At 42.2% G+C, this 72,089-nt stretch overlaps 2 protein-coding genes across 4 annotated transcripts in view; both read right to left on the reverse strand.

Moving 5' to 3' along the window:
• Positions 1-13,744, reverse strand: part of BNIP3L (BCL2 interacting protein 3 like) — a 14,275-nt gene extending 531 nt beyond the window's left edge. The window contains exons 1-6 of one of the 2 annotated variants that reach the window (XM_080634440.1): positions 13,553-13,744; positions 8,094-8,280; positions 6,330-6,402; positions 4,483-4,586; positions 3,563-3,712; positions 1-2,262 (exon numbers count right to left, since the gene is read on the reverse strand). The exon at positions 1-2,262 is cut by the window's left edge and continues 531 nt beyond it. In XM_080634440.1, the coding sequence (XP_080490566.1) occupies positions 2,214-2,262; positions 3,563-3,712; positions 4,483-4,586; positions 6,330-6,402; positions 8,094-8,280; positions 13,553-13,637 (648 nt within the window). In that variant the 5' untranslated portion in view covers positions 13,638-13,744 and the 3' untranslated portion in view covers positions 1-2,213. Of the gene's footprint in view, positions 2,263-3,562; positions 3,713-4,482; positions 4,587-6,329; positions 6,403-8,093; positions 8,281-13,184; positions 13,203-13,552 lie in introns of those variants that run through there. The other variant, XM_080634441.1, reaches the window with a different exon arrangement.
• A 4,262-nt stretch (positions 13,745-18,006) lies between these two features.
• On the reverse strand, positions 18,007-57,814 carry PPP2R2A (protein phosphatase 2 regulatory subunit Balpha). 2 transcript variants are annotated; one of them, XM_080634682.1, is made up of 10 exons: positions 57,619-57,795; positions 55,187-55,261; positions 28,759-28,856; positions 25,362-25,527; positions 24,671-24,783; positions 24,226-24,403; positions 23,370-23,534; positions 22,717-22,886; positions 21,823-21,914; positions 18,007-20,948 (listed from the first exon to the last, which is right to left on the reverse strand). In XM_080634682.1, the coding sequence occupies exons 1-10, from the start codon at positions 57,623-57,625 to the stop codon at positions 20,669-20,671; spliced, it is 1,344 nt and encodes a 447-aa protein (XP_080490808.1). In that variant the 5' UTR covers positions 57,626-57,795; the 3' UTR covers positions 18,007-20,668. The 2 variants fall into 2 exon arrangements, with proteins under 2 accessions (XP_080490808.1, XP_080490807.1); XM_080634681.1 differs by lacking the exon at positions 28,759-28,856 and having other exon boundaries at positions 24,671-24,901; positions 57,619-57,814.
• Positions 57,815-72,089: the final 14,275 nt, after the last annotated feature.

Raw genomic sequence — 72,089 nt, forward strand, 5'->3', positions numbered from 1 at the left:
CATAGCAAGTGTTACAGTGATCATGTATCCATTCCTCACCTGTAGTTTTTCACAAATTTGACTTCATGGCTCCTTCAAATAGCATAAGTTGTGTTGATACTCTCGCCACAAACTTGCAATAGTATTTACTAAATATTCTGAGGAAGAATTACCTTTTAATTTAGAAAGGGGTAAATTTTTCTCTTATTAAAAAGTAGTCCCTACTTGGTAAAAATCTATTTTTCTGTTACTCCAATTTCCATACAAAACAAGGTGCTATAATTAGAACTAAAAGTGTTTCAGCCTTTCTCCCATCCCCTTGGGTTTTAGGTCTGCAAAATTATGTACTCAATACTAAAACACCCTTCACCACTTCCCCCTTCCCTCCCCCACCTTTGGGTGAAACCCAATATCCACACTTGAAACCAATATGCAGTTGTAGGCAACTCAAGTGCCACTAGAAGAAGAAAAGCAGATGTCTTCAAGAAGATTTGTTGTTAGACTGCCCCTTTCACCCTGAAAGCATTCTGTAACAGCATTCAGAAGTACAGAATATAAATAAATAGAGTTTAGCAGTGGATTTATACTTCAGGTTTTTTTACTTTCTGGGAGCTAACTAAAAACCAAATCTCAATAAGGATTTAACTTCTACGCATCAACTGTTTCAAGCCATCACTGCTAGTTCAAATCATCAACTTTTTATAGTCTGATGCAAGCAAATATTTCTATGTATCTGCTCTCTCCAAACTGGCTGACTATGTTTTCTTATCATCTTCTACAAGTCAGCCTATTAAAGTTTTTATTTAAATGAGATTTTTGCTAGTCTTAAAATTAGCATTGGTTCCCTAAATACTTAGTATTAAAGTCTATATCATATTTTTTATATATTCATATATATATAAAAAAAGAGTATTCTATCCTTCAGAGTCATGCTACATGTTCTGAAATCCAATAAAATCTATTTAAGGACGTGACTGTCCCAATGCTTTGTAACAATTTGGTACTAAAGCTTCACATTTTGAAAAGAAGTGTCACTGAAGGAGGACAAGGCTTAATGTTCCCTAAGATAAAAGTTCAACAACATTAGTGAGAAGAGTCTATCTAACATGAGACACCACGAGTGACTTTCAGATTCCATGTATCCCCAAAGGAGATTGTACAGTAAACAATGAGAGAGAGGAATATTGAAAACTCCTTTGCAGAAGACATTTCAGAGTTTGACAACTTCTGAATCTTACACTCTTGCAAGATTGTCCCCCTTAAAGATCAGTCAAATACTTTGCTTTCTGAAACTGCCCTATCATCCTAATTGTAAATGGTTCCACAACAAACAGAATCATATCCTTTTACACAGTCTAACTACACCTACAGCTGTTGGGTTTTTCCTTAATTTAAAACTACTTCTAAAAGGAAAATTTTCACATTTCAGATTTTCCCATAAGAAAACAGGTAAGGAAAAGAAAAGCTTCTTCACATGCAAACAATGCAATTTCTCTTATATTTTCTAGGCATCGGACAGGTTCTCCTACAAGGAATAAGGAGCTGACTTCATAGAAAAGACAAGATTACAACAATTACCTAATATTAAAATATGCTGATGGATTTAGTTATCCTACTTTAAAATTTATGCAGTCTTTGCCTCCTGCAAATCAAATGGTGTTAGCCAATACAAAGGGCCAAGTAAATTCCCCCAAAAGCTGATTTAAACTGTTTTTTATTGCCAGTGATTTCTTAGTTTATTTCACAACCAGCTTGGGTTCCTTTTTCAAAAGAAAAATTCATTCTCACTCCAATCAATACTTTTCTTCCAAAGAGCCTGTTAATTTTATCACCATTATACAGTCAACATTTATACCATGCACAACTGCAATTTAAGTCAGGTTGCACTAAGGAGGCAACAGCATCACTGATAAAATTAAACTTGCTGGTGGCATTTTGCATTGAGAGAAGCCCTTGCAACATATAGACAGTTGTAAACTCCGTTCAGCAACTCTGACGTGTCTTGCAGGCCAAGAGGCAGAGGAATGGGAGGAGAGAGGGAAAGAATGTAGATAGCGAAACACCTCAACAGAGTTCCAACACAATACTGAATTCCAGAGCTAGCAAAAACCTGGATATGTAAGGAAAGGATGAAGTCAGGGGTCATGCTTAAAATGGTCTCAAGTCAAATGTACTAAATGAGACAGTAACACCTTCACAGGTCACGTGGATTTCCAGGTTTTGCACTCCATCTTTCAATAAGTGCTGGCTGAAGGTGTGGTCAGTCGTTTTCCAATGTAGATGCTGAAATAAAAAGTATAAGGCATATCGTATTTCACAGAGATATTCCCTGTTTTCCAAACAGTTTGCACGCACTCAGCTAGTCTGTCTTTCACTAAGTTTGATGAGATTCTTCCAAGGACATCACTTCATTTCTACAAAATTACCTGAAGAGTGAGATTTTCAGATGAGCCTAGAAGCACTGATGCTATCAACGTTCAGTAAAAGCAGGTTTCTTCCAGTCCCAAGCTCATTTGAAAACCCCAGTCCAAAAGCTTGTGTCGTGTCTGTGGAGTACCTGACACAGGGACTCCTGAAGAGCTGAGCAACACTCCTGGATTATTACAATAAAACAAAGTACTGCCTATAAAGGGAGGAGGTGAGCTTTATAACACTGAGCACTGAGGATCTACACAATAAACTACTGCTTACAAAGGGAGGGTGTGAGCTTTAAAGCACTGAGGAGCTACACAAACACTGATCTCTAACAAATAAATTCAGGCACAAATTAATTTGCTGTGGAAATACACAATTTTGCTGTAGTACAAATATCTTACAATATATTCTCATATATTCTATCTTCCTAATTTATTTAAAGGTTTACAGGAAATTAAAGAGACACTGGAACTACACTCTGAAAAACAAATACGAAGCTATACAAAAACATATTTTAAGAACATGTCTTTGCCCCATGATAGAAGGACATAAAATGAATTAACATAACACAAGGATTAAGCAAGCAGAGAGATTATGTTGGATTATGCAGGCAACGAAAGCAGTGCTGAGCAGAGTCGTAGCTGATCTTGCAGGACACATGCAGTATTTCATGTACCTTTCTTTAAGTACCCAAACCTTAACTTTGAGTAATACCACACAACTGCAGCATTAGACACTGAAAATAACAGAGTATGTGCCATACACACAGAACTTCAGCATCAGTATTTGTACAATGTGGTTTTGCAATGGTTAGTAGAAGTTACAGCAGTTTTCCATTTACTCTGTTCTTACTCTCTACATTATAACCTGAAGCATATAAGTAGAACGTGTGGATAATCAAATGGCACATGTTACAACTGCAAAGGTTATTTGCAAATTCATGATAATCCATGCATTTTCGATACAAGAAACCTGACGAATTGTGGAAATAAAATGTTTTAATGGCTGAAATGTTTTCCTGCATTTCAAAAAGTGTACTAGATCTATCTTGAGGAAGGTGCAACAACATAAATATTCTAGATAAAGCCCTTTTCAGCAGGTCCTGGCATACAAGTGGCAAAGCAAAGCCAGATGCAAAAGCTGAAGTGAGAATTAGGTTAATACTTACCCTAGTCCCAAAGCCAAAACATGAGATATGAACAGAGATGGAATGAAAACCTTAAGAAATTCTGCAGAGAAAATGCCACCTTTTTTCATTGCTCCACTTTTTCTCATACTTAAAGACACTGAACGTTTGGGATGTCTGAAATGAAATTCCCTGAAAGAAGAGGTAAAAAGGGGGAAAAAATCCAGTAAGATTTTTGTTTCTTTCTTTTTTTTTTTTCCTTTTTCCACACAAATGCACAGATCTCTGTAGGAACATTTTTTTTAAGTACAAAGAGCTAAAGATCCCTTACATGGAGCAAGGAACCAAAGAGAATAGTAGGAGAGATTGTGGAGAGACCACTTACACAGACAGTATAGAGACAAGGGGAGCAGTAGCTGAAGAGAGAGAGGTAGGTCCGAGAGAGGGAATTTCAGGATGTGATTTGTTATCGAGAGCCTCATTTTTTTGTTCCAAACAGACACAGAAATCTGCCAGATTTAGACAGCATCCTCTATTATAACAAAAATGCCTTGTATTCAAGGATCTCAACGTTTCCCCTTCCGTGGATGAACATTACATATTTTACATAGAAAGAAAAAAAGGTACAAGAATTTAGGAGACTTGCTCAACACTATTCCATTCAATAAGCCAAACTAAATGCCACAAATCCCAACTCCAAGTCCCCAACTCTTCCAGTAATTATGTCAAGAAACCTTGACAAAAGGTTTACTCAGCTTGCTGTGGATTGACATTACTTTTAATAAAAATATAATTCTGTTGCTATTAAGATTTCCACTCTTCATTGTTTTGAGTTTGTAGCCTCCCCAAAGAGAAACCTTTTTCCAATACGATCTTATTTGGAGAGCCATAGTAATTCTATGCAACTTATGATTCTTCTCTCCTTCATATAAAAATATTCATTAAAATAGTGCTTAACTTACTTGGGAGGAATGTTTTCAGGCCTACTTGACCAGTCTGACACCCAGTCAGCACTTTTCTTCAAAACTTCCAATTCTTTCTCTCCTTCTACTGCTTCTTCTTCAGACTGAAAATATACACAGGACAAGCCTTGTAACATTCAATTAGCTTCTCCTTATGGTGTTAAACCAAGAGCAACGACAACAGTGCTAAAATGATAAGCACCAAATGGTGGCACCTGATAAACGAGCAAGTGTTGTTGGGCAACTGATTATTTAGAAGAGATTTTATTATGCTAACAGGAGAATCTGCACAAGTCAGTATACCACAAATGTTATTCCTATATGCAGGACTTCCACATCATTGCAAGTTACTTGGGTTTTAAGAAAAATAAAAAAAAAATTATTATTTAAATCTTAAATGTAATAAACCAGCATTATGTAAAAAGTATTCATGTTTTCACAAATGGCAAAAACTCGCGGTTGATGGCATTTGATTTAAAGCATACAGAGTGTGGCTAAAGCACAGAAAGACAGCCAAATAAAAGGATTTAGAAACAGTATTTTAACTTTAAACATGTTATTAAATTTATATTACTTGCAACTACCAGCTTCTACCAGCTGCATCCCAGATGGAGCAGTGAAAAGGAAGCACTCACAACACAACTACTAGTTGTCTTGATCCAAAGATTTAATGTTACATTATTAGATTCAAGTGTTACCACATAGGAAAAAATAAAATAGAGGAGAAAACACCACTAACTTTGGTACAAACTCCTCCTTTGCATTAAAACAATTTCCTGATCTATCCTAGTAAAATAGACCACTTAACATTAAAGCAAAAACCATACCAAACCCAGAAGTCATCAAATACAACAGTCACAAAAGACCACCAACTTCACTCAAATCCCTGTGGCTCTACAGGGCAGAGCTGAAATAGTCCTACTGTTCAGCCAAGTCTTTGACAAAATTAAATGGAAGGTTTCATTCTTCCAGGAATGCTTTTTATTTATACTGCTGAGGACAGCAAATTCTATTAAATGATAAAACTAAGAGTTCAGCACTAGTCTCCTCTCAGTTTGTATTATGGCAATTACTCACTATCATGTGAGCTGACTATCTGTAGAGCAATAAACTGAACCCTCCAAAATCCTGTACAGAAATATAAACATTTCAAAGAAAACAGGTTTGACACACACAGTGCAAACAGTGCTAGACAATAATATGATTGCTACTAAGCAGGGCAATTCTCAGCTTTAGAGATGGAGCCTCATTTTTCCCCTCACTTCAAAGCTATTAATCTCTACAAGTCAATACAAAATGTAAGCCTAAATAAAGTATACTAACCCTGCCCTGTGACTAAAAATAATCATTCTGAAGTGTGTTTTAATTTAACTCCTTAAAAGATAATTTAAATTAACATAAGCTTGAATGCACAGAAATTATTTACTATTCACTAAAAATTACTTATTATTTACAGGAAGGTACTATATCAATTTCTAATAAAAAAGACTGACTTAAAACCTGCAAGAATAAAGTACAAGGCAAGTAAACAGCATTACTCAAATGACTAAGGTACATCTCCAAATTTTGATTAAATAAGGCTTATAAAATTCATTTGCTTGTCCTGCAGCTAACAGCCAAGTTTAGTGTCTCAGAATGAAAACCAAAATTTGCTATCAAACTGTTCAATGAATTTTTTGACACATAAGATATATAACATTTTAAGACTTTTGACACAACAGAGCTTCCTTTACTCCTCAAGTATTCCCAATGCTGATTTATACAAACACATGATCTGTATACAATATCCACAACTGAAAACACTTTTCTTTTAATTCATGTATTTTAAAGGTTAATAAAAAAAATACCTGAGAACTACTGTCTTTACTTGTGTGCATTTCCACATCAAAAGTTATCTGTCCATCTTCTTGAGGTGAAGGGCTAAAGAGAAATTGATATTGTTATGTCATTTTGTCATAATACACTGTCACCTAAAGAATCGTTAGTATAAACAGCATCTCATCTGAATCACTTCCACATGCACTTTTGCACACTATTCCTATGAGGTACAGACTACCCTTCAGATCAAACGTATCAGTATTTGAAAGTCTTCCAAACCTTCTCATCTTTTTATTTTCTCCCCCCCCTTTATAATCCTACCTTCCTCAACCAGCTCAACCAACCTCCCACTAAAGCAAAGAAAGCATTGACCAAAAACTGCCACACAAAATCTCCAGATCCCTTATTTCTTTTAGATAACACTGCCAGCATTGTGAATTATACCTCTTTTTGCATCACTCCAAGCAGAAACATCACACATGAAGAAACCTTTTGATGCTTGGCAAGAATATATATTCCTTTTTAGCCTCACTTTGAGTATTAAACATTTGGTAATCTACTTGGGAAATTAATCAACTATCGCACCTCAACTGACCAAACACCAGAGAACTCAAGTAATGAACAATATAAAATGCAGCGTGATGCACCAGTGCAGGTGTCTCATTAAAATGCTAAAGGCATCTTTTCAACCCAACTTAAGCTTTCACAAAAAAGGTGTAGTTTAGAAATATGCAAAAGAGAACCCAAACCACCACATTTCAGAGCAATTTACTCTGTGAACAGAATGCAAAGTATTTCTTGAATGTTACTTCAACTGTCAAAAGGGGAAAAGAATTACCCAAAAGTTAACAAGTGGAAACATAAGTTTAAAAAAGAAAAAAGAAATCTGCCTTCATTCACTTAAAACGTGCGTAATAACTGAAAATCCTCTGCTAGTAAAAGAAGCTATACAACCATCATCTAGCAAACATTCCTGACTGAACTGGAAAGCAGTCTACTAGCGACAGCTCTGACAGCTTGTTTCTTAGCAACATAGATGTTGCAAATTTTGTTTTCTATAAATGTAACCATTCTACTTTAAATACTCATATGGATTATTTTCAAACAGTGTACTACATTCAGTCATTAAATCAGGCCTAACTGATTTTAAATAGCTTTATATCTATCAACTACTTATGCAGGCTACCCAGTAGACATGACAGTTAAACTGCATTCACCCAGCAAAACTAAGGCAGGCACAAGCAGGACAGCTAAAATTAAATCTAAAACTGCCCAAGGATTTCCAAACTGCCCCAGAACTTCCTAGAAAAAAGGTATAACGAACACAGAAGAGTATCATAATGCTCACATGAGCCTTGAAGGATTATATTGTTAGGTAAGAAATATTTTGCCTTCACAGGACAAAAAGCAGAACACTCAAATCAAAGGAGTACAAATTCTGAGGATCTCTTTAATCACTGGTTAAATCCAGTGATGCATTTTATTACGTTTGACTAAACATAAAGCCAGTAAAATCAGGTATTTTTTACACCATGTGATTTATGACAATGTGAAATTTAACTGTCGTGCTGAGGTGACTTTCCAGCTCCTGGATTCCTCAGCTTTCTGTGTAGCAACAATCCACTTTCCAAATCAGAAGTCTTACTTAATAACCAGTTATCACAAGCCAGCAAGTACTCCAAATCCTGAAGCATAACAAACTTAAGCCTGAGAAAAGGCTTTATGTCCCCATTAACATCTATAGGATAAAATCCTGCTATAAACTGCAGGCAGGACAGCAAACATTTCTTTACCTGTCACAGTGGGAACTACCTCTCGAACTGCTCTGTCCTGATTCATGCTGGGCGTCCAGGAGAATTTTTTCCATGTCTCCATTGTGGATGGAGGATGATGAAGGGACATGTTCCAGACCTCCGTTTTTCCCATTGCCATTATCGTTGCTATTGCCATTGCCGTTCATCTGTAACTCCACCCAGGAACCTGTTGGGCCAGCCAGACACCATTTCATTAAAAACCCATCTCAAGTTTATCAATTACACACAGAAACAAACATGGTGAATTCTGATAACATACACTGCTACTAGGGAGAAAACTCATAAACATGTACTATAGGCCAGAGCAACATGTTTCTTCCTCTTTCATCAACAAAAACACCCCTAAAAAGTTATATTTTGTTGCTAGTCAAATATGCCCCCTCTCTCCTCAAATATTAATACTTCAATAGGCCATGTTTCTCCTTGCAGTTTGAAACCTCAATTACCTATGTATCACTCCATTACACTAGTCACCCACTTCCCTGCTCTACATTCCTTTTTGAAACAACATTTTCAAGTGCTAGTCCTCAACTATACAACTCCCCACCTGCCATTTCATATTCTCCTTCTTCCCTCTACTTCCAAAGGCCCCGAATAAAACCCTGATTTTCATACACATCAGATCGGCTGCCATTCTCAACCCTCACTCAACTTTCTCAGCCCTGGCTCTCTAACAAACATCTCCCACCTCTCCTACCCCACCACAACTCGAACCATCAGATGCCTGAAGCAGGCATTATGTTCCCTTACAGAGCTGAAGTACCATGCTGATGTACATTTCATTACAGCTAGATTAAAAGATTTCACTGCTAAGAAGCCAAAATGAAGAACTGAGTAGTAGAAGAAATGCAGAGCTGTCACATGTAATAACAGTTAATAATTTCAATGCCATTACTTCAGCCTCTTCTCACCTCCCTTCTTTTAATTTCCTTAGCGACAACTATATAGCCTACAAGTTGAGATTTACTGGCGTGCCCCCCCCCCTTTTTTTTTTGTAGTTATGGCCATGGGATTTCCATGTATGCACTGAGATTCGACAAAAGAGCAAGAGTGTCTCCTGAATGATAAAAGTGGCTGCCAAGAAGTTCATATACTCTGTGGTTAGATTGAGGATTTTGATTTTTGGTTTTAAATGTCTTTGCTTGCATTTTACGTGCACATTAACTAAATGCAAAACAGCATTTACCAGCATGTTCAGTAGTGACACGTTTCAATTGGAAACAAAGAGGTTTCGAAAACATTAATTCGTAAACATGTCACTTAATATCATGAGGTAAAGATAGAATAGACTTCTACTGCTCTATCTGTTCCAAATATTTAAATGCACTCCATATCCAACTGCAATTCCAATCTTCTCATCAAGACATGTATCAAGAATCATTTGGCCATACAGCCACTCTACTAGCCATGATTATGGAAGGAAAGACCTCCAGCTTCTCAAAAGCATACTGTTTTCAATGCAACATGATTTCCCACTATCAGTCAGATGTGTTGTCATCACAATTCCTGTGCAATTTAATTTATGCCCCATGAAGCTTTCAGGTTTTTTGTGTTGGGTTGATAGGTTTATTTTCTGGTGTTACGACATCTTCACCAGAGAAGTAAAAATATTCAACAAAGAAAAGAAAGCCTAAAGACACAAAAACAAATGTTGAAACTACTTTATAAACATTATTTGCACAGGTTCTAAATTGTAACACTGATTTCTTGACTTCTGACATGTACTTTAGAGTGCCTGCACTTACGGTTTTTTATTTTTGATAGCAAAGTTTTGGCTCTGGGAACACAGAGACACAGGAAGGGATGTATGTCACAAGTTCACCTACTTTCAACTTGAATTTGTGAAGCTGAAACAGAAATAGAGTTTATACTTAGTACCAATTATTAACTACACCATTATTCTGATGACCATGGAAGCATCATACTCTTAAAGAGTACAGGTGGTTTACAAGTCTGGTTTCCCCAAGCTGTATTCACAAACAAGGTATTTAGGGTGTGCACAGAGCTCCTATGCATAATCACACGATGTATACAAACCCTGTACTACGTATCTTCTCAGACAATCGTTAACCAGGAGAAGGCAGTCTTTGCTCAGACCAGTCAGCACGAGTCACAGACTGCATTATTTCAGATTTATGATAACCGCTGATGTCTAAATTTCTAAATAAAAAGACCATGCTGCAAGAACCACATCAGGAAGGCAGATTTGCCTTCTGGTAACACCTTCACATCAAGAGGCCACACCTGCAGAAAAGCATGTGGCAACTGCAGATAGAAGACAGGGCAGAATGCTTCCACTCTGGAATAGTGAGCATCTCCTGGGAGAATTAAAATGCTCAGGATCTGCAAAGACATCTATTACCAAAAAAAAAAAAAAATAAAAAAATCAGCAGTGAGTGACAAACAATGTGAAAAGAACAGAGGGCAAAGTTGCAGGGGGATGTTCTCCTCTGTCACCACAATGGAAACCCAGCAGAAGATGATCAAAACTGGTTGCTCTATGTAGTATGAAGCTACTAAAGACACCTCCACAGCACCTAACATTATGTACAAATAAAATCTTTATTAATGTTTATCTGGTCTGACAAAACTTAAGGTTTATCTAAAATGTGTTGTGGCCATACTAGGAAGAACACTCAAACTGTGAGTAAAGAGTCCCAACAAGTTGAGCAGCAGCTGACATGGCAAGAGGCACGTTCTCCATCTGACCTCACTTTTAATGAGTCAAAATACATCCAATGAAGTGTAATCTGACATCAAGCTAAAACATGCTACATACTCCCACAGGCAGTCACAACCGGTTTGGAAGAAGGAGCCAGAGAGCCCATGCAGTTTCAAAGACTGATTAGAGGGATAAAAATCTCTGCTTCTTTGAAAAGACGCACAAGAATATAAGATGCACAGGAATACATGTGAGAATAAACTGCCCAAGTAATAGAGAGTGGGTTTTGCCCCAAGCTTTTTCTAGAACTAAGGAAGTTATATTAACCACCCACATGAGAAATCTTGATTACATTAAATATAATTATATTACTACTTGACAGTAAAATGGGAAATATAGTAGAATTAAGAGTGGGAAAATTTAGAGATGTGGTGGCATTTTCCTCCCTTCACAAATCACATCACACACATTCTGGAAGAACAAACCAACCAACCCCACAACTGTTTATATGAATGGTATTTTTCTCCAAAATTGTTTCCATTTTGGCCATCCTCCAAGGCTAATTATTTCACTATGAACTGATACACAATGACTTTAATTACATGTTTTTCCATAACTGATGGACTGTTTAAACAACAGTAGCTAAAGGGGGGGGGAGGGGGAAGAAGAGTGGTCTCATTTCATTTATTCACTCTGTGATTTCACTTGGGTGGTTAGGGTGAAGATATCAAGGACAATACATAAATTCTATATACACATTTTATATATATATATATATATAAATACTTCAAACTAGTAGCTCACACAAAGTGTAAGCCATGGTCAACTTGAATAAACTAAGAAATATCACTTTGACAATGAAGTACACCATTAGAAAATAATAAAAGAGAAAGAACAGAAAGCTGTTCGAATTCCCATAATAGCAATTATTAAACAGATTTCCCATGACAGAGCTAGATGGGTTCCTGCCTAAGGTGGGATTCCTTTTTTTTTGTCAATATATAACTGAGCTTTGTAATAATTAAAATACAGGAAGCATCTAGAATTCCCAGAGCAAACAAGCCTTCTTTTTTTAAGGACTCAACCAAGCACAGGTTCAGTTATCAGTTTTATTCCCAGGTCTCCTGACCTTTGATTAAAGCACTTTGAATCTTTCAATGAAAGGCCCTAAACACACACAAATGTCATACAGAACCAAATGAGGAGGTGTCTAAGCTCATTAGCTTGAAAAAAGTTCACTGAAAAGTTTATGTAATGGCAGAAAATATACCTGTAAACACCAAAGCATTGTGGAGCAGCTGAGCATCTGAAAGCAGCATTAAGCCTATGTGGAGCTGATAGCTTGCATTTGTTTTGTTCTCAGAGCATAGACTATCGAGTATTTCCTCTCTTATCTTGCACTCATCACCTTCAGTAATCACATTGATTTAGCTAAGCCTCTACATGCCGATCCAGCAATAAGACCTATGTGAGCAGATCCAGCACAGGCTTACAGTGTGCTCATCTCTTGTTGCTCCTGTCTTACAGCAGACTAGCATCTCACTGAGTAAGTTAACAGAAAACAAAAAGGAAATATTAAAACACAGAAGCATCAAAGCTCACGATTTCTAAAGTATTGAGTTAGGCACGGGGCATGTCACAACTTTAAGCATAATCAGTATTTAAGTACGCTAACAGCCCTGAATAATTTGCTAAAATACCTATTTGACTCAGGCTAACGTTGGAAGCTGCTGTCCTTATCACAAAGTGTAGCATTACCATAACACAAAAGAAGTGTTACGAAATCGGCACACTTTATTCTTCTTCAATACAATTCCCATTGAGTTACAGGAGATCAACCAGCCAATATATTTCGTGGTCAGTTAAACTGCATTGTAAACCACGAAGGTAACAGTTAATCATTAATGCAATTTATTCACCTCTCCAACTGCAGTATCCTTAATAATTACAAACAAATGAAAGGACACACTGAAGTAGCTGTTTAAAACGAGGGAAAAGCATCTGCCAAGTACAAGAGCCTACATAAAAACCAGCCCTACCAGTGTTATCCTACGAACAAAAGGATGCAGCAGAGCAGCTGACATAGATGCCGGATATAGAGGAAAATAGCTCACGTCAGTGGTATTGACTCAGCCACTGAATAAACTCATTCCCACAGTCACGCTCCTCCCCCTACCCTGCTGTATCCCCATCTTAGCTGTTAACACCAGCCACCGAATAAACTCAGTTTAACCAGGAAACAAACCTGCTCCTGCTCTCCTCGGCTCGCACCGAGCCACAGCGCTAGCTTCTTCCTAAGGCTGCGCTGCCGTGGCCATTTCACCTCAGCCACACCGGCTGCCGCCTCAGTCCCCAGCGTTCCTCTGAGGAGCGGCGCGGCCACAGCATCCGACAGCCACGGTCCTCACCTCATCTATGGCGCGCAGCCCCCTCCACCGAGCCTCCTCCACTTTCCCAGGCCCGCATCCAGCGGCTCCCGCTGCCTCAGCACTCGGAGCTCAGCGGACACCCCACTCCCAGACCCACTTCCCGCCGGGCCCCCTCAGGCCGCGCAGCCCGCCTTTTCCTCACAGCCCCCCGGGCGGAGGCAGCCGAACCAGTTACACCCGTCCCGCCGCCGCCGATTGGCCCCGGCGGCTCTCGCGGCCCCGTCCTCCACCAATCGCGGCCCCGGAAAGGGGGCAAGGGGAAGAAGGGGTCGCGGCCCGCGAGCTGCCCCTCACGGCCACGGCCCCGCCGACCCCGCACCCCTCAGGCGGCCGGCTGCAGCACTCACTGTTGAGGCCCGGCTCGGTGTGCGTGCCCTCAGCTGGCGGGTTGTTGTTGTTGTTGTGCTGCGGTGGCTCCTGAGGGCTGGACATGGCGGCGCAGAAGCGGTGGCTGAGGTGACTGAGGAGCCGCTGGGGCTGGGACAACAACAACAACCCCGGACTCCGCTCCGGGCCCGGCCACCCCCCTCCCTCCCCTCCCCGCCTCTCCCGCACTGCGCAGGCGCGACGCGCACCGCTCCCGCCTTCTGCCGTCTGCGCACGCGCCGCCCACCATGGCGCACGCCGTGCTTGCGCACGTCCCGCTGCCGCCGCCGCGCGTGCGCCGGGCAGACCGTGAGGGAAAAGGCGGGAGCGTGGCAAGGGCCGTGAGGTGCTGGGTGTTACCGCCTCACACACCCGAGATCCTCGGGACACGGGGGCTGGAGGCGCCGGCCCTCCCCACACAGTGCTCTACAGAACTGTCAGACAGCGCTGTCCTCTCAGGAGAGACGGCCTCATTGCCTTACCTCAGCTATAAGCTGAGCCCCAGGGCTCCAGTCCTTTCACAGAGTGTGGCTCGTGTTCCATTTCCAGAGGACGAGATGAATTCGCACAACTCCATACTGTCAAACCCCCATCGCGGTACCCATCGAGCCTCCAGCTCAGACATGCTTCCACACGAAAGACTGCAGCAAATCTCCCTCTCTCAGCGCAGTGGGTGTGAGGTAACCTGTCAGACCTGCATGGCACAATGGTACGAGTCTCCAAACGCTTATTACTTCTCTCATCAGTCTTGCTTTTGCTTCAAGAGAGTTTTAAGCCAACTAGTAGGTCCAGGAACTGCAGTTGTTTAGTCGGTAGAAGAAAAGGCTCAGGGGATCCTTACCAGTCTGCAACTGCCTGATAGGAGGATGGAGGCAGGATGGGGCTGGTCTCTGCTCCCAAGGAACAAGGGATGGGACAAGAGGAAACGGCCTCAAGCTGCACCAAGGCAGGTTTAGATGTAACTGAGGAACAATTCCTTCCCCAGAGGGTGCTCAGGCATTGGAACAGGCTGCCCAGGGCAGTACTGGAGTCACTGTCCCTGCAAGTGTGCACACTGTAGAGGAGGCCCTCAGTGCCATGGGTTAGTGGTGGCCTTGGCAGTGCTGGGATAAAGGTTGGACTTCATGATCCTAAAGGTCTTTTCAAACCTGGTTGATTCTATGACATACATATGAAATACAGTTAAGATGCTCTGAAAGAACTAATGGTCTTTAACACCCATCTGAAATGATAGGTTTAGCAGACAACCCACCCTTTTGCATAGCAGGTTTTTTAATTCTTGGCAGACAGTTAAGAGAAGATGGCATCTGTAACAAAATGGGACTTGTTCCAGGATGGAAAAGTAGCTACAAAAAGTGAAATTATTAGTGTGTGCCACAGTTTCCTTTCAGCATGAAAATGAAGAGGTAACCTCAGGGTATTTATGCACATACTGCTGTACTGAGGCTGGGAATAACACTGAATTTCCACAGAAGAGACTTTCAAATGCGCTGAGAGAGATGCAAACATCTCTCCTCATGCACCTTACCCTGCTGAGCTCTCTTCAGTCGTAGCATGAGTAACTTCTGTACCAATTACCTATTCAAAGTCGCTTTCATGAAATGATCATATATAGAAAACAAGGTTCTTCTAAATTATTCATTTCAGTGAGTCAGTTCCTCAAGCAACTTCTTGTAGATACTTGGTATGGCAGTTAGCACAACCTTTACTGGGATTCTTCTGTTTCCAACCTCCTTTTCCACACACATCCTCTAACAAAAAGAACAGCAAGGATAACTTTCTCACAGATGATTATTTAATTCATCCTCACAGCCTGAGAAATCATCTTTAGTAACTTCATTCCGTTTGACATCACTTAAACTTCAAGGTTTATTTTGAGGCCTATAGTGTTTTTGGTAGCGTACCTTCACTCCCATCTCACACACATATACATAAGTATTTTGTTTCCCAGCAGCAGTAAAGGAGCCTTTATATCATAAACCCCTCCCATCAGCAGCCATGAAAATACAGATTGTAAGATTTTACTGTACCATTCTTACCAAATGGACTCTGTGACTGTACTGGATGTAAAAAATCTGTGTGTCTCGGGGATATCACTGGTAGGGAATTGGCTGTAATGAAACCAAAGCAGTAATTTAAATAATTTCATAAATCAGGAAGGCCACAGATATCTTCTAGATTGGAATCAGAACAATAAGGTGCTTACAATTTTGAATAGAAAACCTGCCCAGGCAACCCTATCCTACTTTGCAACCCTGGCAATCACAGGCCAGCACCATGACTATTTGTCACCTCCATCATTCAGGAAGCATTTGCCGTAATGCCTGTGGCATGAATATTTATCAGTAAAGTGGGACTATTAAAATTTCTGAGTCAGAAATAAATTGATCAAGATTATAGAGTGAGTCAATGCAGAGCCAGAAATAGCATTCACAAGTCCTGACTTTCAGCCCTGTGCTCTAACCACTACACAGGTTCCTGAAGGCAGTTGGGTGATGTAATTAATGTTTGTAAAGTAATTTGAATCCTTGGATGGAAAATGCTATGACAATAGCAAGGTTGGAGGGACAGAAAACCACGTTAATAGAAGAGAAACAATGGCCATAAACTCCTGGGAAAGGCCATGTGTACCAAAGTGCAGTCAGGTAAGTTAGAAAAAGGCTTTAAGTTGATCAAAATCAAACAAGTGTCAAGCCACAGGATTCATCTTGAAGAGCAGAGCCAACCTAATCCCACCTCTCTATTCTCACAGTTCCAAGGTGTTGTAAACATTTGAAGCAATTTAAGGAACAATTTAAACATGCTGCAATTACTTTTATTTTCTTCATTTTGTACTTCTATGCCCCAAGTCTGAAAAAAAATGCTAAGCTGTTGCTAAACTGGATGCCAGCATCCACCAGCCAATAGTCTTTTCCCTCCACACCTCAGGTGATATCTTCATGCCAGAGGTAGTGACGATGCGGCCTGGAAATGCTTTGTTTGGTTTTTATATCTAACAACAACTGATCAAACATATAGTCCTTGCAGATGACTGGCAATTCTGAAGATGGCTTCGAGGAACAGTCACAGCATCCAACCATGATCCCTTGCATTTCTGAAGCATCCACCTCTCTTTGGTAACATTTTGCCTCCTAGTGGAGAGCACCGACAGAACTGCAAGGGCTCTTTTCTTGTGGAGGAGAAACAATAGATGGATTGTTTGCAAAAGGTTGAGAACATTAAAATTCAAAGGTAGATTTGGTATAGAAGCGGAACTCACAGTTTTGTAGTGTCTCAGTTGTATCAGTGTAGAAAGAAATGCTCACTCTATTCCAGCTGCTATTCCTTGCTTCCACTGGTCATTTTTACAAGCCCAAACCTTCCTGTATCAGGAAAAATAAATGTTTGCTAAAGGCAAACACAGGCAAGTCGCGTAAGACACCACTAGTGATTGAACAGCAACCTCACTTCCAGCACACCTCTCCCACCTCGATCCAGTACATCCATCCTTGAACTTATTAATGACATGGCAAAGGGCAAAAGGAAACAGCCTTTGTTCAATTTATGTCAGAAGTGTATCTTGTGAACTGGGAGGCTGTGCAGTTTCTCTGCAGCCCGAGGTGAAGAGCTGAAGACCAGTGCAAAGGATATTATGTTGTGCCTATGAACAACTAATTCCAGAGCCAACAATAAAACAATTACAAAAGTATTAGCATTCCATCATCCAACAGCTCCCTAAGAGGAGGGAGTACAGGTTTCTGCTTATCAGCACCAACGGTGGCTTTTCCAGTTTGGCTGAGAGTAAAAGAATATGTAGCTAAATAATAAATGCTGGAGTAGGAGTTAGTCCTGCCTCAACAGAGCAGGAAGGGAAAGCAGGGTGTTGCTGCATATTCAACTGTTTTCAAGGCATCGGCACTTCTCAACAGGAAAATAGCAAAGGCGCAACAGCCACAAGAACTCTGACCCCCCAACATTGTACCAGTTGGATAACCAGCTTACACTGAACATTAACTGTTGACAGTAGGATCACTGAGGCTCAGCATATGCCTGTAATTTTACAGATACTAACTGCTTAAGTAGCGTTCTTTGCATTCTACTTCCGGATAAGATAGCAGGGAACAGAACTTGTCTGTATTTCATCTGGTATTAAAGGACAGAGAACTGAGAATTCATACTATTTCATGGGGCACTGGAGGAGACCTCTAGAGCAGAGCAGCTGCTGTTGGGCACCCCAGCACCCCCTGCCTGGGAAGTGGTTCAGGAGACACCCAGAAATCACAATGCAGGAGTAGTGTAATGGGGCACCAGGCAATGTGCTGGAGGGAAGAGATCGGTAATTTCAAAACCATCTGCAAATAAGAGAAAAAGCAGGGCCAGGACAGAGGATAAAAAGCAACCTGACAAGATGTATTCTATGCATACTTTTATTAATAAAATATAAGTTTTACAGCATATGTCAATGGACAGTGTGCTTAGAGAATTCTCTAGTTGGATAGTATGACACCAAAGTCAGTAGCTGGTTTTGGTGAGGATAAATTAAACCTCAGATGACATGCCAGGGATTGCTGCTACTGCCAAAAGCAAAACTCCTGCCCAAGACTAGTGTTAGAACCCCCGATTCCATCCCGACACGCACAGCTGAGGTCTGAGGTGGTTTCGCTTGACTGTAGTATTGCTTGGAGGCTGCACTCTGTCCTCTGGGAAATCTACCTGTTCCCTTCTGTGTCATCTTCACATCCTCATTTCCTTCCGTCTCTGTGCTAAGCGACTTCTCAGGTATTCAGTGCATCATTCGGGATAGATACAAGTGTGGCAGTCTTAATACCATGACCCTCCAACTTCCCAAAATAGCAGTCATTAAACCTACACCCTTCTTCACAAAACGGAGATGAATTTTACCAGCTCTGATGCAAAAGAAGCATCTAATTACCTCTTTGCCCTTGTTATAAAAGAATAAACCTTGGCCCTGATCCTGTAAACACCTATACACATGATTAATGTTACTCAACAAGTTGTTTCCTTAACTATTAGCAAGTATAGTCATGAGTAAAATTAGTCACATGCTATGCAAGCAGGAATAGGGCCTATTAGTTTATTCACCCATTGGAGAACAGTTGCTGTCTCTGGGGCAGTTCAATTCTTTACAAGGCTAACAGGTGAAAAAAAAAAATAAAGGTAAACCCCTTACAAAGGCTCATGGTCAGGCATGCATGTTACAAGACAAATACTGTATTTAAGAGAACCAGATCTAATAAATATTAGAATTTTTACATTTTCAAACCACTGCACAAGGAGTTAAATTAAAGTATGACTGCAACAGTAGTCTTGTTAGCCTCTAACCCAGCCATAATTTTACAGCAGAAACAGTATCTTAGTTGATCAAATAATAAAGGCATTATAATAACTACCTATAACTAAGCCACAGAAATAATTTAAATATAGGAAACTGAAAAGTGAAAATTCTCCCAGTCAAGGTAAGTTCACTACGACTTTCAAACTTCATTCTGAACATTTCTTTGAAGGAGGAGGAAACCTAAAAGCACAATTAGCAAAAATATCTGGAGGTAAAAACTCATGAGCCTTATAAAGCATCGATATCTAGTTCATCTTTGGATAAGCCTTATTTGCTGAAGAGTTTAAATCTCTCAAATAACTATGAACACTTATTTCATGCAGCTTCTGTACTCCACGTATTTTCTGATCGTTGCACCATTTAACATTTCTGTAAGTGCAGTAACTTTGCAAAGCCAAAAGCAACACTTGCATGGTAAAACTACATTTCCACTCAGTTACTGATAGCAATAAAATACAGAAAATAGAGCATCTCAGAATGCAGTGTAGTCATTATCTATGTAATCACGTGGTATTGTGCACTACAGAACATCATACTGCCAGACAAGAGTTCAGACAACAGTTTAAAAAGCCACAGGGGACTTTGTACTCTAAACAAGGCATTAAAGGTATCGTATCCTAAAACAAGGCATTGAAGAAACCAGGACAAAACCAAACATTAAGACGTTAGTCCCGTAAAACAGATTTTAAAACCTGAAAATTCTATTCCTCTTCCAATTTAAGCAATAGGGTTTTTAAAAAAGAGCCTTCAAGGATACTGGAACAGTATCTGACCTGTTCAGATTGTGGCAAAATCTGACAGCAGTTCATGGACTTGAAATGGAAGTGGTGGTCTGGTCATTCATGAACGAATGCAGCTACTTGTGAAATCCCTCCCTCTCTTCATTCCCATGAAAAATAATTAATACTGGTTAAAATCATTACAAAAAACATCATTTTATTTTCATGCATCTAAGGTAAAACACAGAGTATTTGTATAAAGAGGTAGATTAAAAAAAAAAAAACCAAAAAAAAAAAAAAAACCCAGATTCTCCATTCTTTGTCACTTTTATTCAGTAGTTTGTTTTTTTCCTTATTTTCTCTTTTTTTTTTTTTTTTTTTTTTTTTTGGTGCCAGACATGGCAAGGAGTGATTACAGTCAACTGTTTATTAAAACATTGGTTGCAACACAGACCCCCGTTACCACTGACCCCAAACGGACCCATTTCATGTGCTTTATTTTGTTGGGTTTTTTCTACACCACCACCAAGGCAAGGTGGAGGGGGGTGAAAGGGAAAGGGGGAGTCCAGGAGGCCAGAAGGAGGAGGAATGCTACAAGCCACAGCAAGAATGAGCTGTATTTAATAAAAAAAGGGGGCCACGAATGATACAGTAATGAGGTTACACAATTAAATCCCATAGCATGACTGAAGGCTTTCCCTGTGCTGGACGTCATCACAATGGAAGGCATAAAAAGTGGAGTAAACCGATGTTGATACAGTCCAATCTAGTCCATTAGGCAAGATGGTGCAAGTAGTCATTTAAATTAAAAAGTGCCCTATCCTCACCTAAATGGCTAGCAGACATGGAGAAGAACGCAGTGACGCATCAACAGAGCTTTCTCCATGTAGCTATAAAAGTGTGTTGTCATATGGCACATTTTTAAACACTGGAAAGGGGGTGCCATAATGGACCTCTCATTCTCTTTCGTTTACAGGTACAAATGCTAGATTCAACTATTTCAACTATGCAGGAAGTGGACTCTTCAGGTAGGAATGCCAACCCTAATTCATTTTGTCTTGAAATATATACAAGTTGTTTGTAGTAGCTACGGCAATGATGTTTTCCTTAGGATGCCAGGCTGTGTGTAGAATCTTCTTGTTGAAGTCTAGGCTGTCAACACTGATTTCATCCTTCTTTCGCTTACCACTTGCACATACTTTACGGGGCTTCAACACGGTACGGGGCTTGTTGTTTTCCCGGGATGCCTCTAAGGTGATGTCTCGCTTTGTGTTCCTGTCAAACATTCTGAAGAAGTTGTTGTAAGATCCTGTCATGACAATGCTGCAGAGAGGGAAAAGGAAGAAAGGAACAGTTCAGCTGAAAATAACTTCTCCTTGCATGAAGCCTGAGGGTCCACATGAAGATCATGCCTTATTGTATAAGCAGAACGTAGGCAGCCTTGCCATTACCTTCTACAAGCTAAAGTGAAACTAAAGCACTGGAATGTTTTATAGATTAAAAAAAATAGTATCGTTCTCCTTAAAGTGTGTACCCTAAAAGGTCCAGTTATCTAAGCACTAATTTGTCATCACTCAATCTGCTTCTCATGCACACGTGAGGAAGCGAGCTAACAAAACCAAATACATCGTATTTTTAGCCACATAATTTTAGTTACATGAAAGTTGCATGAATTCAGGTACTAACAAACACATTGAGTTTGTGACAATACCTTACAGGAGATCCTTATAAGACATACACACTTACAAGTTTCCCTGCCCTTCCTTTGCCTCAAAAAATACTTAAAGTTAAAAAAACCCCAACAACCTCTATCTGACAATACTGGTAAGGCTCCAATGAACTGATTTAGATCTAGCAAATAAGCAGTTAATGACATGATTAACACAAAAGCAATAGCTGTCTTAAATGCTATTACTGGCTAGTCAGCCATGCTCAAGCAAGGCAAACTTAACAACTTGTAACAAAGAGAATCCCTAGAAGGTTTTTCCTAAGTCCTACCTCCTGACAAGGCAGCTTAATCAGACCATGCTTTGCTACATCAAGGATTAAGAACTAATATGCATCCATTTAAGTTTATTGAAGTACTAAAATATTATCCAAGCCAGTCCTTGAATAAAACCAGACAGATACAAGGTCATGCTTCAAGTTGCCCATTTTAAGAATAACTTAAGTGCATAGAGAGAAGAATTAAACTTGCCTGTCTGATCCATTCCAACAGCATTCAAATTTGTCAAAAATGCAATCATTCTCATAGAGTGAGCAAAGTTTACTTCTGAGGTATTCATGCACCTGCAAAAAGAAAAAAACTGAGGTAGATAAACTGAAGGAATATTGAACCTGCACACGTGTAAAACAACCTGCACAGACTCTGTTCCAAGCATAATGAAGTATGTGACTGCTCACACCCTCTTCACCAGAGCACACACAGCTCCCTCCTCTGGATGGATGAGGAGCAGAATGAACAGAGGCCTGAATTAACATATTCTGCTCTACAAAGACTTCACATGAAACTCAAACAGTAGCAAATCATTCAGGGAAGGGAAAGAGCTGTCTCCCAGACTGGGCAGCCCTTCAGCATGCTCTCTCCTCTCCAAGCAGCTCTCATACTCTCACTACCCTTTCAGATACCTGAAAGACTTTGCTTATTTCTAAAAATCGTGCTTTGGTGACTTGATGCCTGATGACATGATTTTCCTATGTCAGATGAGAAGATCCCTTCCCAAATTTCCTTATACAGGAAACACCACAGCAATTTTCAGTGCTGGCTAAAAACATCTTATGCAAAGGAAATGTTTTACCTCCTCCCACTTTGTCCAGGAAGGAACACAGGAATATAAAGTCATCTGAAGACTTATGCTATCTTACTGCTGAAGATAGCCTTTATTAGGTAAGAGGGAGGCTTTTTCATACCCAAACATGGATTTGGGTTCTGCAGTCAGCCCACAACTAGCAAGATCCTTAAGCACATGTGTGAAACACACAAATCCCACCAATGCTTTCCCTTGATACAGTCATCTGTAGACAAAAGTCTAGTAAGACTCAGTATCCTTCAAGGTTTTAATTTCTAGCCTACATCATCTTTACCAAATACCTGGTATGTTTCCACAGGTCTGTTTTCCATATTTAAATCCCAGATCTTCACTGACAGATAATCTCTAGTCATCATGTATCGACCACTATGGCTAAATTTGACATCAGATATGGAAGAGATGATTTCAGAGAAAAATGATCTGTTGCTAGGATCTTCTGGTTCTTCAAACACTGTAGCAAAATAAGACAGGCATTTCAAGAAGTAAGCTTGTCTCGTCCAATACAAGATACACCCACATTAGGTTAACAACCTCTCAATAACCTTGCCACAATCCACTTCTAAGTAAGTGAACTACTCATTAATACTTGGAGTCTTCATTCACACATGTAAGATCTCTAGCATCAAGTACACACCAAGCAACTAGTATTTGGCCTTCTGAAGCCTGCAGAAGGCCATTCCTAGCCCATTGTCTAGGCAGACTCCCCAAGCTTAAGCTGCTAAGAATTTTATTCATTACTTTGGCAAAACATGAACCTAACTTTAAGATTTATTTAGAATATAGGCTTTAGATCTATCTAGTCAATACACTTCAGAAATCCAATACAAATACACACAATTCAATGCTTAATCTATTCCTAACCAGTGCCTAGTTTCATCTAGCAGCAAGATAATCATATTCCAGAAAATGACAAACAGTGCAGGACAGAACTTACATTTTGAATGTCGGTCACAGAGTGCTGATGCTCTCATATCACAGAGACGAATTGTTCCTTTACTGCTGCTGTACACAAACGTGTTACAGCTGTTTGGGTGGAACTCTGCCGCTGTTATCACCTCTGTGAGCTCCTCCATGTTGGCAGGCTTAATATCTACAATATCTACACCATTTTGTTAAGAAACGGTCTCCAGTTTTCACAACTCATCTTTCAGCTTTAAAAGCATCCAGCAATGCTTTTTCAGGACTGTGGGACCCAGTCACAAACTGGATAAAAGTGAGAATCAAGTCTCACAGTTTGTCTAGAAAACAAGACTGTAACATTGCATTCTACAGCAGTTTGAAGTTAACGCTTGTAACAGCGAAAGACTGCTTAGTATACGTCAAAGATTTTTCACACAGAACTTTATTTTGTTTCAGTTCTAATTGCTACATTATAAAGAAGGCATCTGCAAACATATTCCTGTGATCCTACTGCCTGTAACATCTGCAGGTACACACATGAGAGCGGCTGATGGTTAGGTTAGAAGGCAAAAAGGTAAAAGCACTGTTGAGAGAAGGAAGTTACTTCTGACTTGCTTCTTACTGCAAGTCAAGCAAATGTTCACAAGATAGTTTACTGTGATCCTGCCTTCCAGAACTACTCATCTCACTTGAAACCTTCAACTTCTTTTCCTCTTCTAATAGTGTTTTTCACCATGCAAATGACAACTACTCCTTATACTGCTCATGCTGAGCTACCTCTCCCCAGAAACAGGGAGAAATAAACAGGATGTGGAGAGACACACTATACAAAAAGCTTTTCATGAAAGGAAAGAAAATCCAACAGCTTTGTTGTAACCAAAAAAAGATACTAAAACTTCTGTCTGTAATTTCTAGGTGCCACAGGTTAATCCGCAAGTCATCTGCAGATAAGTACGTTTCATAATCACTATTAATGGAGATGGAATTGATGTGATATGTGTGAGCATTGGCAAATATTCTTCGTGGGCTAGCTTCAACCATGAGGTCCATGGGCCTGAATACTGGCACCTGCAAAATACAAAGCAATGGAAGTTTGAGATGCAAATGTACTACAAACACAGTAGCACTCAAGCACACTGCTCACATACATCAAGTCAATTAAAATATCTCAGTATCACCTCAGAAGTAAATGTCTGCCAGCTAACATCACAGAAAATGTAACTTTAATAATGTGATGGGACAGTTACTCACTAAGCCACAGGCTAACCTGTGGTGCCAGGGGAGGGAGAGGAGAAATCACTTGAGTGTAGCTAATCCACCAAGTGAACTACTCACCCGTAGTGTTGTAACTGTAGTAGGATCCCTATACCGTCCATCTTCCTCCTTTAAATTATAACCCTCTGGTCTCTTGTCCCTTTCACTGATTTTCCATAATTTTATGGTTTTATCTGAAATAAAGCGGCCACAGTTTTTAAAAAAAAAAAAAAAAAAAAAATCAAAGCTGTAGGAAAGATACTCATCTTCACAGTTGATGCACTTTAACACGAAGCCTTCAAGGAAGACCACCTACGTGTACCAAAAGAGACAAAAATACTGCTTGGAGAAAACAAGAAAAGATAAAAAGCTTTTGAAAGACCTCCTCCGCGGTTTGTTCTTTATAAAGTTACAGCAAGTTTCAATTAGAATGAGGACTGTTATGAATGATTAATGTCAGCTCGCTCACAGTTAGTGATACACAGGTGAAGGTACTCAATGACACCTTCACCAAGCCCCTTCACTCTAAAACAACCATATCAGAAAAGACTAATACACCGCCCCATGCTATGGGACTCCTGCATCCAGGTGAGCCAGAAGAACAGGACAGTTCAAACAGTGTAACTCCTGCACAGCCACATCCCTAGACACATGGACTAAAAACCAACTTGCCTCTGGCCTTTTGAAAGTGGAGAGAATCAGACAAAAATCCTAATAGCAAACGTATGCAATGAGGTTACCATGCAAAATTAACTGTGAAGTCATAACTTACCATTTGTAGACAATAAAAATTGAGCAGCATTTTTCTGGGGTAACCACCTAATTTTGTTGATCTTCTCTTCAATTTCTAAACTTTTCAAGTAGTCAAACTCCGGTTCATGGCTTTGAAAGGTACTGTAAACATTGTATTCTCCTCTACTGTGAGACTGGGTTTTGTTCTAAAAAGAGAATTAAATGATCAAAATATGCATGCAATGTACAGAATGCTTTTCAAAGCTGCAGGCAGAAGCCAGAACTAGATATTTATGCAGCAAGATACACAGGCAGACCGCTACTTAGCATAAAAAAATAGCATAAAAGTAGGTTAAGACTACACTCTCTGGTTGCCTCTGCCAGACCTGCCATGAGTACCCTTGGTGTACAACTTGCCTTACTGCAACGAGCCTGTGGAACAGACAAAATGAGGATCATCTTTCTTGCAAGGTTTTGATTATAGTTCCTACCATTTTGGCTAAGAAAACGTCAGTTATGGCAGCAACTTTGGATTCCTAGACCTTCCAGAAACTCCCCTCAGCCACATGAGTATCATCTCCAACAAGTTCTCATGTTAATACCAAGCAGCTCAGCTTACAAACTAACATTTTACCTAAACACTGCAGGCATGGTAAGGTTTCTTTTCTTAAAAACTAAAAAAACCCTCAAAAATCTTCATCATTCTCTCATCTTTAATATTTCCACCTTTGTCTTTTAAGAACATTCCCCAAGAGAACTACACAGCCACACATATGTCAGATCTACTCTGTGGGCAAGTTCAGCTTGCTAGGCACACTATCGAAATCCCACATGTCACCTCTAAATTTATACAAGTAGCTTCACATTCCCCAAGACCTTCTAAACTGCTTAAGCAGCTTTTTCTTCCTCATTTGGAGATGGGGGTGGGAAGGAAAAAACCCCACCTCTGCTATAATACACCTCTGACATGAAAAGTCACACCTGCAGTCAGCCTGTGCAGGATGGAACTGTCTGGAAAACTGAAAAGCCTCCAAACCTGCACAATTCCTCTTCCTACAAGCCATGTTTTAGGCAGTGGCTTCCTAACACCAATACTGCAGTGGGTGAACTGAACCTGAAATTCCCATTTTGGAAGCAGTGCTTACTAGGAATACCTGAAATTAATTTAAGCTTAATTTTGCGATATATTCCTGTCCCACCACCTCCATGAGGTTGCCTTTCCTGGGATATGTTCTTGACTAGGGACTTTGTTCCTTCCTTCCCTTGTGTGTCTCATGTCCATCTATTTATTTCTTCCCTTAGCACCTCACTAGAACATCCTTCTTGATATGATCCTTGCAAGCCCACATGTGTCACATTCCTCACATCATTTTCTCTTGCTTCATACCCTTACATTAATAGCTGGCAGGAGTTCTTACACTTTACAATAAGCTGTAGGGGAGGGAAATGTGGACAAAATGCTTAGAAATACAATTTGGCACTAGGATGTTGTACCACACCTATCAATTGCACTGGCTTTCCCACCCTGGAGAATGGAAGAACCTTTGTTCCAAGTTTCAGTTAGACCTAGCAAGTTAAAGCAGGGTCACTGCCCAGAACAGGCAACTCCGAAAGGAAATCTATTGTGCTTTAGGAAATGCTGGTCATGATTCAGGGAACTTTCCTTCAATTCCATACTTACCATAGCGACTGAGTCTTAAATATACTTCTTGTGGAGTCTAGCAAAGCTCTACTAGAGTAGTAGAGTAGTAAAGGACTAGAGTAACATTATAAAGAGATTAAATCCACCCTTGGGATAAAGGCAAAATTTAAACCATCAGACTATCTCATGGCACTCAAAAAAATCCACCCAAGAAGAGGTGTTGGCCCAAGTACCTCATGTTAAATTCCAATTTAGGTAATTACAGGCTGCCTACGCAAATTCCTCCTTCAGTTTCGATTAGATACAGTATTCATTTCCTGCCTGCTCCTTGTGTAATGTCACTTGCTTTGCCTTGCAGAAGGGCCACTACATTCCAACCCAGAGGTGGCAGCCTTTTGGTAGTGGGTGAAGTTGCACAAGCTTGTATACTAAGCTTATTGGGCTTATGGGTTAGTGGTTTTCTTCCTGTACATATTGTCTGAAAAGCACTCAAATGCAGTGTGATAGGAAGTGGTACATAAATCCAACTCAAATAGTTCATTGTCTTTTAGATGCTCCTAACACATAAAGGTTGCTCTAGACAGTTGTGCCTGTAGCATAACTCACTACTAAAGCACTAGGGAATCAAGTCCCCATTGCTCATTCCCTAAACACTGAGAAGTCAAATTATGCCAAAACCAACACTGTACAACTCAATCTGATAACTCAGGTGGTTCCCACTATACCCGGCTTCATAGATCGTAACGATATGAGCCACAGGTTACACATCAAAACTAAATGTAGGCATTTAAAGACAACTCATTTGCGAGCAAGCAAATAGCTATTTAAGCTTCATTAAAGGATCCTTAGAGGATGCAACCTAAAGCTCAGAGTGACAAAACACAAGGGTTTGTAGCCCCAAAAGCTACAAGCAGATTACAGGTGGGACTACGCCCACCCCAGACTCTGGCCAAAGCAACCCGTGCAGAGGCAGGCCAGCTGGGAACATCCCACTAGATGGCACCCCCTGACCACGGTGACTTGTCAAGAGAAGGCCCTGTCCTGGAGTTGTCTCATACCAGCAGAAAGGAGCTTGCCCTGGAGAACTGTGGGATTCTTAAAGTTGAGGATTTTTAGAGTTGAAATTGAATGAAACACTAAGGAAAGAAGTAACAGCATGACCTTTCTAGGCCGTGACAGAAGTGCCTTTCATCCTCTCCTTGAAATAGGTTCTAACCTAGTCAACTTCTAACTACAGCTTTAGTTAAAAAAACCAAGCACTCCATCTCACTTCTCTTAACACAAAGGTAGAGGCCCTTCCCTAGCATCAGAAGATTTGTCTGTTGAATTCTCCAAAGACCAAAAGAACAAGTATAAAATGAAGAGATACCTTTGCTACTATTATTCTAGGATTTTACCCGATTGATATCAGAATGGACAAGGACATCTTAGGTCAGTTACAAACTCACTTAGGGACAACTTTGATTTCCCCCACTACAGTGAAATCTGAAATAATCATCACAGCCAAGTACAGTCATTATAAACCAACCAGCTTTGCTTCCCCAAGGTCTTTCTGTGTCATAGCCCCCTTCTTTGCTTTCACCTTAAGCACTCTTCAGACCACAGCCAAAGAGTGTTTGAAGACAAATTAATTTCCAACAGCATCACTAAAGTTCTCAGTAATTTCTTCACTCTTAAGTTTCATTATTTTAATCACTTATTACACATGATGCATTTTGTGTAACCTCCTCTTTAAAAAGAGAATGAATGGGAACAGAGCAGAGTATTAAATATACCTCACGTAGTTAGCACTCACCTCCTGCTCCTGTTGAAAGATGACAACTCTACCTCCTTTGTCTCCTGTTGCTAACAACTCTCCAGAATGGTTAAATTCTACCGTAGAAATTATATCCGCTGCACGGGAACAGAAATAAACCCATTAAGTTCATAATTCTCCTAAATATGAAGTGCTCAAGAAAGCTACGATTATAAGTAAAAAAGAAAATGCACACTTTGATTCAGTTTAAGTATCTTTATGTTGAAGTAAAGTGCAAGTAGGGAGTTCTTAAAAAATACAGAAGTAATCTTTTCAAGCTATACATTTCAGACTAGTACATACAGTTCACCATGCCAGAGTTCCAAGTTCAGTGTTGTGCACTGAATTGGTTTTAAAGGTTTTACATCATCACCTCTTAAAGGTGTTTCTCTGTTGTGACTCCAGTATAGTATAGAAATGGATTTTATGTGTACTGTAAGAGCAGAGAGACTATGTATATATATACACTCCTACCTTTATTTTCTCCATTCCTTCTGGTAAGAGATTTAGATACAATCATTACTCATACAATTTCAAAGCTTCTTTATTTTGTAAGGACTATGAACACAAGTAATAACTCAAGGGCAAAACATCTTAGGGTGGAGATGTTCAGACATCAGTGTCTAAGGAATGCAAGGAAGTGGAACAAAAACAGCTACAGAAAATTAGGAAATCAATTCAACAGACTCTCTAAAAAACTTGAGTATCTCTTCTGGATGAGGACAGTTTCCATTACCATGCACACTTTTACATGGAGTGCTAAAATTAAGCGGGGAATACACATTGACAATGACCTAGTATCAAACTGATCTGCTTGTAGAGCTAAAAGGACAAATTATGACTTAAGCTCACACACACTGATTCATGTTCTCAAATGCACACACGCCCCTCATACTTTCAAGCAGCAGAATCAGGAGCCAAACCATTCTTCAAACATTCACTTCAAGCTGCAAAACAAACCTATAAATCTAGTTTTCTGCAGAAGAAAGTACCTGCAAGTTTTGACACATACAAGTCTTCAGGCTAGTTTGCTCTCATGTCAGTCTAATGGAGATAAACTGTATCCACATTTTCTATTGGATGGGTTCTACATGTTTTAGAGTTATGAAAGGGCTGGTACCTGCTCTACAGACCAAAAGCTACTGCTGGATTTAAACCAGAACTGTCATGCAGCATAGCACAGACGCTATCTTATCATGAACAGCAACAGGAGTATTTCATTGTGAAGCAGTGAAACATGCAGGACTTTCCTCTTATTCATCTTAATACCAAGAAGAAACTTACATCATCCTTGGGTTGTCCCAAACACATGGGCGGTGGCCTCCGAGGACATGAGCAAGCTGTTCTTCCATAACTGCATTACACAGCAGCCAGGAGCTTGCAGTCTGTGTGTCTGAGCACAGCACAATGCAAAGACAGCCCAGACACACCAGCCAAAAGATGCAGAGTCAGATTCTTGGCATGAATGGGTACATACAGCTCAGTTGTGTTTTCCACATATCCAGCACAAACTGCCACCTAACCATTGCTAAACACAAGATTATCTCCATGGACCTCCCTCACCACAATAACCTGACACTGCTGAAACACAAACTGGCTGCTATTTCCCAGGAACACTGTGTTAAGGACATAAATGTGATGTAAACCTGTGTGTAGTTAAACCAGGATCCACATCACACATAGGAAAACCTTTAATTGAGAGCACATCGTTGTTTTTTCCTGGAGGTTTATGGTTACTTTAGCCATTCTGCACGTGTTTGTGAACAAGATTAAGTGATTTCTCTCAAATCTGTAAGACCTAAGACCACATACTACTCAGATGAAGATACGGCGTTCAGTATGTACCTATCACAGGTGAATGGGCATAAAGATAGCACACAATCAAATCCAGTCTGCAGAAAGAGTCAAGAGCAAACTGAGCTACCTAATTCTGACTACTCCTTACAATGCAAACCACATTGTTGTAATCCTCCGATAGGGTAAGACCTTAAGGAAGTTATCAATTCATTGAAGAAAACTAAGATAACTCATGTATCAATAGTGAGAACTACACAGAATAATTACTGTTCTGAAAACCACTGCGAGCTATGCCAGTCTTAGAGAAGACAATACACAAGTTAGCAGCAGACCTAAAAGTGCACATGTATGTGGAAGGAGAACAGCAAAGAAAAAATTGCCTTTAAAATCTTATATATCTGTCTAAGCACAGATGGGTAATTTCATACTAGTACTTACTTGGTGAAAGTCACAGGGAAGTTTTACAAGGTCAAAAGACTTATGATTAGATCAGGCAGCAACAACAGCTAGAAAAGCCTTAATTTAAAGGGATAAAACCTCCATTTTCTGATGTGATATACATTTAATTATGTAGAGACCTAGAAATAATAATTCTACAAATCTCAAATATAGCAGAAAGCTAACTACTTGTCTGGAACCATTCTAGGCATTCATTCTTTCTGCATTTACTTTAGCTCTCACTATTATCCACGCCCAACATCAGTGATCTCCAAGGTGATCCAGGTCCTGCTTTGTCTTGATACTCAAACACATGAATGAACTTCCAGTACTAACATCCCCACACCTCCAAAAAGTCCAGCAGGCTCAGTCAGTGGGGACAAGGGTCTGCAAACTCCCTGGTGCAGACCAACCCTATGCAAAAGACCTTTTCAAGTACTTGGATCAATTTTACATTAGAAACAGAATACAGTCTTTAGCAGCAATCACAACAACAAAATATTCAGTAGTTTTTAAACTCAAGATACATCTCTAGAATCCAACATGCCTTTTACACTGTGATCCTGGACTGTTCCCTTTCCAAGGACAAAACAAATGTGCTAAAAAAAGTAGGCAGAAAACAGATTTCTTCTTAACCAGCCCCAAACCAAGGCTGAGATGCATATTTCATACCAAACAATCAGTACTGGAGAGCAAAGCAACCAGTCACACATTTTAAATCCAGTAACTCACCGTTAAGGATATTGTATTCCCATACCTTGGTCAAAGAAAGAGACAGACATCAAGGCACTGGTGTTGAACTGGGTGGATTTAATAGTGTTTGAGAATTGACAGGGGAAGCATTTCATCTTCCGCAGTGCACTGATTCACTTGGGTATTTTCATCTGTATTAACACCTTCGTTGCCAAAATAAAAAGCACCAACGTTATCCTTTCCTTTTCAAATGGTAACTACAATTCCCATGACAGTTACATGGAGGGTTATTTTAGTCCTTCAGCACCGCAACGGGCAAAAGAGCATCTATAGAACGCGCTGCCTTCCCTCTGCCTCCTCCCTTTTGTGCATGCTATTTTTGCTACAGTCTCTAGGTGGGAGTCTTGCAAACACCGAGGGCTGCTCTCGCTGCCCAGAAGCTTGTAAATGATCCCTTCTACGCAAAGAGCACCAGGGAGGAGTACTGAAGGGAGAAGCATATGTATAGCCCTCAGTTGTCACCAGCACCACTGGCTTTTGGGAACTGCTGCATTCTGTTGTTTACTGCTGAATTCATTTCAATGCCCTCTTCTTCAAGTACCACCATCAGAAACAAATAACCACCAGAACCTTATCTGATAACCATACCCCTCACAGGATACCGTTAGATAGCATTATCTGTTAACAGCTTCCACCAAGCTCACTGTGACTTGGAGATCAGCCTTGTCTCTCTCCTCTGCCCAAACATCTTGAGGCATCTTTGACACCAAGTGAAGCACTTAAATGCTGAAGACATTTCAAATGCTGAGATTGTTTTAAAACACCACAGGGCAACACCAGACACAGAAGGTGAATACATCATTCTGACAAAAGCAAAACCAGGAGAGAAATGTAGATTTACATTCCTGTAGCGTACCTGCAATACCTGTGCTAAGTTCCTCCCTCTTGTATAACTTGGGATAGACAGCTCAGGGGTTACTAGAGTGTTTAGAAGTACTTATTTGCACAGATGTACTTAGTTCCACCTAAATATCCCTTCATAAACATTTCTGGCCAATACTAGAAACACTTCAGAGACTAAATACTTCCAAATAATGGGTTTCAGTGATCTGAAAGTAAGGGAGAATCAGGGGGAGGGCATCCCCTACACAGCGTAAAAATCTCTTTACTCTTGCTGCACATGTACATCACCGAAGGATGCTATGAATTAAACAGAACTACAGTACAGTTGTAACCCTACTTTAAAGGGCCAAAACACACTATAGCCAAACCAAGGTAGTGATCCCAAAAATCCGACTGAACTGATGGGTCCCTGACCCATCAGCACCTGCCAAGGGTGCAGAGCCCGTGCTCCCAGAAGTCCTCAAAGCCTCTTCACAGCTCTCCCAGGTACAACAGCTACAGTTGAGCTCCTGGCAACTGCGTCAAGGTTGCTTCTCCTTTGCAGTGACCTTAACTTTCTCAACCTGCTCTAAGGTTTTTATGTATTGCTTCAATGATATACTTTCACTTTAAGTGCTCCTACCAGCAAGGCCTGGACACTTATCTTCACTACCTTCAAATAAGACTTGCTTTTCTTATGGTAGACAAGGAGACGGGAACCTGACAAACCAAAGGAATCAAAACAAGGTTTCTAGAACTAGGAAGGGGGAATGACAGGGCCACATTTATCTCAAGCCCTTGATAATGCTTTAAGAAATGCTTGAGGCATTTGCAGTTCACCACGTGAAAGGGAAAGGTACCAGAAGCTCCCCAGCAATTCTTAACCAGTGACTGCTACACACTTCTGATGTATCTTCTAGTAAGAGAACAGTCACTCACCACAAACCTGACCCGTTTCCCAGCGGGTTTCCAAAGGGAACAATCCCAATTTCAAGATTCGTAGTCAATATTTATTCCACCAACTGTTGCTGGTGTAATTCAGCTGGTCTATCAGGCAAGGTACAGCTGGCCTGAAAATCTGAGGCACTGGGCCAGTGCACATACAAAAGATGACCAGTTCAAGTGAAAATACGTTGTTCAAAGACAGATGAGTAAAGGAATCCAACACATCTCTCCAACAATAATGATTTTTCCCCCCCTTTAAAGGAAAACAGTGTTTGAAATAAGGAAAATTCCATGACAGAGGCTAAAAAACACTTTCATTCTCTGGGGGCCTTCAGTGAATGCTGACCAAGAACCACACATGCACTATCACAAGCCGCTTTGCTGAAATGCTAAGAGAAAAAGCCGTACTGAAGTTTGAGCACTGTTACAGGTCGATGGAATAAAAGAATAAAACAGCGTTAGGCATCCAAACAAGCAAAAGAAAATAATGCAACCCAATTACTTAGTTTCAGGAGGCCCACTGTGAGCCTAAAAAGCAATTCTGTATTAAATTTGTTCCCAATAATAGAATAAAAGCTATTTTATTAGTGCAGAAGAGGCTATCTATTTTAATGTACCACGAAATTTATATAAACTCTGCTTATAAAACATGCTTGGTAGGCAAAACATGTCACCTACTCCACAGCAGCAAGTCAATCACGGCCGTGAACAAAGAGCGTCTTTATTTCACCAGATCCAAAAGGTTTCTGAGCAAGTTTTTGGACTCATGTTGATCTGCTGCCTAAGCAGAGAGCAAGTCAATCGGTCTGTTTGCACAAGTGGAGCAATCTCCTCATGTTCCCAAGGACTAACAAAGAATTGCAGTATTTTAAAAACCATTTTCATCTGCACCTTCCCAGTGGCTCAAAATACTACTTCTGGAATTTTCCAAAGCAGGAGCTGAAACCAACCTTGTCTATCATGTAGAGCAGATTACTTCTGGCCTGGTATTCTGTCCTAAGGAGTAAAAACACAATTCACTGACCAAACCACTACCTCAGTTTGCCAGCCTTAAGCATAGAAGAAACCCTTTTGATCAAAGTATTAAGTGATCATTCCAAGGATACTTTGGAACAGAAATCACAAAGAAACCAACTTTCAGGATTATTATAAAAATCCCAGGAGGCTCAAAAAGCCTCAGATTGAGGTAGCAGCAGGACTGGATGAACCTCATGAGGGATAAAGACAGTGAAGTATTTGAGCTCAACACACAATTACTGTGCATACCTGAGCCATTCTTCCCACATTATCTCTGAAGATCAAGTCAACACTCTCAAAACTGAGCAGAAGTATCTGTCCAGGAGAACTTGGGGACCATAAGTACGTGCAAATCACTTGTGAATGTGTTTGGCCCTTTCTAATCCACCGTCAGGCAAAACCTTCCTCTTCAGAGTACTGAACAGATGCAACTTCCAAAACTCAAACTCAAGTCGCAGCTAATCACAACAATATACGGCTTTTTATTGACTTTCTTATTTCCAGTAATGATTCTGGTTTGTAGTCATGTACTTCATTGTGAGGGGAGAAAAAAAGAAACAACCAAAAACACTAGAGACAAAACAAAAGCTCTTCCAAGGCTTCAAGTATTTTTAAGCTACACAATGCACTCATTGTTTGAGCCATCTCAACATCACACCACACTTACCCAGAGTTCCAATATATTGTGTATTAAGGCTGTGAAGCTAAAGAAAAGAGTGTTAACCTCAACGTGATCAGAAAGGCTGGTTAAATACATGTGTGTTGCAAAGAGAAGAGCTCCCAGCAGAGGATACCACAACTCTAAGCACAAGAGAGAGAGGAAAATGACAAGCCTATTCAGTACTGGTGGTATAAAAGAAAACACCCTCTGCATTCCAACGTCATCCCTAATTTATGTATGTAGAGGGGGGAAGGGAACAGAAGGATACTTTCAAGTTACCATGACCAGTTTTACTATTGACTTCATTTCCCTTCATTCACTTTCAAGAGTGATTCTTCGCATTCATTCCGTTTCTCAGAAGAGACCAGGCAACAAAACCGAAGGCAGCTGGGATAAAGCATTCCTACTGTTCAATTTACTTCTCAAGAGTCATTCCAGAACTCCTTTAAATACATCTCTACCAGGAGAGGCCATTAAAAAATTTATTAATCCCTCAAAAGTATGGAGAAAGGATGAAAACTATGAAACAGCAGTAAAGAAAGGGGTTACCTTGTGGCAAAAATCCCCACTCCTGTGCCCTGCAGCACTGCAGGAGCCAGCTGGTTACTTGTTCTCTCCCAAGTACCAGTCCTGCAATTCTGCTGCACACAAAGAGCCACAAAGCTCCCTGCTTACCAGGGAGGGGAGTGGAATTTGTATGAGGGCCAGCTAAGCTTCACACTGCCGCTGGCCCTGCCAGGGGGTAGAGCACAAACACGCCGGAGCCCAAGCAGCAGACAGTAATTCAGCTGGTTTTGTTGGCTTGGGCAAGTCTGGGAAACCTGCACCCAGGGAGAAGGATTTCCAGAGAGTTCCCGAGCATCCGTGTTCGTTCCAAGCGCTGCAGCCTTGTGAGGCTGGAAGAAACATGCCATGGCCATGAACCCAGCACCGTCCCCAGGGGTTCTGAAAGCACTCTGGGCCTGTTCGGTAAAGGTGTATTTAAGTGTTGGGACTCTCCCAGTCCTATTTACATATGTATCTATGTGTAACATACACACACAAGATACCAGTCTCCAAACACTGAATACATGTAGCACTTTACATCTTAAATTCCCTGCACAAGCTACTCACCCTAAGTAAATTAACCAAATACACACCTTCTCAAGCAGTCCTAACCCCACGTATTTCCCATCTCTTTCTTGGATGTTCCTGTATTTCCATTTTCTCTTTTATTGCCTCTTTGTTCTCCCCTTCTCTCTCCAACTTTGCCAGCCTTTGAGGAAAGAAAGTCATGTTTTGAGCAGGCAAGTCCCAGGCTCAACTGGGAGTTCAACTTTGGGTTTGATAGCCTGAGTGATTTACTCATTGCTATTATTATTACACATCTTATTTTTAACTTTCTATTCAGCTCCCTAAAATAAAGTCTGGACCCATCTCTTGACCAAGCTTTGTCCTGCAGCTTCCCAAGTCACATTAACATGACCAGTGCCTACCTTGCAGCTCTGCATCAGTTCACTGTGTGCTGAGAGGTAAGCAGGGCTCTGCTCTTCCATAGCAGAGTGTGGCTCAGACAGCATCCCCTTAAGTTTGCCACATCCTCCTGATATTACTCTTCATGCTGCCAAATCTACATACGGGCAATGGCAGCAAGAACCCTCATCACCAACCTTCAGAAGTAAGAGCTTGAATTAAGTCACTTTTTTTAATGGAAGCAGGAACAATACAAGCTAAGGGAAGGAAGCAGCACTGCAAAAAGTGTGTCATAGGATGCATGCATCTTAAGATGGCTTAGAATTTACAGATGCATTTATAATATGTTCTTAGATAGCCTAGAGATAATGCAACTTGAGTCATATGGTCAAAATAATGTGGTTCTGTGGTTTTGTGAATTTATGCAACCAACCATTTTTGTTAAACCTCGGGACTCAGCCAAAAAAACAACAGCAAACTTCCATTCCCTCCCACTGAAATAGTACAGTGATACTTTAATCTTGTTGCCATTGGCTTTAGGTAAGGCTAGTAATTCTCCTAAAGAGCTTTACTAGGCTCAATGCTCAAAGAACACAACTCCAAATCCATCTGCCCTATGCAACAGAAGCTGCTCCCGGCTGCAAAGCAATAGTGAGAAGATGGCATTAGAACTGCAGAGAACAGAACTGAAATAGAAGTGACTCTCAAAACCCTTTACAAGTTGGAATAGTAACAAATGCAGATGAAGTGTAATAGTAAAGCAGGGAACAGGATCACCATCTACCACAATACAGTACCTCTTGCCTGGAAAAGCAGCTCCTTACACAGTCAGAAGTCTTTAAGTGATCTTAACTGATATTAAAGCAACTTCCTCATTTAGACGCAACTCACAGACTAATATTGAACACAGAGTGCACTTTTTAGGTTGTACAGGTAGCAGCATACTAAACAGTTTAATTCTTGTGTTTGGTAAACAATTACTGTGCCTCTCTGGGCAACCGCTGTTTGTTGTAAGCTTCAACATCCCCATTCAGGTCAAGTTTCCACCAGCAAATTCATATCCCTAGCTGCCCCCATGGTCCATTTTTGGACCAAGGCAAGAGGCCAACAAACAAGTGTGCTAAAACAACAGCCACTTTCAGAAGCAGCAGAAGTCACTATAGGGAACACTGTAATCACCACCTTGGACCACCACCTCAAACTCCAGTGAATGATCCCTAAAACACTTCACTTATATGGAACAGTTTGTTTTTTCCGAAGCTAACAGAGTTTATTAAGACTGAACTGAGGGTATTATACAAGCAATCTGCTGGGGGGGGCAATACAAGCAACATGCTGAGGAGCAACCCCATCTCCAGACAGCAGAGCTGTACCTGCAGACGGCAATTGAGCCCACAACCAAAATGCCAGTTAACTGCATCTTTGTCTCTATGTGCAGTCATCTCTGTCTCTATGTGCAGTCTCCACAAGCTTACACTTACAGCAGCTCCCTAAACAAGGTCAGCATTTGGCACTGCTAGAACAGAAAGGAAACTGAATTAAACCTCAGACCACTGGCTTCCTGCCTCTATCTATAGTAGGAAATTCAAAGTCTTCAGCACACAGACTCAAAGACACCTGTGGTGGCATAGAGAAAAGCAGAGACAACAAAACAGGAGCAGGTCAAAGCACTCTGAAAACAGATGTGACCTGCACTAACCTGCACTGATTGGTCCCGACTTCCTACAACTTAAAATGACATTAGATTGCTTTATTCATCTTTGTGATAGAAGTTAAAGCAGTCACGTTAAAAATTAGTGTGAGCTTTGGGAAAGAACTTTTCTACCTTAAATTGACTTAGAACTGTGCTCCATCGTGGGACTGGTGAGGCAATACCTGTACCACAAGCACTATAACCACTAAATTACTATACCTCTCTGCAGAGGTTTTATTTCTCCTCACCAAAGCTGGCACCACATCCTAAAACTCCTTTTATGCAAACTTCATTGTAAAACTACAGAAGAAACCAACCTGTAGAGCTGAAAACAATCCTGAACAGCTGCTTTGAAACCATTCCATCTGAGAATTAAACCGATTCAGGTTTTTAACCCCAAATTAGTTACTAATAAAGCGCTTCAAGAATTACAGTGAAAAATCCTCTCATATTAAATTCATACCAGCAGCAGGTAGAAGAATGTTCTCCCTATATAAACAAAAGCAAAGCTGTTTGCTTTCTGGATAGAAATCATTAACCCTCATCACCCTGATTAATTACTTGCTATTTTTAAACCTGCAGACATTCCTGCAGTTCCTTCCCGAACACATGCATGGGAAACCAACAGGCCAATTCCCTTCTTCCACTGGGTGACAGAGAGTAAATCGACCACAGCAGTATCTTTAGCTCATGACAAGCTGCAAACCAAAAGTACCTTGTCTTGCCCCTAAGCTGGACACCGTCTAGTGGGAGAACAGAGCAGGGAGTCTAACCATATTCAGAGAAGGAGGGCATTAAATGTATTTACATCAGTCCAGATGCAACAACCACAAAAAGCTCCTGCTGACCTGGCTGCCCACACCGAGGCAGTGTGTGTGTAACCACGAAGGTTAACTCGGCACCAGCATTAGCGATGTAAAGAACATCACACACTGAGAATAGCAGGACATCAGTTGGAGCCCTTAGGGCTGCAGTGCCCTGGGAGCTGCCCTCACCTACACATTACTAGGACCTCTGAGGATGTATTTTACACATAGACCTAAGCTCATGTATCCTATGATCCTTCTACCCTGGAATTGAGAGGGGCATGTGTATGAAGCTTCTTACAGCCCTCCACAGCTCTGTTAGGCTACCCCATCCAAATAATACTTTGCATATTACTGCAAAGTGCAAACATCATTTGTTCAAGACAGAGCAATTTTTCAACCCAACACAAGCTAGATCAGCCTGAAAATTCTTCAAGCTCAATAACAAAGCATTATTTAATACCTAATAAGAATTCCCTTGAGTCTCTACAGGCATCCTCTGCCTTGAAACCGCAAATAGCATTGTTCTGGCTTTTACAATACCCTGTGAAAAGCAACTGAACCTCAAGGTGGTCTGAAGCACCACCCAGGTATTCTTTATTCAAATAGTTTACAGTCTTTGCAAGAGGCTCCCAAGTTCTAGTATGAGGAGCAAACCCAATTAGGAAAGCAACAACTAAGACAATTGCCCTCGTTAGCTCTTCATTACACAAGTTTACAGTTTTTCCCCTGAAGAATACCCTAGAAAGAGTCAAACATGATGTTACTATTGTATTAGTACTGCAATCCTATTTAGAAAGACGAATACATGTGCATATACACACAGGGAACATTTTACTAGGGACAAAAAGCAAATGATGAGCATTTAGTTTCAATCTCTTAACACACATGCTGCCCCAAACTCAAGTATTCCTTAAAATATGACAGGAAGTGCCTATTTGCTTTTCCTATTCACACTAAATCAGGTCTATTGTTGGCTGAAACAAAGGTCTTTCAACCTGCATCACCCGTTCCCAGGACATTTGACACCAGTTTATTAATATCATAACCATAAGAGGCAGAAGTGGCAGAAATCCAGACCCACTCCTGGTACTCGTCCTAAATAACCTTAGAAAGGCGGGTGAATAATCTCACAGGTTGTGGAACTACACTTAAATCACAAGGAGGAACAAACAGGTAGAGGTCACAGCTTCTCCTTGAGCCTGTTCTTTGCAGCCACTGCAAAAATCAAATACAAAAATATCATCTAAAATAATATATAATAATCACTTTAAAAACTGCCCACAACCTTTCCTCCATCCAACCAGCAGACCTGCTCTGGCTCTTGAACAAAATGGAATCATCAGTAAATCCAACACTTATGCATTTTCCAATACCAGCCAGCTGTACAATAGGAAAGCTATTGGGGGGTTCAGTTTTCTGAACATCACAAAATTCAGCTGTTGAGAGCTTCCAAACTGTAAAGCTTCACTCTGTTTCCAGGTGAGGGAAGGAGTAGAGCAGCCTTCCTACCAAGAATGTGTCACGCAGGTTTGCAATAATCCCCCTTCAATCACAGTGTGAGCTCCTCCTCACTCAAGGTTAGGATTATAATATTAAAAACCCAGACTGGGAACAGTTGTTTCCACCTCCCCGGATAACAGAACTGTCAAGGACTGTGCACCCCTGAATTTAATTGCTATCTAACACTCCATCAGAAAGGATGTTTTTGATGTGAAATATAAACAAGAACAGCAGCAATATCAAGTAGCTGAAGTACTTAAGCAACACCTATGTTTAAGAACCTAAATGCATTCTAACTATTCACTTACTCATTTTGAAAGCATCATCTACTAAATAAAATCCATCTGACGTTTAGATACCCGGCCTAGGTATGCTTGTGCCCCACTCTTGTCACAGCACTCATCAGTTACACTTAACCTGGAAGAATTAAGTGTCCCTATTTAGATGCAAGCAAAGAAGCCCCAAACCTTTGGCTTCAATCACGTGCCACAGAATTCTGGCAGCCAAGACAGTTTCTAACACGAGCCACACAAGCTGTACTCTCATTACAGCAGCACTGTTCAGCCTGCAAACCCTACACTCATTTATGACAGATCTTCCAGGACAAAGACGACAAAAAGGTTAAGTTATGTTTGTACTGTGGAGAACTTAGTCATGGAGTTACTCGCCATTTCTGTCCTTCTGTCTGTAAAATCACATACAGGTCCTACGTATCTCATTATAGGGAACAAAACTAACTGTAGTAGGAACTAACTTGATGCCCGCAATTACTTCATGTACGATCTCTTTAGGTGCCTGAATGTTCTATCACTCTCAAAACTGAGGGACTTGCTGAGCAATATGAGAGTCAAAACAAAAAGGCTTATAAATAACACATTTGATTATTTCTGCTCTAACACAGCATTTGTCTGGCTTTAGTCCTCTGGTACACAACTTGTTCCAACATATTTTCTGCCTGCAGAGCTTTACTTTACAACATAGCATTAATAAAGTTACAATAAACTGTTCCTGCACAGCCAATTTCCAAGACACTAACATCTCAATTTTAGCACTGCTGAGGCCAAAAATCCAGGTTTACTGATTTTCCAGAATTAACTTTATGCTGGAACAGAGAAATTAAACCTCCCCCATTCAGAGGAGAAGAGTGCTGCTGTTCCCTGCCTCTCTGAAAACAGTCCTGCTGACCTGCAGGGGAAGGACATCCTACTAACCACATGCAGAGGGAAGACTGAGGAGACCACAACTCTCTCAAGCCTGGAAAACCTGTATTCTTAGGGTTCAGTCACAGCTCTACACACTCACCAGGCTCCTTCAGGATTTACATACAATGCTTATAGAAGTGCTCATAACACTCCTAAGACATGCTATGACAAGTTATACACAGCATGAGGCTTCCCAAAATGCACTAGAAGAATTGGACTGAGTTTGATTCAAGCTTTATTTCTTCTCCCTGTGAGAAACACGTCAGGAATGTGTCTATTTTCCAGAAACCAGGCTCATTACCCTTGGTAGCAGGAGTGCTTTGCTGGATTGCCTCTTTTATTCATACTTCCATTTTCTTCAGGAGCGGTTCTCAATATGCGCAGGAGCAATGACAAAGAATGTTCAGGGAGGGGGGAGAGAATCTCAAGAAGCTCAGAAATACCATCTAGGCCTTAAAAAAAGGAAGCGTCAGCAGTTAAGCTGTTCTTTCCACCGAGTTGTACACAGTTAATAGCATGAAGTCACTGCCTTGTATGGGTATCAGGAGTAACTTCCATTCAAGACCAGAGCACAATCCCCACACAGGAATTTCAGGTGCTCCTTCAAAGGTGACTTTAGACATTATGAAAGAAGTCATTCAAGGCTATGGGTAGCTAAGATCTCCAGTATGTGCTTCTGAGACTCTAGATCTCCACAGATGAAGGTTTTGTAGCACACATCCAACAGGACTAATAGTTATAATTGAAAGATGTGCATTAAGAGACTATACTAACAAGCTCCCAAGGTCCTATCAGCCCATTCTCTGCAATGCCATCCCCATTCCATTGTGACAGATGAGAAACACATTTGCTCGATAAGCAGGGGCTGAGCAGGACACAGAAGTGTCTCTGCCACTCAGCACAGGTTCCACAAGTACCAGTTATCCTCATGCACTTTGAGTCCCTTTAAAAGGGGCTTTGTTAAAAAATACTTCCAAGCAGCAGGCCTACCAGAAATCAGCCCTGTGACGCAGGCACAACACGGATGGATTCATTCATCTCTCCTAATGCACACGATGTTTGCAAGCTTCTCCTCAAGACAACAAATTACCTCACTCAAGATAGCTTACACCAATCATAGCTGAACAGATCTACACTGAAGTTGACCTTGTATTACTTACTCAAGAGGGTGTTTCAGCTACATAGCACCTGAAAAACCTTGCACTAACAAAATTAGCTCTCAATTCACATAAGCAAACATCCAATTGGCAAAAACTTTAAAAGGATGCTTTAATTTGGATGTCTGTTCATTGAAAAATTAAATCATTTCTGGTTGTATTTACTTGAACTACTACCTAAAGTCATTACCTGATGGCTGTTACTTAAAAACCCCAAATTTCAATACTGAAGGAAAACATACCTGCTGCTGCTTGTATCTGTTCATTTGTATTAGTGCTTTTCCTATGTTCAAACCAGGTAATATATGAGTCCTTGAAACCAATTTCAATCAGTAGCTACTTCTCAAATCCTGCTGACAGTTCCCCCCCCATATAGAAACAGTCCTTCACATCCACCACCGTATCTACCCCCAAGCACACACTAACAACACCAGCTCAACAGTCCCCTCAGCAGACCTTACTTTAGATCTTTTCAGAGGCTTGTTTGTGTTCCCAAGTAGTACAGAGCTATTTATGGAAAAATCTCTGCTGGAATCACAGCCAGGATTTCAATAGGCTGCAGAGCACAGAAAAGCCAGCGGCTGGTTTTCTGTTTGCAAATAACAATATATTTGGAAATAACATACTGTGCCATTGTTTTGCATGTACATAGCAGGAGCCTTCAGGCAGTGCCTTTCTTGTCACTGAGAATGCTACAGACTCGGAGCACTGGAATATCTTGATTTTCTCTTTTGCTGAAGCCATTCTAATACATGCACTGCAGGTGGAAAATTAGCAGCAGTATTTTAGATTGCTTGGCAATGCCTTTCAGAAGCAGCTACTGGAATTCTGTGACTTGGTGATATAAAAACAGCTCCTAGAAGCCATATGGCTGTTTCAGACTTCTTATGCATTCTTTGACCAAAGCTTTTATTTCAGGTGCAAAAGCTAAGGCCAAAGATTTCCAAGGCTTTTAATCTTCATGTGTAGAATGCAAGAGACCATTGTACCTCAGACAACGTGTAAAGTGCCTCCTTCTAAGGGAAATGAAAGCAAAAAATCATTCTTACCTACACTAAAGGAAGGGGGAGGTAAGGAAGGAGAGAAGGAGGCAAGGAAGGAGGGAGGGAGACACATTCACTCCATGGGCTTCAGGCAGCTTGCTGGAAAGCACAGTGCCTGTGAAGGTCACAAGTACAACTGAAGTTTCCAGCAGAGATGAATGCACAGTCCTAAGTGACTGCGGAATAGAAATTTCTGATCTCTTCGCTCTCCATGGGTATTCACTCCTTTAGCAATTCATTTTAATACTTAATGTGCTCCTTACTGGCACTTGGAACCTGAAAAAAGAGTCTTCTTTTTTTGTTAACTCACTTGGCAAGTACTTCCCTGCGTTTCTATTCTGGCCCAAGCACGCAGGCCTCAGCTTCTTAAAACACACTTTTATTAAGCAGAGGCCAATACTAGTTTCTGGCCTGGACCTTCAGAGATCCTTAACACTCACTTCTAGATGCAAAATGCAATCTACAGATCTTGACAACTTTAAGGCAGACTCTTTATAACACATCTTAGAAGTATATATAGTGAGTCTACTAATCCAAGCAAAACACCTACCTTGATTTTTAAGTTAATTATTTTACATATCTTACTTTTTCTACTTATAGATTAGGACCTTTTCTTTGGATTTTGGAAGAGTTGTAGAACAAAAACAGAAACAAACAAAATGCAGACTATTTTGTATTAGTGTCCTGCAAGGATCTTAAAGGTCCTGGCAGTAACTTTGAAAGGTTTCAGAACTCTGTTTTGTGGAAGAAGCACATTTGTCTGCAGACAGGGAAAACAAAGCATGGAGGGATTAAAATGACCACTGACCTTCCAGATGGAACAACTTGGGGTGATCTGCATTTCTACTCTTCCTTTTTGTCTACACAGATAATGAAGTTTAAATCTAAACTTAAAACTTGGTAAGAAGTTCAAGACTAATAACAGCTCTCTAAGAAACTTGAGCCTCAGTCAAAAGCCTGGTTAAGAAAGCACATGAATGGGAAGGTGCCAAACAACTTCCAGTTGAACGCTGCATAATTATAGAACTTCTGGAAAAAGAACTCAACATAGACATAAACAAGCTCACAAGACCAAAGAGGCTCCGTGGCTGCTCCACCACCTTCTCTTGCCTTCTTCCGAAGGAGAGCAACCAGTAAGAAGCAAAGACTGACCCAGAAACGCTCCTTCACAGGATGCAATCACTTGGGTCATGGCACCTTTTCTAACACCACACATGCTTAACAACCCTTGTGCAGGCAGAGAACCCCAGAACACAGAGGTGACCTGGTGGCACAGTTGTAGATGACAAGTTAGAACATACTTCCTTGATTTTCAGAAACAGCAGAAAGATGAGAACGCTGCAGAAACAAGTGGATGTCTGTTATTCCTAAGGTTTGGTACAAGCTTGCTCAGGTCAAATCAAGGAGAAGAATCCACAGGCTCCAGGGAGCCAACAACCTGATGTGCAGAATCTGAGTGTTCTGTTTTGTTTAAATGCTCTTCCTGCTGCACTTCCCTCTGAGGCATCCAAATATTGTCACAGACAAAATTGCTGGGTTAAGCACAGCATGTGTTCTGCTCCAGTAACACAACTGGTACATTACCAGCCCCCACCACTTTCAGCAGTGGGTTATCACTTCCAGAAGGGTCTGGAGCAAGAGGAAAGATCCCAGGCATTTCTTGAAAACAAAAAAGAAATAAAGATTCAGAAGAAAAAGGTAAAGTGGGAGCTGTGATAAGAACAGACTGAGAAAAGGCAGAAGCAAACACAGAAAGGTTTAACACGTTTGTCTAAAAGCCATTCCTGCCAGTTCCACATCCTGCTAAAATAGCTTATGAATGTTTCACTATTACCTCTCCAAAGCAGTGCCATTTTCACGCTGCCAGACAATGGAATGAAAACGTTTGTGGGCTTCAACTTCAATCGCTGTTTGTTCACATTGATCTTTTAGAAGAGATGTCCTCAAACACGAATCTCCTTTCACTCAAAGTGCAGTTTTCCGTATGAAACCCTGCACAAGGATCTATCTACTATGAGCACAAAAAAGCTGAGGAATAGGCTGAGCCAAGTTTTCCTCAGCACCAGCTTCACATGTTGCCTTAAAACCATCACTGCATCTCCAAGAGAAGCAACCGTCCATTCACCTTTCACATCCCTTCTCCCATTCCTGCAGCACCACTACCTATTGCACCACAAGCATTGGTTACAGTTTGACTAATCCCAACGCGGAAGCTAACTCAGGATACAATTAAACTGACGGCAAATCATCCAAGACGTTTTTCATCCAGGAGTCTCCCAAAGTGATCACTAAGCTAAGGGAACATCTGGGTCAGCAAAAAGCCAAGGCTCAGGGAGGGACTGTATCTCTTGCAGGAGCAGCAGCAGTTACCTGAAGTGACAACCTATAGGCAAGACAGGAGGCAATGTGAATTTTACTTCCTCTTTCCATACCAAGGCCACACTCCAGAACAAGCTGAACAGGAGGATTATTAAAAGACAATCCAAGGCTTTATTTTTTAATGATCTCCACCATTTGTATGAATTAATCCTTACACAATGCACCAAGAACATGACCTAACAAGTTCCTTTGTTCTGTAATTCCATTGGAAAAAAGTCCAGTAACTCTTACACAAGTGTGTTAGGGAACCATTATATATTTATGAGCGTTGAAGCTCAAGGTTCAGTTCAGTGTGTTGGTCTGTCTGCTGGGCAAATTGACTTTGAGATGTGAAGTTATACGAAACACGTCCTTCACATTCCCTTTATGAGCACTACACACACACAGGGCAGAATTTCTGTGCATCATCTTCCAACAGGAGAAAGCTCAGCTGACATGACTACTTTTAAGAACCAAACAATGGTCTCTGGAATACTTTTTCTATTCATTAAGGTAAAAGAAAACAGCTCCTAGTGTTTAACAGACAAGAATGCACTAGAAATTACTCCGAAGTTTAAATAACCAGCTATAGTTTGAAGTCTCAGTTACCTCAACTGCTCCTGAATATATGCAATTATCTGCTCTCAAGGTCTCAAACCCAGAGTGCCAACTGTGTGTGCTTGGAGACTGCATTATTCCCAGAGCATTAATGTAAGAACTACAATTGAAAATGCAAATAGAAACATTTCCACACAAAATGCATTCTATAGACCCGGGAAATCAATCTCTCTTACAACACAACTCCTTTAAAGCCCTCTTTTCCTGACCCTAGAATTGTAATTCTTCCAAAATTAGACTCAAGCGTAACTGCCCAAGGGGTTTAACATGTGGCCTGAACAGGCTGGTTTTAATGGTGCTGCCACTTGTGGCTTCCTAAGAGGAAAATACATTTTTATAAAGACTGGCTGACCAAATTAATAATTTCTCCTCCAGTGCCCAACAAAAGCACAATAAGTTGGAAGGCAGAAGCTCACAGCCCCTCCTGCTTCTGTAACTCACAGGCATGCAGAGAGGCCTCAATTATTTCCAGTAATATTACAGAATCACAGAATCCCAGACTGGTTTGTGTTGGAAGGGACCTTAAAGCTCATCCAGCTCCAACCCCTGCCACGGGCAGGGACCCCTTCCACTGGAGCAGCTTGCTCCAAGCCCCTGTGTCCAACCTGGCCTTGAACACTGCCAGGGATGGGGCAGCCACAGCTTCTCTGGGCACCCTGGGCCAGCGCCTCAGCACCCTCACAGGGAAGAGCTTCTGCCTAAGAGCTCATTTCAGTTCCCCCTCTGGCATTCCCCTTGGCGTGTCCCTACAGGCCCTTGTCCACAGCCCCTCTCCAGCTTTCTTGTAGTTGTTTTTTTATCAATTTGCACTAGTAGTACATGATGCCTCATTGGCCAGCATCTTAATGTAGGGCAAATGTAACAACCCAAAACCTTTCAGTTGCAGAAAGGAAGATGGCAAGACCACCCATAGTGTAACACTACCTGCTGCCCAGAGCAGTGTCCTCGAGCAGGACACTGGGGAGCCAGAAAGCAAGCAGGAGCATGAAGGAAGTTCTGCTATATAATAAAATCATTACTAAGTGCACACACACACAAAGCATCAATACTTTGCCTCTGAACACAAGACACCTTTTTAGGCTTCCCTCATTTTCACAAAGGCTCATGTAACAGCATTAAAGAATGACAACATCCTTTCTATTTCCAGCTCGCTTACATACTAACCTTACAAAAGCAGCATTTAGCTAGTACATGCTGTAAGAGCATAACTGAGCCATAAAGCAATATAACAAAGCTGTAATTCCATCTATTCCACTCAAGTTTAAAACCTAGAGGACTGACCAGCTGTAGTTATTTTGACTATAAGACCTACTGCTGCTTCTTGAAGGAGATTATTCTGAATTGGTTTGGATCAAGTAGCATGCTTCCTGTATTTCTCTCCTTTTATCTTCATAGGAACACAGTAACTGCTGTCTCTATTCACATTCACAAGTGCCAACCTATACTAAGACTTTGCATTTATTTCAGTTATTCTTATTTCAATCATTTGAGAGGGTAAACCTCAGCTTCACATGAACCCTGAACTCTGACTTACTCCACAATGCTCCATGCTAAAGGTATTATAGACATAGTTATGGTGCTGCATGTTATAAGGCATTCAAAATATGGAAAATACCCTTCAGGCAGTTATAAGAGCATCTCATACTAATGAAATGGCTTTGGGAACATGGTGTGTCCTAAAGAGAAAAGAACAAATAGCAGCCTTAACTTGGTACCATCAGTGATTGATAGGTTTACTACAAGAGGTATAGTACATTGCAGATTTAACTGGCTGTACACTTACACAGCATCTACAGCAAGGCAAGCATGATTCTACAGCATTTAAATGCAAGACAATACATTAGCTTAGGTGAAGACAAAACCCAAACAAGGGATCAGTTTTTCAAATCATATTAAGAGTGATAAAACACAGTAAGAGCAGATTACCATTTGTCAGATTCTCTTTTAAGTGCCTTACAGTAAAGCCGTCAGTCAGTAATCCAGCTCCCATTTAAGCAGTATACTTTTCTACAACTGCTTCCAAGAAACTAAACTCTACTGGTAGTAGTTCTTACTAATAGAGCTAGCAACAATGCTAAACAAACCTCATTTCCACATACTGCCCGTGTAGACACTGAAGAAAGAAAACCTACTCTATGAGCATTAGTTTTGCTACAAAACACACGTCAGTAGGATTATTCACACCAGTGATAAAAGCCATGGGGTGTGCGCCTGCACATGTGTACACGCCATCCCATTTCAAAAGCATTTGGAACTGTCACAATGCACAGCAGTCTGACAACTGGCTGAGACCTACCTGAACTCATGCTGCTACCAGACGAGGGAGTTCTGCATCCCCCACCTGCCCCCAGGCCCATGTTTTCACCACCCCTTCTTTACACATCCAGACAGCCTGACTGGAGTTCAGGGATCTGATTTGACCACAACATAACCCAGCAGAAATCTCCAGGTCCATCTGCTTTCAACAGCAGCACAGACTTGGACCAGCTCCAGTCTTTACATCTAAAAGATGATGACCACTGATGCAGGACCTCTGTGCACCATGCCAAAGCTTCCACTATTTTATTTAGCCAGCACTGTAATTCAGTCTCTTAAGGTTACAGTACCAGGACTGGATACATTCTGTTGCTGACCTCCAGACTGCACATGTTCCAAGTATATACCTTGAAGAGCAACCATTTAAAGTCCTTTCCACCATCTGTAATAGCAGGGTCTTGTGTTGACTGTATGTAAAGTCCTACAGAGAGACCAGCCATCTTCCAGAGTTCCTGGTGTTCCTCTGAGCTACCTGATCACCCTCCCACAATGCTGGCACAAGTGCACAAACAGAGCACTGAGAACCAGATCAGGGTTCAATTCAGCTGAAAACTAATCCAGTCACAATCCCAATTTTCAGTATTTTTCAGCTTGGATCAGCTTCTCCAACAACTTGATTGTGCAGCTACATGAGCACTTGTGCCAGCAAAGTGGGAAGGAGTGTCTCTTTAAGCAGAAATGCTGCCAAACATGTAGCCATGGCCTAAATAGGCGAGTCAGAAGAGAACAGAAAGACAACGGGGAGGGGGGAAGGCAGACAGTACAGCTAGCAACACCCAGCTCTTAACTCTTACTTCAGCATTGCCTCCACTAGGAGTTCTACTCTTCATTTTACTTCTTCCAAAGCATCCTATGAAGCTACAGCTACCCAAGAAGCCCATTTGTAGCGTAGGTAGGCCCGAACCTGACTGGTTCAGGCAGCACCTTTAAAATTAAAAGCTATGAAGTTCCACAAAGCTGACAGACAGCTGTGACCACCAGCACCGGCACTGAGAGCCAAGCTGCACTCCTTCGTACTGCTGGAGTCTGATGGTTTGATCACTGGAACCATTGTATTGACAACACAGAACACTCACTCCTATTTCCAACTCATTTTTAATTTAAGCCAGAAAGATTCCAAGAACAGCAAAGCATTAGAGAAGTAACAGAACAATACTGGTCAGCATGAGTGACAAGCTGAAGTGCCCCAGCTAGGTCAAGAGCGAGCTCTGAATAACCTTAGGAAGCTCAACAGCCACTTACTATTTAGCTATTTGCTAAATGCTCTTTGTTGTGAGGGACTCTGCACTTTAGCTGAACACTTCAGTCAGTCCAACACAGCAGCCTATTTCTCTCGATACAGTCAGTCATTCTGCAAACAGCTGAAGACAGAAGAGCTGAAATACAGAGGCAGACTTAGGAATACAGAATAGGGCTGCAATCTTCTGGCTTTTTACTTACCTACAGCATATTTTAAACTACTCCTTATAACCAAACCCATTGCTAGTCCTTGGCTCCTTCTAACTGACATTACCTTATGAGAACATAACCACAGCCTTCCAAAACCCAAATTAAGCTCCCTCCCACAACTATACCTCAGTCTTTCTTCAGCATTATGACTGCAACCTCTCACACCTTTGCTACTTTTCTCTGTAAATTTTTGCTCCCCTCCTACTCCATCAATTCCCATTAAAAAAACACCCATCAGTGACTTCTATACCCCCACCATTTCTCTGCTGTGACTCCTGCCCACAAACATAGCTTGGTGGAAGCCCGTCTTCCCAAATGATGCCAGCAACATCCTTCCATCTACAAGGCACAGGCCCCTACTCATCAGTTGCTGTAAGCCTACAGAACCAGATGTCCCCCTAGGAACAACAGACTGGTAGGACAGAGCTAACCAACCTTCTGAAGCACACTCAGCAGCTCTAATCCACTATTACAGATATGTGTTACTTGACAAAGAGAAAGCTTTCTGGTAAGGCAAGAGATGGTCATCTCCAGATCGTAGTAAACTGCTTTTTACAGCGGTCCCCATTCCTGGCTTCAGTTTTCCTTACTCTGAGATAACTATTTTTGTGCACTGAAGACAAACTCCCATCACTGAAGCAACAACAGTTCCCATAGCTGCCCTGCAGCTTTGGAGTCTGCTAAAAATAAACACAAAACTACACTCAAAAGATGTAACATACCCAGAATCAAATAGAGAAAGCATTCCTGAATGAGGGAGAAGTCAGATCTTGTTTGTGTCTCTGACCACACACACAGGAGGGGGCTGGGGAAAAAACAAGAGACTTCATCTCTTCTTCATCATCCACGCAAACTGAACCAGACTACAGCAATGTTTTGAGTATGAAGCAACTCATAGATTATTAATTCAGAGACTATTTGGGCATGAAATAGTTAAACAACTTGTCAAACTCAGGGTTAAAGCTTAGGACTTAAGTTCCTGGCACCTCTCCTCGGACCCAGACTATCAGACTTTCATGTATCTTTGGATTATACTTGAAAGAAAATTTAGACAGAAGCTTGATTGTTTAACTTTTGCCAAGTCATTAAACAAATTTGACTTTATTTGCTCTGAAGTACAACCTCATTCCATTAAGCAAGCATCTAGCTTTCAGAGACAGTTTAAACTCACAAATCCCAGCTGTTTCCAACTGGAGCTGCCATTATGCCACATCTTGGAGAACACAAGAGCAGAAGAGTAAAAACAAGTCCCAAACCAACAATTATGTTGTAGGAATAGGCTCCAGCAAGACAAATATAAAATTAAGGGAGAAAAATACCCTTTCCCTTATGCACTGGGCCACTAAATCACAAAAAGGCAAACTTTGGCCATCAGATCAAATAGAGGAGCCTAAGCTAACCCTAACAGCATTTCCATACTTAACCTTGTGATCCAATAGGGCCAGGCCACAGTTTACAAACAAGGATAAATTCCATACATACCAGGAGAAGAAACGCTAGTTCTCTACCCCTCACACATCTGTATTCCTCAAGTTAGAGGAGCTGTGCCACAGCAGAACCACACAGGCAGGTCCCCAGTACAAACCCTCTGCCATCACCTTTCCTCAAGCTTTAGTTACAGCTTTCCCCCTTCTTTTGCTTCCACCCTCACTAGATCTAACAGAAAGCGTCACATCTATTCCAGAGTACTTATAAAGCCAGAAAATTAAGAGCCATATGTATCAGAGTTCATGTTTCAGCCATCAAAGCCACCAAGTATTGACTTTGCAATAGACAATCATTCTAGCCTAAGGATCTAAAGAACTACAGGTTACACATATTATGTGCAGGTTCCATCATCACGTCTGACCTCAGGTGCTCTGGGAGCTGTGTACTAGTGTCTGTAGTAAGCTTTTTAGTGTTGCTGCCACTATCCCTGTATTAAAAACACTACCCTCCATTGGGCTGGCTTTCCAGCATCAACACCACATTGAGAGCAGGAAGAAAACAGCAAAACCTCCCATTTCTTTCAGGTTTGTTTCGTTCCCTTTGTTATTAGTGAAGTTTCAGATTTCCACAACAAAAGTTACTTTAAGTTTGAGCTCTGATGCCATTAAAAAACCCCAATAATCCACAGCCTGGGTGCTACAGCACACACGTGGTACTGTCCTCAGTCCCAGACGTGATGCGAGTCCGTACTCATTAGCTGCAGACCACAGCGGTTAATTAAAGTTTCAGACAGCCAGATTTTCTTTAGCTTTCACCATGGTGCCTGCCCCAAGAAAGAAGACACAAGGGCAAGGAGGCAAAAAGGTCCTCAGACTACACTGAGAGCCACCTCCGCTCATCCTCGGGTGTTCTGAAGGAAGACCAGAAGCATGCAGAGCTGCTGCTCCAATTTTTGCAGGAATCACACAAGGCTGTTTCATTCGAGTGAAGCTTAAAGCTAGAAATACAGCTAATAAAAGGAAAAATGCAACCAGCTTGATACACTATTAACCTGTCCAAGAGAATCACAGGGAGGCATTACAAAGCATAAGAAGAACTCAAAGGATTGCATGGAAGCTGCACTTGCACTCTGATTAGACAGTTGGCTTTCAACCGTTTCCAGCATGAATTGTGAGAGCTGAATACACAGGAAGAGAACTGCAGCTCAACAAATTCATTACAACCACGTGTAGCACCAACCTCGGGACCTCTCTCCAGGATCCAGGCACCAAAATTTCACCATGTGTTGCATTATATCAAAGGGTTTGCATGTTAAGACTCATCCCAAGTCTGCTATAGCTGACAATGGAATTAAACTCCTCTTTGCTCGCTAGGCCACAAAATCAGAAGCTGCTTCCTCCATAAAACCAAAACTGGACATTCTTATGAATTTTGGAAGCATCCTGACTGCCTGAACAGAGGCTGGTCAGTTCACTGGCACTGAAAGCTCCCCTGAACTCCAGCACTGCACAGTACAGTGCTAACCTGTCAGGAACCATGAGGCTGGCAAGTCATCTCTTGCAGCACAAAGTACAATACCAAGGAAGTTAAGGACTGAGTATTTCCTGACTCCTGCATTTCCAGATCCCTATAAACACCACTTTTACTCTACATAGAGAAGCTCATCACTATTACATCCTTGTCAACGTGTCTATTTTAATGAAGAATTATTTGCATGCACCAGCCAGATGACCACGACTTCCTCAGTATTTGTTCTAATTAGGGATTTAGTTTGGTACGCAATGAAAGGTCACAGAATTTAAAGTCTGCCATGGATAAAAAAAAGTCATACTGCACTTCAGAGTAGTTTTGAGTTCAAGCTTTAAAAGAGACTTCGCAAAGAACTGAAAATTCAACTTAAAGAATTGCTACAGCTTTCTTGTTTCCAAAAGGCAGCTTATAAATGACAGAGTCTGTGGAAGTGCATCATTTGCCACATGCTGCAGCTACTAAATAAAACCAAGTCATTTGTGTTTATACTGATTGTTCTGGCCTTTGGAAGTTTAATTCAAGCACATCTCAAATGGAGAAATAATGGCAACCGGAGTTACTGCTTTTCTAAATACAGCATTAATCTCACTCGTAACTCAGAGCATCCAAGATACATAAACACCTCTTTCTTATAGGAATTCTGTAAGTGTCAAGGCCAACTGCTTGCAAAAGAACAAATCCAACTCGTGATCCACGGGCTGTGTGGTACAAACAGGACTTTACAGCAAGGAAATGATCCTTTTCCCTCAAAAAGGATTGCAGAGGAAATGTTGTTCTTTAGCACAGTGCTGGAGCAGCACAGAGATGGTACAATCCCCCTCAGGATCCCCAATCTGGGGAAAAGAAAACAAATACAGTTCTTGTTGTCACAATCAGAGGCAGCCATCTTAGTGTAAGGTGACATTTGTCACTGCCAGCTTGGAAAAGTTTTAGGCAATTCCCAGTTTTATTTCAAACACACAAGATATAATAAGCACACAGAAAGATTCAGCTTTCTTCTTCTCCTGGCTAACAGGAGCCGGGAAGATTGGGAAAATTACTTGATCTTTATCTAGTAGTTAGATCTTCAAAGAGCACAAGCATTAATTAATTCTCCCAACACCTCCCTGTGGAATGCAAGTACCACATTCCCCATCCTGCAGATTAGGAAAAAACACAGCTCAAAAGCTGAGTGACAGGAAAATCTTAACCTTGGAAAACAACTCCAGCAAAATATTCCAGGAGCCTGAATTCAGCCCTCGTAAGAAGCATGCTGAAGAGTACACTCAAACCACAGTTTGATCCTGAATCGAGGTATTTCAGTGCACACTATATGTCTCTTTGCTTTGCTCAATTGCATGCAGGAACACCAAGGTATTTCAGGAAGGCTGCATTCACATCTCCCTACCTGAGCTGTAGAAAAAAGTCAAGAATAAGCAGTAAAAGAAATATTGCTCTTACCTTCTGCTACATCATCATCTACAGCGCCTTTCACCTGAGAAAAACACCACTGAATGTCATTGCCTCCTCCAGCTCCTAAAAAACACAATCACAGACATGAGACCCCCCAGCAGCACAAAGAGCTCTCAGCAGTTCCAAGCTGACAGTTTGAGGCAGCGCTGTGCACGCCGCCTACTTCCGCAGCAGCACAATCCCCAGCTGCCCCTCCCCACCTTTTCCTTTACAGATACTGTTTGTGTTAGGAGCCCTTTGCCAGCGTCCAGCACGGCTTTAGCAAAGCCCCTGCAAGCAGCAGCAGCAAGAAGAGCCTCCGTCGCCAAAAGCTCGCTGGACTCGGTAGCGTTGCCAGTGCCAACTTTAACTGCGCATTTAAAATGAGGGTGCAGGAAAATCCTGCTTCCCACCAGCTTCTTCCTACTTCAGAAGTCAAAACTCTACCCAAAAGCTGTGCGTTTTGGCACATTCCAACCTTCCCTTCGCTATAAACCAAGCGTCCATTCGATTCCTTCTTCTCCGAAAGCACCGAACTCGACCTCCATACTAAAGGCTACAGAAAACAGGTTTTACCGCTGTTTTAGAGTGTCTTCGCAGAAGTAACGAAAGCGACTACCAGCCTGCAAACAAAAAGCAGCAAATCCGAGCAGCAAAGCAAAGAAACAACCAGATGTGAACAAGTTCTACTACCATAGAACGCGGAGCGAAGAGAAAACTTGAGGAACATTACTGCCTGGGCGGAAGGCAGTGATTCATTTGAACCCTGCCACCAAAACACACACCAAAATCACCACCCAGTTCTTTTGCATTTCATTCTGAGCAAATCACTGCCGGGCTGAGGCCGTACAGGAAGGGACTGAAATGGGCTTTGCCGCTGCTTTTTTTTTTTCTCTAAAGCCACTGTCAAAATGGAACTTTTTCTCCACACAATTCAACCGGGCTGAGCAACAGATGGCACCTACACATTAATCCAGAGCTCTGTATGGCTTTTAGGATCATCAAGAATACAAAAGGGACTTCTTCCCTCTTTCACACTAAGTTGGGGGGGGAAAAAAAGTCAAAAACCAAGGAAATCAGAAGCCCCCACATAATCTTTCCAGCACAGACCAGGTTTAAGGCGGTCTGGAAGTGATGGAATACAATCAGAACCCAACCTGCGTTTTTAACTTCCCTTGGCTTCTTCTCTCAAGGATTACAGACATTCAGGCTGCATCACCTGAGAAGGTGAAGGCGAGTGCAAGTATCTTGCGAGAGATGTCAAGATGCCTTTTGCAGCTGCAGTGGAAGGTTTACCACGCACACCTCTCCCCCAAATCCCATACAAGCTATTTTCCTGCCTCTCTCCAACCTCTTCATTTGTCAGGCAGCAGCTGGCATCATGGAAGCGTTTAAAGGGGGCAGCTTTAAGGAAAATCACTGCTCGTTCTATGTAAGGCCAAAATTCTCTTTTTCACACAATTTACTTGAACCAAGTTGGCACTTCCCCCCCTCCCGAAAGAAAAAGAGGAGGAGGGTGGAGCATGGGCATATGGTGTAGGGGGAAAAGGCAAAGCACAAACCTACCCCAGCCTCCCCTGCTCGCTCCTCCAAGCGCTGAAAAGACAATTCATTTGCAGAGGAGGGGGATGAATACATTTCCAAGCGAAGAAATCGCAAGGAGAAGTAAGAAGAAAGAGATGCCTTATGCAGACACACTTCTAGCCTAGCGAGAGCACTCCAGGATGCAAAATGGGGAGCAGGCACAGGAAGGAATGAGACAGAGAACACAGCAAGACCTGTGTTATTTAATTACATCCTGTGCTCAATTTTAGTCTCATTTGCAGGCGCTCAGAAGCTGCTCCCGACGGAAGGGTGCAACCCCACTCTGGACACAGGCACGTCTGCACCCCCAGCACCTCGCCGTGCCCAGCAGCACCTCTGCACCCTCCTTCCTAACTCCACCTGAGAATAAATGCAGCGAGCAAGCACAATACGAATTGAAACAGGCGGAGACCCCCCCGCCCGAACCCTCCTGCACACCCAACTTCCACACACCCGCTTCCCCCAACCCAGCCCCTCCACCTTGCTGCTTCCATGCTTCCATGCCTGGTTTTTCCCCCCCCCCGCTGAAGCAGGGAAGGAGGAAGCGGTGGGTGGGAGGAAAGCTCCATTTCCCAGAACGGGGAAAAATAAAGGAATAAACCCCAGGAAGGCGCAGGCGGAATGGGGGAAGCGGGGCCGGGAGCCAGCACAGGCGCCGGCAGTACGGCTCGGCGGAGGCAGGGGCAGGCTGCGAGGCATTCCGGAGCGGGGGACACAGCCGCGGCGGGCCGGGCCGGAGGTGCCCATCTCTCGCCGCCCGGCCGCAGGCCGCTGCCGCAGCCTCACCTGAGCTCCCCCTCCCCTCCCCGCCCGGCGGCGGCAGGGGCCGGTGCACCGCGGGGGCAGCCTCCCCTTACCTGCCATGTTGGGCTCGCGATAGCGGCCGCGGCGAGTCGGGCGGTCTCGGCGCTGCGCGGCGGGGCCGCCGTTGCCGAGCGGGGGGCGGCGGCGGGGGGCGGATGGCGGCGGATGGCAGCGGGGGTGCGGCCGGCTCCGCTCCGGGGCTGCCCCCGCTCCGCGCCTCGCTCCGGCCCCCCCCCGAACGCTTCACTTTCAAAATGGCGCCGGCCGAGCTGGGGGTGACGTCACCGGGAGCAGGCGGGGCGGTGCTCCGGGGAGGGCGGGGCGGAGGGTCCCTCACCGCCCCCCGTAGGGCCGGGTGGCATGGCGGGTGGCGGGGCGGGTGGCGGGCCCGCACCCCGGGGAAGCATCTCCGCGCTCGGGCTAGGCGGCAGCCACAGTGCCGGGGGCTCATCCCCGGGCGGGGGGGAACCTTCCTACAGGGTCTCCATCGCCCCCGGGGTGCTCCCCGTCCGCTTCACCCCCTCACTGGATCCCCCCCGCCTTGTCGCCGGCGTTCGGTTTTGGTTCTCTCCTTCCCTCCACTCCCTCACTTCCTTCTCCTGCCATTTCCTCCCGCGGCAGTTCCTCGCCGTGGCCACAGAACCTGTTTGATGCACATTTTCCGCCCTCTTGGACGCTTTCCATAACGTCTGCAGGCTCGGTCTCTGGTTTCACTGGAGAGCCCAAGCGCGGCTTTGCCGCTCTCATTGCTATTCCCTGCATACACCCGGCCGTGCTCTGAGCCATTTTTAGCCTCCGCCACCTCTCACGCTGACAGCCAGCGAGATCTACAAAGGAAGGCTTCCAGCAGAGCCCAGCTTGGCTCAGCTCCTGCTGGCTCGGGAGGGATGAAGGCTCCTTTTCAGCTCGCTGGGTCCCAGTCGAAGCCTCAGCTGTAGTTCACACACAGGACTCGGATAATTGATTCAGTCCCATCTATTTAAGATCTTGTGAAAGTCACCAGTTTCCCTGCACAGATGTTTGTGCAAACGTCTTCTTTCTCCTCAGGCTGGGTAGAGCTTGTTAATCCAGATTTCACTGGGACATTCATGAGCTCATCCTGCAAACCCAGCGCTGCCACAACCTCGCCATGTGCCCTGAAACAAGTCTCCCAAGTCATCACCTGCACCAAAGGCATTTCCAGCTCAACACAGCCAAAGGAACATTGAGTTCTAGTCAAGTGCAGCCCAAACCCCGGAACTACGGGAGTTGAACACCTCCAAACACACGCAAACAGGCACCAGCAATCCCCAGGTTGAAAACTGCTGGGGACAAATGCAGATTCACCTCTACACCTGCAAATAAAATCAATCTCGGAAACAACAACAATGGTTGGAAAAGCACTTGGCATAGAGAGGGCATTCCGGGGCAACTCACCGAAGTTTGGGAATCTCTGGAACCAAGTGCTTTGCTTAGTCCATTTTGCGAGCAATCCAAAGATCTGAAACGAGGCACAGCACAAGTTGGGAAGCAGTCACAATCGAGACGGGATCTTCTGGGATCACTCCAGCACTAACGCCCAGGTCCACGGATCCCAGAGGCCAAGAACAAATTCACTCAGTTCTACACGTTTGTGGCCATGTTTAGGCAACACCAGACTGGGAAGGAAAGCTGCATTCCTCATTTGTCAGGATTCCTTAAAAACATCCTTTTCAACCCCAACAGAATTGGCCTGCAACCACGTAAAGTCAAGTCCAATTCGTCCATTGCCTCTGTACAATTACTGCAGAATTTGGCCTTCAGAGTACGATGAGCATCATTTCAAGAACTTGTTGCTTAAAAAGAAAATAAAATAAAGGCAATCAGACCTACAATTAGCTCTGTAATAGAAATTAATGAAGCTTTAGTATATACCTTATAATTAAAACAAAATCCCTCTTAGAAAAGATTTAATATAATGGTGCCAGAAAGATGGATCCTAATTCCAGCATTTCAGGGTTTTATTTTGAACTAACTGAGCTACAGAGTATAATGAAGTATAATAAATAACACTAAATCACAGCCTGGGTAATTAGTAAGACATCTGGGGAATCACAATCACCGTGTGGGTGTTCACTTGTTAATTCACACAAGTCCTCCACAGAAAAGCCTCTCAGGTTGTATTTGTTAAAGGGCAGTGGAGAGCACACAGAGTGGCCGGTTCACAGCAGCATCAATCACGAGCTCAGTTAGAACAACGTAAACATCAACGTGGAAAATGTGACTGGCAGCCAATAAAACATCTATTAATGTCAAATCACTGATCAAACAACCAAGGCCTCAAAGAACTCTGTCAGCAGCTCACTTTGTACCTGCTTTAGTTTCCCAGTAATTTGACCCATTAGACAGGACTATAATGAATTACAACAATTCAGTTTAGAAATAAAGGGAGTAATTATCACCAAAATTATCACTGGTATTTAGTAGTAGCTGAGCCATCTGGGGTCACCCACAGGTTAATTCAGGGCAATGCAATTCCCTGCAGCTTTCTCCTCTGTGCTTCACTCTGTCCAGCTTGAAGAGCCTCACTGAGAGTTTTCCCACTGCTTTTTGGCAAAGGGTTTCACAGCCTTTGCTCCTAGAAAATGTTTGCTCATATTCACCCTGTGTTTCCCCATTCCTCATGCCAGGTAATTGTCTCTACCTGGTTAATGAAGTAGCCACTTAATTAACCACCATTATCAAAACGGTGCTGACTCACACCTTAATGCTGCCACATTGAGTTCATGCTGAACAGAAGGTCTGGCAGGCTCCCAGGGTAAGCCCCTCTGACCTCCCAAGGTCACATCCACACCAGCCTCACTCCAGGTCCTTCACACTTGCTACAGGGCCAGGAGCACTCTGTGGCCACGCACAGCTCTCATTTGAGTTTTCTGACAGTACTCAACCTGCATTCCTTTTAACCCACCTGTAAAGCCCCAGTGGCCAGAAATGTTCAGCTAAAACCAAGGTTTAAACAAAGGCTTAAGCAGGTCCAGTTCCTGCCTTGCTATCCTAAACTTGAGCACTGCAAAGACATACATTGCACCCTATGTCACTAGAGCAGTTCCACCAAAGTCACTGGTCTTCATTTTTGGAAAGGGGAGAAAGTTTCTGTCAGTGGTGGGCATCTGTGCTGTTGGGGCAGTAATACTCAGGAGGGGCACAAAACATCATCCTCCCCTCATCAGTCAAGTACGAGCAGTGATCAAAAGCAGAAGAGGATGGTATGTGACTTTCAGTTCACTTTGCAACTGGCAGTGATTTTCTAAAGAAGCATTTCCCAAAGCAGACAACATCACAGGCCTGTGCAATGCTTCTGTAACCACTGAGCAAACCTGTGACACAAAACCTCACCGATTCTGGTAAAGAAGCAGCTTGTGTCATCTCAGAAATGTGAAGTTCACTGGGTTAAAGCTCTGTTATTACAAGGGGAAGCCTCCAAACCTTCTCATAGAAATTACTAAGGCTTTTTTCTTAACTTTAGCCTGGTGCAAGCAAACAGAAGAGCCAATTAGACTTGGAAAGAATTCCATATGTTCATTACAGAAGTAGTTTGCAAGACAGGTTTAAAACCAGCTCTGAAGCTGATTTGTTTAGAGCACATCTAAATTACAGTGACTGAAACCACAGTTTGCAAAATATTAGTCTAATGGATTGTTTAAGCACAATTTGTACAGGATTCATGGAGCTGGATCTTGGCAGGTTTATTTTAAAGCAAGTGCAAAAATACATGCAAGGATACAGGGAAAACAAGACCTGTGGAAAAGAAGGAAAAAGGCCTTAGAGGTAGAAAGGAGCCACCTGTTTGGAGGGAGGAAACCAAGTATTTTTTATCTAGAAGATACCCCATTATTTTGGGGTTAAAAACTAAGAAAAAGGGATAACTTGAGGTGTATAGAAAAATTACATTCTTCTTATTTTAAACTTCTATGTTTTTTACAAACTCTGGTTAGTTCTATTTGAGGGTGAGGCCAAACAAAACCCAAGAGAAGCCAACAATCCCACTGACCCTAAAACTGCAGCCATGAGACAGGGGATTCACAAGACTTAGATTTAGCTCTTCCTGTAACATAGAAGCTGCAGTTAACAAAACACATCCTTCAGGATAACCTGGCACTGTGAATCTTCCACCTCAGGATAATTTGGAACTCTGAAACCTAACAGCAGTAGGAAATAAACCAGAAATGAAACAAAATGAGAACAGTCATCCTGAACTAAGCACCATGAACACAAGGCACTCACAAAGTCTTTTTATTCTAACAAGAAAGATTAAACACTGAACTACATTGCCAAAAACCTCAGCAGCACATCCACTAACAGGCACTTTTAAGAGCAGATTAGATAACCTCCTAGTGGGAATAGTCTAAGTAGAGCTGCTCCCTGCCTAAGGGGAAGAGATGCCTTAGTCCTTTCCAGCCCCACTTTTCACCATTCTAAAGAAAAAACCCAGGTTCTTTGTAGCAGTAACAACAGCAAGATAGAGCAAACCCAGCAATTCCATGCCCAGAGAATACTTTAACAAGTATTAAGATTCCCTTCTCCTATTAGCCTTTAGAAAGGGAATAATTAATAACCTTCAGCCTCTTTGAATAAATTGAGCTCAATGAAAGGAACATAACAGCAATAGCAACAATTACAATAAAAAGCTATCTTGGGGGGAGGAAAGCACTTCATGCATAGACTTAACTGATACATGCTGCATCTCTAAGCACAGAGGAGCTCACAGGTGAGAACAGCTTTGGTCCTCACCACCTTTATGGGTACACTGAAGGAAGGGGAGGAGCCAAGACACAGAACTGCAAAGGGCCTTGAGTGGGTTTGGTTTGGGGTATTTTGAAATCTCCAAACTCTTATGGCCTGTATACACAAACATTTCTTTCTGGGGAAGGGCTGCAGTGTTATTGAGGGAACAGAAGGCTTCATTTTTCCTTCCTAACAAGCCTCTATAGGTGATCTAAATAAGTGAAAGAGAAGCCTCAGTCTTCTGTGATACAATTTTGCTTCACAAAAGCAGGAAGTTGAAGGCAAGTGTGTTAAGAACACTGCCTTCTATAGGATTTCGCTGTTATTTTTCACAGTGGGCATTAGCATCTTCTGGCTTAGATTCTTACTAAGACAAAGTACTTCTATGCATTAATGAAACGAATGAGCTATTATGTGTCACTATGAGCTGGAAGAATTATACCTGCACAGGTTTATATCAAAAGGGATATGTGGATATAAGGCTTAGCTCAAGCCCTGTAGTTATCTTGTATGTATCACTGAAGCCATTGTTACTAAAACAGAGATAAAAAGCCAACTGATCCAAAGAGATTACCATCAGCTCCTTGGAATCATGTTTTTGTACTTTGAAGAAGCTTGTAATTTTACTAGCATTTTGCACTAAGAAGTTAATTGCCAGCTCTGTGTGGTGCTAACAGCATGTAGAAACTTAGCACATCAGTGATCTGACTTTGCCAGGAGAAATGTTCCTTAAAAAACATGGATTGTGGGAAGCGATGATTAAATACATAATGTGGAATAAAACGCCACTGTAGGCTTTGAGCTCAAGCATTCTTCCTGCTGATCCTCAGCTCTAGGCGAGTCTTGTTCTTTCAGTCAGCTTGGGGTTGCTGACTTCTCCTGGTACATAAAGGGTGTGAACAGGTTGATGTCCTAAACCCTGGAATCAGAAAAAGACATGAGAAGTTCAGCTTATTTTTCCAAGGAGTTTTTAGCTTTTGATCCCAGAGGGAAATGTGAAAATGGGACTTCTAAACCGAAACAAAAACAGAAAAGGAAAGCAAATGCAAGGAGCCCAGAAATATTCTCTCTTTAAAATGCACTGAAGGTAAACTACAAGTGGAAGTATTGGTAGTAACTTACTCTGAGTAGTAACACTATCACTCTGGTATTGCTTGAGTCCTGTGCAAAACATGACGTGTGCAGGTAACTGGTCTGATTTGCTTTAGTAATTCATTAACTTACTCCTTCATGTTCAAGCTCCTTTATCTTTTGGTTTCATTTTTCATTAACAAAAGCAAGTATTTCTCAGCTATTTTTGATGTGCTTCAAACTTTCTCTCCTTTAGCAAACACGATTCGAGTATTCACACCTGAAACTGTTCTGTAACTTTCTTTGCTTGCTTTGCTTTGTCACACAGTTCTGCTGGTAACGGGCTTGGAAGGCAAGGCCAGGAATGAACTGAGAAGGGAAGGAAGGGAGGCTGAAATAGCAGAATGAATTGTTCCATTCACATGGCTTTTCTGCTAGGGAATAAGTTCACATTGTAAACAGGAGAGAGGTGTGGTTTGCAGATCGGACAGGAAATCCTTAGTTCTAATCCTTGCTGTGTTGTTGATTCCCTTGGAGACCTTGAGCAAATGCTTTCTGTTCCTATTTTTTAATAGGAAATAAAGTGGGGATGATAGCACTGAACTAGTTCATAGCAGCAGTCTTGCAGTTAAAACATTTATAACATGCTTTCAAAACATCTCATAGCACACAGGCTTGGAATCAACTTGGCTACTTGTCTGAGGCTATTTCCTCACCCTGCTTTGAGGACCAGGGACCTTTGGGGGCCCAAGGCAGCAGCGCACATGCAGAGCCTTTGTTTTCCTCATCGTAACAATGCAAAGCAGATGCTTTAGCAGGGATAGAAGGAAATGTAGCCTCACAAGCAGTAGCCATTGTCTGGCGTGATTTGTGGCCAGGCAGTCTGCTCTGCCACCCTTCACACACACTGTGGCTGCAGTTAGCCCAGTTGTAAACAGGTTTCTTAGGTTCTTTTTTCCCCTTGGGCTGCAGGGAGCACACCTGCAAGTGAAGAGTGTGAGAAGATTATGGCTGAGGAGGATCTGTTCCTTAGGAGGGCTCTTCCGTGTCCTGGGCCCTCAGTAGGAGCCACTGTTGTATGGCAGCCTCTTGTGCCCTGAGACCCCACGTACCAGATGCAGGTGCCTGGCAAAGTCGTGTCTGATGCGAAGAGTCCTGGAACAGCAGATGATGGTGCTGGGCTGGCAATACTGAAGCAGCGCAGAGACTGGAGGTGTGACAGCCCTGCCTGCAGTCATGGCAGAGATCCTGAGGTTTTTAGGGCACATCCTTTGTATCAATGTAAATGACCGTGTAGGTGATGAATCCGATTTGCTATCTCATCCTCCTACGTTAATCAGGGAGAACCTGCAGTAACACAGCCTGCTAGCAGCAGCACGGAAAGGTGAAAGTCCAGGCTCCTCAGAAGTGTGCCTTCACCTCAGGTTTCTCACTCTCTCCTTTACCTAGAGCTTACAGCTAGAGGCTGAGTTCCTGAGCACACACGACCCTTGCTAGTCCAGAGGGTCCATGGAAATGTTTCTAGAACTCAGTTTTCATCATTTTGTAATGACTCATCACGTAATTACAAAATGAAAACTCATTCAACAGTTGCCTGTTACCAAACCTCCTTTAAGCAGCTTAAATGGTAAGCAGGAAAAAAAAGTGGAAAAGTGGATTTCCACTCCTCCTCCCATAAGGCACTGCTGTTTTTTCTAGTTTCCTCAAAATCTCTTCTTTGTGTTGGTTACCCCAGCTGCACAAACACAGGAGATACTGTGCTCCATTCCCTCCTGGAGGTCAAGTTCCCGAGAGGGAACATTCACAACCCTAAGACTTTTTGGCATTGGAGCACCTCAGCCACTTAGGATCTATAATTACACTCTCACCTTCTCATCGTTCTATCATCAAACACTGATTTCAGAGTCCTGGAGGGGGGGAGCTGGTGCCTTCTCCGACACAGGCAAAGACTGGGCACACAAACCTGAAACGTCCTTGCTATAAGCGCTGCTGCAGTGCTCATTTCAATGGGGGTATGCAATCAAGTTCATTTCAGGACTAGAAATGTTATCCCTGGCCTAGCACAAAGATGAATTAGGTTTGAGTATGTTGTGCATTTTGCCTGCTCTCACAGAAGTCAGGACAGACAGATCTTCATTAGTTGCAGTGACATTTAGATGAGGCTTTCCATACAGACCCTGCCAACAACTTCAGAATGGGGTGTTGACAGGTGAGCAGGATGTGTTGCTGAAGTACAAAGAGGGAAATCTTGGTTGTGATTTGTACACAGGTGTAAGTATCAGCATTTGTCTTCAAGTAAGAACTGCAGAGGTTTTCATACTTGCATAGCGTATCTATGTAATGATGCAATGCACAGTAAACAGGGACAGACAGATCCAAAAGGCATCCAGATATCTTCATAAAGAGCCACCTGTGTAAACTGTGTGGAATTTCGAGCATGGTCACACGAGGACACAGGATCCAGTTGATACGTCTGACAAGTCACTGCACCGAGGTGCAACGATTAGTCACATACCACTTGCCTGGTGTGTTGCATGTAAAGTGAAATGAGTTCATCTGAGCCACTAGTGCAGGGCTTAACTCTTCAAACGGGGTTCAGGTTGACTCCTTGTACTTTGCTTAACAGTGCATTGAGAGCTTGCATGGAGCTAGGTGTGTTATTCCTGGCATTACCACTGGGTAAAACTGTTCCTGCAGTTCCATTATTGTTCCTTTATGGCCACTAAAGTAAAAAGTGGAAAAAAATAAAATAGTAAAAAAAGTCTCCTGGTTTGAGAGAAATTTCGTCTTCCCAAAACTTTGTCCAGTCCAACCTGGACATCAACGAGAAATCTTCCCCATAAAGTGGAAAAGATCTGGACTCTACAGGGGCTCTGTAAAATCAACAAGCTTATCAGCCGTGTTTCCAATAGGAGGCAGGAAATTACCAAGAACATCCATTCACTGAGCAGCTACAGGGGGTTCCCAAGATATCTGACTTCCCACAAAACTGCCAGGGTAACTCTCTTGCTGCTAAACGCCGTAAGCCTCTATAATCCACATCTCTGTATCATGCTAAGCAAGGTACTGGCTTCCATGCCAAAGGAATCAGACACGTCTTCCTCCACAGCCCCTGCAGAAACAACACTCTGGTTGTTCTGATCAGTGCTGGGCAGTGCAGATGCAGCAGAAGGGGGGCTGTGATTGCATCGATGCCTCTCACAGTAGCACAGTTCAGTGCTCTGGTTCACTAAACAGTGCTGCAGTTACATGGACTCACAAGAAGGAAAGAGGCAGAACAATACAGCTGGGACAGGCAAAGGGTGAACGTTTCTGGAGCTGCAGCCTGCAGTGATTCTTATGGAACATTTGGGCCTCAGCAAAGCAGTGCTTGGTTTCTCAGAGCATGCTTGAGCAGCTCTGATCAATACTGTGAACACGACAGTGAGTTTATTCAAACACACTTTATGGCAGTTATGTGGTACCATACCTGGAGACAAAATTAAGGAGAAGATTTTACTTAAAGGATGTGATTTCCTTGAAATTACCTCAGGCAAGAAGGCAAAGCGCAATGTTTTGATTTGATTTTTTCCCTCAGAAATGTTTCTCCCAAGAGACTCAATTTAAGTTCTTGTTCTGCTTGATTCTCTCCAAGATCTTGAACTCGGCCTGTCACATTGCAAACCAGTGCCCTAATTAAAGCTGTTGCTGGCCACCATCAGCAAAGACTCAGTCTTTCTTTCTCTGTACTTCACCAAACAAGAACAAAAGGGGTTTGAAAGGCCTTAGTTTTTCACTACACTGTAAAAAAGTGCATTTCAAAGCTTGGAAAACTTTGCTTCCCACAGAGAGCAAAACATAAAACTCAAATCTTTTCTGCCAGCTCTCACCCAACACTTTGGAGGCAGGTAGATTCCTTAGGGATCCTCAGCAGAATGATGACACAACAAAGTTGTTATCATCAAATCTGTGCAAAAAGATCCTTTTACTTTTTAGGTCACCTCTGCACCCACTTTCATTTCCCTGTTTTCTCATTTTTTGGCCACGTCTCTGCTCAGTGTTCCTCTGCTGGTGTTAGATGGAACATCGCACAAGGAGGCAATTGTTTGCTTAAAGCACTATCTCTCTATTGTCCTTTTAGAACAGTAATGACAATGAGACAACTGGACTTTGGATCTGCCACAAGAAATTAACACCAGCCATCACAGGCGATGAGGCTGCAGTGCTGATTTGCAGAGGTGTTTCCTGCAGCAGCTTGAAATAGATTCCTTCTCTGCTTGCTGTTTCTTCTGATTCCCCTGCGTAGTGCCAGCATCAGCACAACTGGTGGAAGCAGCCTGGGTGTAGCACTGGTTTCATCCAGTGTTGCCAAATTTGCAGTTCCACAGAGCCTGGCCACTCCTTCCCTCCCAAGTCGCAGGAAGCTGCTCATTCCAGAGTGGTGTTTGCCATCCACACAGCAGGGATGATGTGATGCACAGTGCTTCAAGTCAAATGGGGCTCCAATGGAATAAGTGCCTTGCTTCTGCTGTGACTGTGATGGTTTATTTACCAGGAAAGCCCTGTTGTTGTGAGTGAATTCAGAAATGTATTCATTCTGGATGCATCACCTAATTCCTCTGCAACTGGTGTGCCCTTGGTCTGGAAGGGGAGGCTGGAGAAGCAATAAAGAGTGGATTGGAAAATGCCATCCACAGGGCCCAACCTGACCGCTGTAACTTTGCTGAACCAGGAGGATGTTTATCCAGTGTTACTCCCTGCATTTAGAAATGTGGGTTTGGCCATGAGACAATTCAAACCAAGATCTCCATGAGGAGCATTCCAACACACCTAGGACGTCTGTTGACAGCAGTAATAAACCATCAGACCTTTGTTTTTTCCCAGTGTCTAATGTTTCTAGGACTCCTAAGAAGGGTTCAGCTGTGTGCATTGGTAAACAGTGGTGTTCTTCATTGGGTTCTGATGCACATCAAGAGGTTCTGAACTCCTTCAGTGAAAAAGATTACAGCACAGATCAAAAGGGGATTGGCCCCATAGTCTTTCTTTATAAGAATCAAGAGTAACTTCTTCACTAGAAGACTGACAAGGAACTTCAGGGATCTGGATTTTCGTCTCTGTTCTGTTTCCCATTTGTTGCATGAGCTCAGCAAATCCTCCCATTTCTTCCTTCCTTTTTTCTAAAAGCAGAAACAATAATGGCTTCTTCAGCTAGGTTCACGCATTCGGGTTATCTCACTGCACCTAACCTTAAGAAGCCTGACTTCTCTTTGCTCCATGAATGACTCTATAATTGCTATTTACTAAATAAAACCTGAAATTCCTTTGGATCTCCATATAAAAACATGTGCTGGGTAAGATTTTATGTGCTGTTAGATTGTGAAAGGAAACCAAATGAAACCATCATCTAAAACTGGTACATTCAAGGTAGGGAGTAATTACCCTTTGTGGAATTTGGCCAAGAACAAAGAAAAGAACTCTCTGAACCATTTTTGCTAAGAAACGAAGGTACCAAAAGCTCTTTTGAAATAGTTAATGTGTGAAGGAAGTGTCCCTTTAAGTGTATGCAAGTAGTCAGGATCTTGGCTTTTAATTCGCATCTGAGAAGGTGTAGAATTTCCAGGGATGTGCCAAGCCTGAGGCCATGCTGCTGGATGGCTCCAAAGAGAGTGGACACTTGCTTGGTTATTTTTGGACGCATGAGCACTCCAGTCAATGACGCCAGTGTTGCAGCTGTAACAAAGAGAGGTTTCTGTGTTGTTGTGGAGATAAAACTTGAGTGGTTGCATGGAGGAGGGGAGGAGAAGAGCAGGAATGGATGGCATGCCCCAGAGCACGTTTTGCTAGCGGCATGAGTTCACTGTTTAATTAAATAGTTAATGAAGTTCAGTGTGTGGATGCAGGGAACAATGAATTGTGGCCTCCCTGCGTTTTGCAATTTGTGTTAAGAAAACAAAAATCAATTTGTCATCATTCCCTGAATTTTGCTTACCTCAGAGCGCTGATCTAATCGATGTGACAGATACGAGCTGCCCTTTGGAGTATTAATGGGTCATGGGAGAAGAGATTCCTGGGCTTTAGAAAAGACTGGGAAAATGTGCTAAAATAGGAAAGGCAATTTGTGTCAGGTCAGTTTTTAAAAGAGGGGATTTCAGTGTAATCAGTAAAGCGGGGAGGAGACTGGGGAGAAGACTGGAAGGAAGATGACGTGGTCTAGTGTGAGGCGTCCCTGCCGATGGCAGGGGGGTGGAACTGGATGATCTTAAGGTCCTTTCCAACCCAAACCATGCTATGATTCTATGATTATATGTTGCAGAGTCATGAAAACAAAACAATCGGTTTTTTCCCTAATTTTTAGGGAAATTGAAAGGAAAAATGCAAACATCCCCTTATTTATAGTGGGAATGTGGGCTGTTTGTTCAAATGCTATGAAACAGGAGGGAAGCCTAGAGAAGTTATAACAAACTTTCAGACCTGTATAGTGAAAATATAAACCAGTCATTGTCAAAATGGGAATCTGTGTGAGGTTTCCTGTTGAGGTTGAGCTGTGATTGTCTGAGATGGGGCCTGACAAATTTCTCAATGCTTCAAAGGAAAATCCAAGTGGAAAAATTCCCACTCTTTTCCCTTTGAAATTTGTTTTGGGTCCCCCCCAGATAAATACAAATAAACCAGGCTTGGTTAGGCCTCTCCCATTCACACGTTCCAAAAGGTATGTGGCATTTCAGTTAATACTGTCCCCCAGGAATACCTCCAAGCTCTTCAGAGCAACTCAGGGTATTCGTCCTTGAGGTACCCAAGGTTAACATTTGATGTGTGGACGGTGTTGGCTGTAGCAGGATGGCAAGGAGGTTTGAGACGGGAGTTCACAAGTTCTTGATAATTTCTATTCTAAGTCTCAGTTGTCAAATGATGAGTCAACAAGGCTTGTAGAACAGGGAATGTCTTTTCCACAGCCTTCTCTAAAAGTATTGTACTTTTACACTTTGCATTTTTCTCCTTATTTCTAATGATGACATCAGCCAAGGGAGGGAAGCAAAAGCATAACCAGAGGAGGCAGATCTGGAGCAGCAGCAGTAAGATAACAGGCAGCTTCCTTTGGGACATTTTTATACCTGTATCCAAAAACACAATGCAAAAGGGCGAGCAGGGATTCTGAATCACATGCACCTATGAAACTGATTAAGCAGAGGCCTGGGTAGCTGAGGAAAATCAATTTCTAGTCTCCTACTGCTGTGTGATTGCACTGGCAGTGATGATAAGCTTCAGAGCACTCTAATGCCTGTTATATGGATGTTGGGGGCACATAACTGCTGTTTGCAAGGCTGAAACTCAAAATGAGTATTGAATGGCTTTAGAATACTGCAAGTAGTGGTCTTCATTCCAGTGAGGTTTTCACTCTTCAGGACTCTTCTGCAGTTCTGTGAAAAGAGTGACTTCAGAAATTCTTATGTGTTAATGTATACAATGGGAAATAAATTGGCTGCAAGACGTGAGCTGAAGAGTAGAAAAAGCATTTTATCATTTTCCACTTGCCTTTACAGAGGTCTTCCATAACAGTGCTGGTTTAACTTCTAAATCAGAGCTAGACTCATGAGTCACTGCTGGTTCATTGCTACCCCTTCAGTTCTGGGTGTGAGATGTTTTATACCCTCTACTATGTCATGTTTTCAATTGAGAAAAGACACATTACTTTGCTACTCCATTATCCCAAAAGAGCTTCTGACCCATATAAATGATAAAGCTACATTTTACTCTCATAGTAGACATGCAGTGAAATATATCCACTGATTGTTTATCTTCCAAGCAGCTGAAAGGTGATGATTGCAATTATATACTCCTTCCCCTCCTCATCACCTCTATCTGCCCCGTATGCATCCTTTTATTCATAGGGACAACAGAAAAGCTAAAGAATGAGCCCTGGAAATCTTTGCTGGGTGATGACCCCCCAAAAGGGCTGCTCATAAGTCAAATCCAACCTGCTATGTACAGGTTTATTTGGCTCTAAGAATATACACTGGTCATTGGAGCAATATTTTCAGAGTATTGGTGAAGTGTCAATCTTTCTGGTTCAGAGAAGGCTTATTTACATGTGAAACAGCTCTAAAAAAAGAAGAGTGGCTGTGTTGGTCTCTTCCTTTCCCCCAACATCAGCAAATAAGTGATTCCCAAGCACACAGAAGATGCTATATTTTCCTCAGAGCATGGTATAGGATGTGCTAGCAGTGCAGTCGGAGGCAGCTTGCTCTGTTGCCACTTCCACTGTGGATATAAGCAGGGAGCTTCAGGCTGTGGTTCAGCCAGTGCTTTACATGAACCCTAATTTGATGGTGGCTGCTAATAGCTTCTCAGAGGGATTACACCAACTGTTAAACCACATTCTGTCCAACCTGAGAGCTATGTCATGCAGCACGTTTCTTATAACACAGCTGTCCTTTGAAAGAACTGAATCCTTCCAATGACAAAGACACCCAAAGATGACACTTATGGCAAAAATATGCCCTTTGACTCTCATAATAAAGCTCCGAAAGTAAAGGCTGACTTTGCTGGTAATAACAGGCCTATAAAAGTTAGCAATACAGATATCCAGTTCATCATTAAGCCTTGTTTGGATGCAATTACAGCTTTTCTACTGGACTTCTCTTTAGTTCATCCTCCAGGGTTGTGTGGCTGCCTGTGCTGGCTGACAGCACTGGAGGGAAGCAATGACTTCCTAAAGGGTTTTCCCCATAAG

This window comes from Psittacula echo (genome assembly GCF_963264785.1).
Source record: "Psittacula echo genome assembly, chromosome: 25".
NCBI classification, from domain to species: Eukaryota; Metazoa; Chordata; class Aves; order Psittaciformes; family Psittacidae; genus Psittacula; species Psittacula echo.

Excerpts from the sequence above, each read along its gene's own strand:
- PPP2R2A (XM_080634682.1), bottom strand. Across the intron at positions 28,857-55,186 it reads AGATGATGATGTAGCAGAAG|CGGATATAATTTCTACGGTA; the intron begins GTAAGAGCAATA and ends GTTCCCGTGCAG. Across the intron at positions 20,949-21,822 it reads TGTTGGAATGGATCAGACAG|CATTGTCATGACAGGATCTT; the intron begins GCAAGTTTAATT and ends CCCTCTCTGCAG.